This window comes from Pelophylax lessonae (genome assembly GCF_965119305.1).
Source record: "Pelophylax lessonae genome assembly, chromosome: 4".
Taxonomy (NCBI): domain Eukaryota; kingdom Metazoa; phylum Chordata; class Amphibia; order Anura; family Ranidae; genus Pelophylax; species Pelophylax lessonae.
The window spans coordinates 100,997,500-101,069,588 of record NC_138771.1 but is presented as its reverse complement, the minus strand read 5'-3'; the positions used below and the strand labels follow the sequence as shown (position 1 = coordinate 101,069,588).

General features: G+C 45.4%; 1 protein-coding gene across 1 annotated transcript; it reads right to left on the bottom strand.

Annotated features, from left to right (window-relative positions):
* Positions 1 to 19,125: 19,125 nt before the first annotated feature.
* On the bottom strand, positions 19,126 to 68,199 carry POLR2M (RNA polymerase II subunit M). The gene is made up of 4 exons (XM_082256695.1): positions 68,080 to 68,199; positions 43,816 to 44,562; positions 39,283 to 39,493; positions 19,126 to 19,354 (listed from the first exon to the last, which is right to left on the bottom strand). The coding sequence occupies exons 1-4, from the start codon at positions 68,190 to 68,192 to the stop codon at positions 19,226 to 19,228; spliced, it is 1,200 nt and encodes a 399-aa protein (XP_082112821.1). The 5' UTR covers positions 68,193 to 68,199; the 3' UTR covers positions 19,126 to 19,225.
* Between the last annotated feature and the right edge of the window lie 3,890 nt (positions 68,200 to 72,089).

Here is a 72,089-nt window from a genome sequence, read left to right as displayed (position 1 = left end):
GAGGCGGCTCCGCCCCTTTACACGCCTTCCGGCGCCTCCCAATTACTCCTCGAGGTGTTTGGTCACCTCAAACATGGCCGCCCCCATGCTGGAGACATGAGGCTACGCCAATATGGCGGCCTCGTGCGATCTGCAGGAAAATGGCGGCGGCCTGTGGAGGATAGCGGCGGCTTGAGCAAAGTAGCAGCGGCCTGCGGGAGGTGTGCACTCGGTCTGTGCGGCCTGCGGGAGTGCGCGCTCGGCCTGTGCGGCCTGCGGGAGGTGTCCTCGGCCTGTGCGGCCTGCGGGTGTGTGCGTTCGGCCTGTGCGGCCTGCGGGAGTGTGCGCTCGGCCTGCGCGGCCTGCGGGAGGCTGTGCGGCCTGTGGAAGTGACCGGCTTTCTGGAGGGATGGCGACCTGCGGATGCAGTAACTCAGGCATAGGCATCGGCCTGTATACACACTATGACAGGTAGGATACCTCTATACCTCAATAGTAATGCCTTTTAGTAGTCTGCCACTGACTTCAGTCACCCTTACAGTCATATAGTGACTTTAGATAGTCAGCTCCCAAAACAAGCCTCCTGGTTTCTTATTCACAAAATCACACTCAAATTGGGGGATCTGTGACCTGTATAGGATAGAGGGGGGACCCAGAAACTGAGTGTCCGACCATCCCAGAGAGGGGCCCGCGTCCACCAACAAACCCGACAGGGGGAGAGGGGGAACATTCTACTCGCCATACCGGAACCAGGCGGGCACCAACTCCTGACAGAACCCCTCTCCACCGGGGTGGGGGGGCTGTCGACCAATACGGACGCCGTGACTCAGTTTGCAACTGGTCATTGGCATCCAGGCGAGACGTTTAACTCGCAGGGTCAGTCCCCGTCCAGTGGGACTATGTCGCGGCCGACCCAGCGCAGAGCTATGGCCTGCACGCGCTCGTAGGCTGAACTGGGGTGACCACTGGATCTCAACATCCAGCCCGTCGCCCAGTTTCAGCGTACTTGCTTGAAGATCTCACAGGAACACTGGAGAAGAAAAGCTGCCTAAAAAAAGTATTTCTAAAAAATCTTGCCAGGACCAAAGATCCCAGCAAGGAACTTAGGTCCTTACTCCTAACTAGACAGAAAAAAACTGATATCCTGTAGCAGGAAGTGAGAGGATATACCCTCTGGGACTGCCCCTAAGGTGTGGCCAGAACGTTTTCTTTCCTGTCTAGTCCTACTCCTGTAGAGGGCAGTATAACCCGAGTTGATATTAATCAAGGAGGACTACGTCTGTCAATGAGCGACAGAGAAAATATATTTTTTTATGTGTATATGATTCTGCTTTGACATTCTCCTCCTGTATTCCCCTCTACAGCAGTACAGGGGAAGTGGAATGGCAGCCTATACAGTGCCTTGCGAAAGTATTCGGCCCCCTTGAACTTTCCGACCTTTTGCCACATTTCAGGCTTCAAACATAAAGATATAAAACTATAATTTTTTGTGAAGAATCAACAACAAGTGGGACACAATCATAAAGTGGAAGGAAATTTATTGGATATTTCAAACTTTTTTAACAAGTAAAAAACTGAAAAATTGGGCGTGCAAAATTATTCAGCCCCCTTAAGTTAATACTTTGTAGCGCCACCTTTTGCTGCAATTACAGCTGTAAGTCGCTTGGGGTATGTCTCTATCAGTTTTGCACGTCGAGAGACTGAAATTTTTGCCCATTCCTCCTTGCAAAACAGCTCGAGCTCAGTGAGATTGGATGGAGAGCGTTTGTGAACAGCAATTTTCAGTTCTTTCCACAGATTCTCGATTGGATTCAGGTCTGGACTTTGACTTGGCCATTCTAACAACCGGATATGTTTATTTGTGAACCATTCCATTGTAGATTTTGCTTTATGTTTTGGATCATTGTCTTGTTGGAAGACAAATCTCCGTCCCAGTCTCAGGTCTTTTGCAGACTCCATCAGGTTTTCTTCCAGAATGGTCCTGTATTTGGCTCCATCCATCTTCCCATCAATTTTAACCATCTTTCCTGTCCCTGCTGAAGAAAATCAGGCCCAAACCATGATGCTGCCACCACCATGTTTGACAGTGGGGATGGTGTGTTCAGGGTGATGAGCTGTGTTGCTTTTACGCCAAAAATAACGTTTTGCATTGTTGCCAAAAAGTTTGATTTTGGTTTCATCTGACCAGAGCACCTTCCTCTTCTGTGGCAAACTTTAAACGACACTTTTTATGGATATCTTTAAGAAATGGCTTTCTTCTTGCCACTCTTCCATAAACACCAGATTTGTGCAGTATACAACTGATTGTTGTCCTATGGACAGTCTCCCACCTCAGCTGTAGATCTCTGCAGTTAATCCAGAGTGATCATGGGCCCCTTGGCTGCATCTTTGATCAGTCTTCTCCCTGTATGAGCTGAAAGTTTAGGAGGGACGGCCAGGTCTTCGTAGATTTGCAGTGGTCTGATACTCCTTCCATTTCAATATTATCGCTTGCACAGTGCTCCTTGGGATGCTTAAAGCTTGGGAAATCTTTTTGTATCCAAATCCGGCTTTAAACTTCTCCACAACAGTATCTCGGACCTGCCTGGTTTGTTCTTTGTTCTTCATGATGCTCTCTGCGCTTTAAACGGACCTCTGAGACTATCACAGTGCAGGTGCATTTATATGGAAACTTGATTACACACAGGTGAATTCTATTGATCATCATTAGTCATTTAGGTCAACATTGGATCATTCAGAGATCCTCACTGAACTTCTGTAGAGAGTTTGCTGCACTGAAAGTAAAGGGGCTGAATAATTTTGCACGCCCAATTTTTCAGTTTTTTATTTGTTTGAAATATCCAATAAATTTTGTTCCACTTCATGATTGTGTCCCACTTGTTGTTGATTCTTAACAAAAAATTACAGTTTTAGATCTTTGTGTTTGAAGCCTGAAATGTGGCAAAAGGTTGCAAAGTTCAAGGGGGCCGAATACTTTCGCAAGGCACTGTAATACCGTATCTACAGTCAAAATTTAAAACCATATATTAATTTCCACATTGTATTTCAATCATCTTGTCTACTCTTATGAACCTGAACGTACCTTGCTGCAGGCAACAAGGTACCATGGGATATGTAGCCCTTAGTGAGTGAAAGTAATTGGAGGAATGGAAGCTGCAATGCATGCAGGGAATCCAGGAAGTTGTGGCAAGAAATGTCCTGCAGACAGGCAGTGCTCACAACATGAAAGGAGATTTTTCAAGTACGCTTCTATTGAATTGTCAAACATAGCTATTGTTCGTATTCCTATTACAATGCTAAGGTTCTAAAATTAAAAGGTGTATACTATGACCATAGAACTCCTTTAAGTCAGTCCGGACTGGAGGGATGTGCACAGGTATAAGCTCATGTGCTGCTGCTGTCCAAACAGCATGGAAGGAGAGGTGTCTAAGGAAGCAGACACTGAGAAGCCATTTTTAACAATAGTCACCCATCAGATGGGTAACCCTCTATTACTGTGATTTCAAAGAGTGAAAGGTGGTAAATTGTGCACAAAGAGAATGCTTGGAGCTAGAAAAGGACATTTTATATTTAGGATTACAATATTTATCTGGAGTCCTGCTTTAATTTTGAGAAAAAAAATAATAATAATAAAAATGTATTTTTCAAATCTATCAGTGGCCCAAAATTGTCATTTTTAAAAGAGAAGTTTGGGGATTTTTTTTTTTTTAAGAATCATATTTACCTAGGTGTATGCTGCATCTGTCCGCCGCTGGCTCCAAGACTGAGAACCAAGCGATCAAACACCGCTGATCACTCCATGAGCAGAGAGCCAGTGACTATCAGTCACTGCTGTCTTCTCTGCCCTCCCCCCCCTCCGATTTCCCATGCTCACTGGAGTGCTGGGCTGTGGAGGGGGGAGCAGCTGAGCCAGGTGTCGGTCCAGTGATATGGGCGGATTTCGACCATATGGTTACGATCTTTCCCCAACCAGGACCAGCCCGGATATCGCTGTTTGCTGAAAAGAGGTCGCAGGAGTGCAGAACGAACTGCACTCCTGTGATACACAGGAGAAGTATAGCCAAACAAGCTTTGGCTGTACTTCTCTTTTAATACCCCAAATTTTCCCTCTTGAATGGTTATGATAGCACAGCTTCATCTTTTAGGAAAAGCCACTTTCCCTTTCAGTTACTTGTACTCTCTCCCTCTCAGGGTAAAAGTGTAACTCATGACTGGGATCCCTCTCAGAGGCAATTTTATCTCCTGACTCTGCCTAACTTTGATAGCCAACATACAATTGTGCTCATAAGTTTACATACCGTGGCAGAATTTATGATTTCTTGGCCATTTTTCAGAGAATATGAATGATAAACACAAAAACTTTTTTTCTTTCACTCATGGTTAGTGTTTGGCTGAAGCCATTTATTATCAATCCACTGTTTACTCTTTTTAAACCATAATGACAAAAGAAACTACCCAAATGACCCTGATCAAAAGTTTACATACCCCAGTTCTTAATACAGTGTATTGTCTCCTTTAAACGTCAATGACAGCTTGAAGTCTTTTGTGGTATTTGTGGATGAGGCTCTTGTCAGATGGTAAAGCTGCCCATTCTTCCTGGCAAAAAGCCTCCACTTCCTGTAAATTCTTGGGTTGTCTTGCATGAACGGCACGTTTTGAGATCTCCTCATAGTGGCTCAATGATATTGAGGTCAGGAGACTGAGATGGCCACTCCAGAACCTTCACTGTATTCTGCTGTAGCCAATGAGAGGTCGACTTGGCCTTGTGTTTAGGATCATTGTCATGTTGGAATGTCCAAGTACGTCCCATGCGCAGCTTCCGGGCTGATGAATGCAAATTTTCCTCCAGTATTTTTTGATAACATAATGCATTCATCTTGCCATCAATTCTGACCAAATTTCCTGTGCCTTTGTAGCTCACACACTCCCAAAACATCAGTGATCTACTTCTGTGTGTCACAGTAGGAATGGTGTACCTTTCATTATAGGCCTTGCTGACTCCTAGCGTTTATGGTTGTGGCCAAAAAGCTACATTTTGGTCTCATCACTCCAAATTACTTTGTGCCAGAAAGTTTGAGGCTTGTCTCTGTGCTGTTCGGCATATTGTAGGTGGAATACTTTGTGGCATTTGCGTAGTAATGGCTTTCTCCTGGCGACTCAACCATGCAGCCCATCTTTCTTCAAGTGCCTCCTTGAAACAGCCACACCACATGTTTTCAGAGAGTCCAGTGTTACACCTGAAGTTATTTGTGGGTTTTTCTTTACATCCAGAACAGTTTTCCAGGCGGTTGTGGCTGAAATTTTAGTTGGTTTGCCTGACTGTGGTTTGGTTTCAACAGAACCCCTCATTTTCTACTTCTTGATTAGAGTTTGAACACTGCTGACTCTTATGAACCTGAACGTACCTTGCTGCAGGCAACAAGGTACCATGGGATATGTAGCCCTTAGTGAGTGAAAGTAATTGGAGGAATGGAAGCTGCAATGCATGCAGGGAATCCAGGAAGTTGTGGCAAGAAATGCCCTGCAGACAGGCAGTGCTCACAACATGAAAGGAGATTTTTCAAGTACACTTCTATTGAATTGTCAAACATAGCTATTGTTCGTATTCCTATTACAATGCTAAGGTTCTAAAATTAAAAGGTGTATACTATTACCATAGAACTCCTTTAAGTCAGTCCGGACTGGAGGGATGTGCACAGGTATAAGCTCATGTGCTGCTGCTGTCCAAACAGCATGGAAGGAGAGGTGTCTAAGGAAGCAGACACTGAGAAGCCATTTTTAACAATAGTCACCCATCAGATGGGTAACCCTCTATTACTGTGATTTCAAAGAGTGAAAGGTGGTAAATTGTGCACAAAGAGAATGCTTGGAGCTAGAAAAGGACATTTTATATTTAGGATTACAATATTTATCTGGAGTCCTGCTTTAATTTTGAGAAAAAAAATAATAATAATAAAAATGTATTTTTCAAATCTATCAGTGGCCCAAAATTGTCATTTTTAACCACTTAAGCCCCGGAGGATTTGGCTGCTAAAGGTCCAGACCCCTTTTTTCAACTTGGCACTTCGTGACTTTAACTGATAATTGCGCGGTCATGCAATGCAGTACCTAAACGAAATTTACGTCCTTTTTTTCCCACAAACAGAGCTTTCTTTTGGTGGTATTTGATCACCTCTGCGCTTTTTATTTTTTGCGATATTAATAAAAAAAGAGCGAAAATTTTGCAAAAAAATGACATTTTCAACTTTGTCTTTTAAAAAATATCCAATATACTCAATTTATGTCATTTTTTTTGGCCAAAATATATTTAGCTACATGTCTTTGACAAAAAAAAAATCAATGAGCGTATTTTTATTGGTTTGCGCAAAAGTTATAGCGTCTACAAACTATGGTGTAAATACTGAAATTTACGAAGCTTTAATTTCTGACTGCCTATCTCATTTCATGAAGTGCTAAAATGGCGGGGCAGTACAAAACCCCCCCAAACTACCACTTTTTGGAAAGTAGACATCCTAAGGAATGTTCTGAGGGGCATGTTGAGCTCATTGAATATTTTATTTTTTTGTCACAGGTGTTTGAAAAATGACAAAAATAATTTTTTTTTTTTTTTTTACACAAAGTTGTCATTGAAATGATATATTGCTCACACATGCCATGGGTATATGTGTAATTACACCCCAAAATATATTCTGCTGCTTCTCCTGAGTACAGGGATACCACATATGTGAGACTTTTTGGGAGCGTAGCTGTGTACGGGAGCCGGAAAACAAATCACCACCATCAGAATTTCAAAGGGCGTACATTTTTCATTGCATTTTCTCACTACCTATAACGGTTTTGGAGGCCCTGAAATGTCAAGATACCACAAAACCCCCCCAAATGACCCCATTTTGGAAAGTAGACACCCCAAGCTGTTTGCTGAGAGGCATGGTGAGTCCATGGAATATTTTATATTTTGCCACAAGTTTCGGGAAAATTACAATTTTTTTTTTTAATTTTTTTTTTTTACACAACGTTGTCACTAAAAGATAAATTTCTCACACATGCCATGGGTATATGTGGAATGACACCCCAAAATACATTCTGCCACTTCTCCTGAGTATGGGGATGCCCCATGTGTGAGACTTTTTGGGAGCCTAGCTGTGTACAGGACCGCGAAAACCAATCAACACTCTCAGGTTTTCTAATGGCGTAAATTGTTCATGTCACCTCTGCACTACCTGTCGCAGTTTCGGAGGCCCTAAAATTCCAAAATAGCACAAAACCCCCCCAAATGACCCCATTTTGCAAAGTAGACACCCCAAGCTATTTGCTGAGAGGCATGGTGAGTCCATGGAATATTTTATATTTTGCCACAAGTTCCGGGAAATATATATATATATATATATTTTTTTTTTTTTTACACAAAGTTGTCAGTAAATGATATATTGCTCACACATGCCATGGGTATATGTGAAATGACACCCCAAAATACATTCTGCTGCTTATCCTGAGTACAAGGATACCCCATGTGTAAGACTTTTTTGCAGTCTAGCCGCGTACAGGACCCGGAAAACCAATCTGCACCTTCTGGCTTTCTAAGGGCGTAAATTGTTGATCTCACTCCTTACTACCTATCACACTTTTGAAGTCCATAAAAGGCCAAGATGGCACAAAACCCCCCCAAATGACCCCATTTTGCAAAGTAGACACTCCAATCTATTTGCTGAGAGGCATGGTGAGTATTTTGCAGCTCTCATTTTTTTTGGAAAATGAAGAAAAAACAGGAAAATGCATTTTTTTCCCTCTTTTTTCAATTTCCAAAACTTTGTGACAAAAAGTGAGATCTGCAAAACACTCAACATGCCTCTCTGCAAATAGCTCAGGGTGTCTACTTTCCAAAATGGGGTCATTTGGGGGGGTTTTGTGCTATCTTGGAATTTTAGGGCCTCCGAAACTGTGATAGGTAGTCAGGAGTGAAATCAACAATTTACGCCCTTGGAAAGCCTGAAAGTGGAGGTTGGTTTTCGGGGTCCTGTACTCGGCTAGACTGCAAAAAAGTCTCACACATGGGGTATCCCTGTACTCAGGAGAAGCAGCAGAATGTATATTGGGGTGTCATTTCACATATACCCGTGGCATGTGTGAGCAATATATCATTTACTGACAGCTTTGTGTAAAAAAAAAAAAAATATATATATATATATATATTTCCCGGAACTTGTGGTAAAATATAAAATATTCCATGGACTCACCATGCCTCTCAGCAAACAGCTTGGGGTGTCTACTTTCCAAAATGGGGTCATTTGGGGGGGTTTTGTGCTATCTTAGAATTTTAGGGCCTCCGAAACTGTGATAGGTAGTCAGGAGTGAAATCAACAATTTACGCCCTTGGAAAGCCTGAAAGTGGAGGTTGGATTTCGGGGTCCTGTACTCGGCTAGACTGCAAAAAAGTCTCACACATGGGGTATCCCTGTACTCAGGAGAAGCAGCAGAATGTATATTGGGGTGTCATTTCACATATACCCATGGCATGTGTGAGCAATATATCATTTACTGACAGCTTTTTGTAAAAAAAAAAAAAAATATATATATATATATATTTCCCGGAACTTGTGGCAAAATATAAAATATTCCATGGACTCACCATGCCTCTCAGCAAACAGCTTGGGGTGTCTACTTTCCAAAATGGGGTCATTTGGGGGGGTTTTGTGCTATCTTAGAATTTTAGGGCCTCCGAAACTGTGATAGGTAGTCAGGAGTGAAATCAACAATTTACGCCTTTGGAAAGCCTGAAAGTGGGGACTGGTTTTCGGGGACCTGTACTCGGCTAGACTGCAAAAAAGTTTCACACATGGGGTATCCCTGTACTCAGGATAAGCAGCAGAATGTATTTTGGGGTGTCATTTCACATATACACATGGCATGTGTGAGCAATATATCATTTAGTGACAACTTTCTGTAAAAAAACAACAAAAAAAAAAGAAATAATAATTTTCCCGACACTTGTAGCAAAATATAAAATATTCCATGGACTCACCATGCCTCTCAGCAAATAGCTTTGGGTGTCTACTTTTCAAAAAGGGGTCATTTGGGGGGTGTTTGAACAGTCCCGGCATTTTACGCTCAATCTTAGCCACACATCACCCACTCTTCTAACCACTTGAAAACCAAGCCTTTTCTGTGCCTTTTTGTTTACATGAAAAAATATTTTTTTTTTACTAGAAAATTACTTTGAACCCCCAAACATTATATATTTCTTTAAAGCAGAGGCCCTATAGAATAAAATGGTGGATGTTGCAATTTTTTTTGTCACACGGTATTTGCGCACAGATTTTCCAAACGCAATTTTTGCGAAAAAAATACATTTTTTTTAAATTTATTGCACAAATACACTATATAATTCCAATTTGTTTGGTAAAATTTAAAAGATGATCTTATGCCGAGTTCATAGACACCTGACATGACATGCTTTAAAAATTGCGCACACCTGCGCAGCGGCAAAAACGTACGTACATTTTTAAAAACCTTTAAAAGTCTCTACAGGTTACCACTTTAGACTTACAGAGGAGGTCTACTGCAAGAATTACTGCACTCGATCTGGCGATCGCGGCGATACCTCACATGCATGCTGAAATTGCGGTTTACATATGACACTAGACCAACGCGTGCGTGTGCCATTGCGCGCAAGCACGGGGGAAAGGGGGCGGAGCTCGATTTTTTTTTTTTTTTGCTCTTTTATGTTATTTTGACACCTTTCCTTTAATTTTTTTTTTTTTTAAATCATTTTTATTGCTATCACAGTGAATTTAGATATCCCCTATGATAGCAATCGGTAGTGACAGGTACTCTTTTTTTTAAAAATTGGGGTCTTTTATACTCTAGATCTCTCCTCTGACCTTAATGCTTCTGACCACGCCAAAATTGGTGTGATAAAATACTTTCCCAATTTCCCAATGGCCCTGTTTATTTCTGGCGAAAAAGAAGTCATGAAATGCTCGTAGCCTCCGGCATCTTAGGCCATAGAGATGATTGGAGCCATTCTAATCTTCAATTAGCTCTATGGTTAGATAACTGAACCACCGGCTGCACTCTCGGGTTAACCGGTGGGACAGGAGAGCCCGAGAAAAACCACGGAAGGCTGCGGAAGGCGGCGGTGGGGGGGGGGAGGCCCCTCCCACTGCATGTAAAAGCAGTCTAGCGGCCAATTACCTGCTAGGATTGCTTTTACATGTAAGCCGACCGCTGGCTGTAAAAAACGATACCAAGATGATGCCTAAATCTGCAGGCATCATCCTGGTATAACCACTCAAAGTCCAGCAACGTACCAGTACATTGCTAGTCCTTGTTTGGCATATAGGTTTTTTTTTTTTTCATGCAGCCTGTGGGCTGAACGGAAAAAAAGAGAACCTATCAGAAATCAGCACAAGAATAATGCGTAGTATTACTCATCATTAACCGCCCAAACAACCACCCACTGAATTTAATGATGGGTATACACGGCACTATCCACGTATACCAAAATAGGATTTTAACTGCAGTGCTGAAATCAGAAAATCACCACAGCTGCTATCAGCAAAGGTATCCATATATGCTGAGCGCAAACGCTGTTTGTGTCAGAATATATAAAATCAATGCGTGGTAGCCGACGAGGGACCTGCAAGAGAAACAGGTCACAAAAGAATGAAAAAACAAAGTACATTAAAAAAAGTACATTAGGAAGAGTAGGACATATAAAATGACTGACAACAACAAAAGTTTTTGGATTCTCATCATTAACCGCCCAAACAACCACCCACTGAATTTAATGATGGGTATACACGGCGCTATCCACGTATACCAAAATAGGATTTTAACTGCAGTGCTGAAATCAGAAAATCACCACAGCTGCTATCAGCAAAGGTATCCATATATGCTGAGCGCAAACACTGTTTGTGTCAGAATATATAAAATCAATGCGTGGTAGCCGACAAGTACCTGCAAGAGAAACAGGTCACAAAAGAATGAAAAAACAAAGTACATTAAAAAAAAGTACATTAGGAAGAGTAGGACATATAAAATGACTGACAACAACAAAAGTTTTTGGATTCTCATCATTAACCGCCCAAACAGCCACCCACTGAATTTAATGATGGGTATACACGGCGCTATCCACGTATACCAAAATAGGATTTTAACTGCAGTGCTGAAATCAGAAAATCACCACAGCTGCTATCAGCAAAGGTATCCATATATGCTGAGCGCAAACACTGTTTGTGTCAGAATATATAAAATCAATGCGTGGTAGCCGACGAGTACCTGCAGGAGAAACAGGTCACAAAAGAATGAAAAAACAAACAAAGGACATTTAAATGTACAGTAAGAAGAGTAGAAGGACATATAAAATGACTGACACAACAACAGTTTTTGGATCCTTTTATTTTTCTTTCTAACTGTTTCTTCATGTCTTGATTTGGGAGGGACTGCGATCTTCTGCGATCTTCTCTTCCAGCTTGGGTCTCTCAAAATGTCGATGGACATCCAACATCCTTCGAGACCCTGTGTTTGTGTGCCCTACACTGTGTCGTGCTGTACCCTACACTAAAACTCCACTAGTGTATGGTAGCGCTCAAAACATTCCCCGATGCAGAGACCAGGTTGGTCAGGACATTTGGGACAATAATAACGGGTGTCACGCCTAAATCCGCGCCTGCTACAGACACGACATCTTCTTTGGGGCCATCTTTGGGTAGGGGTACTCGGGAGGGCATAAGGAAAATGCCTCTCATGCAGCCGGCTCACTGCATCTGGAAGGGGAAGTTGGGCAGGCATGCCTCCTGGGTACAGGTAGGCAAGGATGATCTCTTCCTGGAATTCCCGGAAAGATCCAGTTCGTCCTGACGCCTTGTATAGGACAAAGGCGTTCAGCATCGCCAATTGGAATAAATAAACAGACACTTTTTTGTACCAGCGTCTGGCTTTACGGGCAACTAAATACGGCGCCAAAATCTGGTCGTTAAGGTCCACCCCTCCCATGTTAAGGTTATATTCGTGGACACAGAGGGGTTTCTCCACAACGCCAGTTGCCGTAGTGATTTGGATTGTCGTGTCTGCGTGAAGGGAGGACAGAACATAAACATCCCGTGTATCCTTCCACTTCACCGCAAGCAATTTGTCCGTTTTCAAGCAGGCTCTCGCCCCCCGACTAAGACGGGAATCTACAAGCCGTTGGGGGAAGCCCCGGCGATTATGTCGCACGGTGCCACATGCGCCAATTTGTAATTCGAGCAGGTGACTAAATAGTGGCACGCTTGTATAAAAGTTGTCCACGTACAAATGGTACCCCTTTCCGGATAAGGGTGACACCAAGTCCCAAACGATCTTACCGCTGCTCCCTATGTAGTCTGGGCAGTTGGGGGGCTCCACACAGCTATCTTTTCCCTCATAGACCCGGAAACTAACTGTATAGCCTGTGGCCCTGTCACACAATTTATACAGTTTGACCCCATATCTGGCACGCTTGCTGGGGAGGTACTGTTTCATAGCAAGGCGGCCAGTAAATTTAATCAGGGACTCGTCAACGCAGACAACTTGTTCGGGGGTAAACAAGGCTGCAAACCGCTGATTGAAGTGGTCTATGAGGGGCCGAATTTTGTGGAGCCGATCGTATGCAGGGTCTCCCCGAGGACGACAGATTTCATTGTCGCTGAAATGCATAAATCGCAGAATTTGCTCATATCTCGCCCTGGACATGGAGGCAGAGTACATGCGCATATGGTGAAGTGGGCTAGTGGACCAATATAGCCGCAATTCACTCTGTTTAGTTATGCCCATGTGGAGGGAAAGGCCCAGAAAGATCTTAAATTCGGAAACCGTTAAAGGTTTCCAGCCGAATTGTCTGGCAAGGGGCGAATTTGGGTTGGCGGCGATAAATTGTTGAGCATATAAATTTGATTGATCCACAATAGATCTGAAAAGATCTTCCGTGAAGAACAGCTCATAAAAGTTCAGGGGCGTAAAACCAGCTGTCTCCACGTGGATTCCAGGTTGGGCGGTGAATGGGGGAAGTACTGGCGCTGTAGTATCAGTGGGTTGCCAATTAGGAAATGCCAGCGCATCAGGGAGGGCACTATGGGCTCTACGGGCCTGTCTTCGAATACGCGGTGGCTGCGGGCCACTACTTGTGCTAGCCACCGCACCAGCTTCAACTGCACTTAGGGGACTCGCCACGTCACCAGGTCTTACTGCAGTGCTGGTTGTACTAGGTCCAGGGTGTACTAGGCCGCTGGCGCTTGCCAGGTCGCCAGAAGGATGAGCGGCACTAGTACCCACACTCTGCTCCATACGAGCACCCTGCGATTCCTGCATCTCAACAACACCAGAATGGGGTCGGGTACGCCTGGGTCTAACAGGGACCCATCTGTCGTCGGAGCTATCTGTCAGGGAGCCGCTGCTGTCATTTGGTTCGTATACTGACCCTGATTCTGCCGGTGAGGCTTCCCCATCGCTCTCACCTGACATGGTCATCATACTGTAAATAGCTTCATCACTGTACGAACGTTTAGACATTTTGGTAACTAAATTTACCCGTACAGTGATGCGACTCACAGGTAATAAAAGCACCTGGTTGTCGAAGACTATTTCAAGCGCTACCAAAAAAACTGCTAATGCTAGCAGGGATCAGGCCTGACTCTGCTAACACAGCGGTTTTGTGTCTTGTGTTTTTTTGTAAGTGACAGTAATCTGTTGATTACTACACTTACCTGGGTGAAAGGGTTAAACGCAGGTGCTGGCAGGAATCAGTGCTGATCGTGCAAACACTGCGTTTTGGGAACCCTAAACTATGGGGGCGCTAGTATAGCTCTGATCAGATCAGATATTGATCTGTTCAAACACTATACTAGAAATGGAAGTGTAGGTGCGTGCGTGTGTGCGTGCGTGCGTGTGTGGCAATCAAGGGGTTACTTCTAAACTATGCGCTGGGGATCTGGGGATCTGGGGGGGGTGGCGGGGACCCTAAACCTCCTTTGGGAAAGAAACTAGCTAGCTAGCACAACCTCAAGTCACAATGACACCAATACAAAATACAGTAAAAACAGTATATTATGTGTGTATTAGTGCTAATGTGACAGAGGGTGTAGGGGTTAACGGGATGTGATCAGGGGGGGATCAGGGGTTTAAATCTTTATTGGAAGGGGCTGGCGGGTATCCTAAGGATAAAAGGAACGGTGGCAAGCGCTAAACCTGGTCACAAGTCACACTTATACAGGTATATAGAAAATGCTATATACTGTATACAGTGTGCGTTGTGGCAGGGGGTGTAGGGGTGATCAGGGGGGGATCAGGGGATTAAATCTTTATTGGGCGGGTGGGGGGGACCCTAAACCTGCTTGGGACACAAACTTAGTCGCCTGCGCTAATTCTGATCACAATCACACTAATACAAAAATACAAAAACACAGTATATTACGTTTGTATTAGTGCTGATGTGACAGAGGGTGTAGGGGTTAACTAGCGGTGATCAGGAGGGGATCAGGGGGGATCAGGGGCTCAAATCTTTATTAGGGGGGGGTGGCGGGTAATTCAAGTGGAAAAAGGGGGGTCGCAAGCGCTAGACCTGACCACAAATCACACTTATACGGGTATATAGCAAAATGCTATATACTGTATACGGTGTGTGTTATGGCAGGGGGTGTAGGGGTGATCAGGGGGGGTCAGGGGCTTAAATCTTTATTGGGCGGGTGGCGGGGACCCTAAACCTTCTTGGGACAGAAACTTAGTCGCCTGCGCTAATTCTGATCACAATGACACTAATACAAAAATACAATAACACCGTATATTGCGTTTGTATTAGTGCTGATGTGACAGAGGGTGTAGGGGTTAACGGCGGTGATCAGGGGGGGTTCAGGGGGGATCAGTGGGTTAAATCTTTATTAGGGGGGGGTGGGGGGTAATTTGAGTGGAAAAGGGGGGGTCGCAAGGGCTACACCTGTTCACAAATCACACTTATACAGGTATATGCTATATGCTGTATATAGTGTGTGTTGTGTCAGGTGCTGTAGGGGTTAATTGGGGGGGCGATCGGGGGTGAAATGTGCCTATCTAGCTGTGTGTGATGTGCTTGGTGCAATTACTCACAGTAAGATGTGCTCTCCTCTCACGCTGGATCCGAAAAGACCGTTGGGAGGGGAGGGCACATCTCCTCTAAGCCTGTGTTTACATTTCACAGGCTTAGAGGGAGATCTGATTGGGCAGGACCGATCAACAGGTCCAGACCAAAAATGATTGGCCTGGACCTGATGACTGATCGGTTCTGAACCCAATCGAGTCATCGGCGGCGGCGGCGGGGCGCGGGAGCGCGCACAGGGCCGGCAAAAAGTGCTGACGTAGGCCTACGTCAGTTTGCCTGGCCGGGGCTGAGCGCCGACGTAGATCGTCGTGCGCCGGTCGTTAAGTGGTTAAAAGAGAAGTTTGGGGATTTTTTTTTTTTTAAGAATCATATTTACCTAGGTGTATGCTGCATCTGTCCGCCGCTGGCTCCAAGACTGAGAACCAAGCGATCAAACACCGCTGATCACTCCATGAGCAGAGAGCCAGTGACTATCAGTCACTGCTGTCTTCTCTGCCCTCCCCCCCCTCCGATTTCCCATGCTCACTGGAGTGCTGGGCTGTGGAGGGGGGAGCAGCTGAGCCAGGTGTCGGTCCAGTGATATGGGCGGATTTCGACCATATGGTTACGATCTTTCCCCAACCAGGACCAGCCCGGATATCGCTGTTTGCTGAAAAGAGGTCGCAGGAGTGCAGAACGAACTGCACTCCTGTGATACACAGGAGAAGTATAGCCAAACAAGCTTTGGCTGTACTTCTCTTTTAATACCCCAAATTTTCCCTCTTGAATGGTTATGATAGCACAGCTTCATCTTTTAGGAAAAGCCACTTTCCCTTTCAGTTACTTGTACTCTCTCCCTCTCAGGGTAAAAGTGTAACTCATGACTGGGATCCCTCTCAGAGGCAATTTTATCTCCTGACTCTGCCTAACTTTGATAGCCAACATACAATTGTGCTCATAAGTTTACATACCGTGGCAGAATTTATGATTTCTTGGCCATTTTTCAGAGAATATGAATGATAAACACAAAAACTTTTTTTCTTTCACTCATGGTTAGTGTTTGGCTGAAGCCATTTATTATCAATCCACTGTTTACTCTTTTTAAACCATAATGACAAAAGAAACTACCCAAATGACCCTGATCAAAAGTTTACATACCCCAGTTCTTAATACAGTGTATTGTCTCCTTTAAACGTCAATGACAGCTTGAAGTCTTTTGTGGTATTTGTGGATGAGGCTCTTGTCAGATGGTAAAGCTGCCCATTCTTCCTGGCAAAAAGCCTCCACTTCCTGTAAATTCTTGGGTTGTCTTGCATGAACGGCACGTTTTGAGATCTCCTCATAGTGGCTCAATGATATTGAGGTCAGGAGACTGAGATGGCCACTCTAGAACCTTCACTGTATTCTGCTGTAGCCAATGAGAGGTCGACTTGGCCTTGTGTTTAGGATCATTGTCATGTTGGAATGTCCAAGTACGTCCCATGCGCAGCTTCCGGGCTGATGAATGCAAATTTTCCTCCAGTATTTTTTGATAACATAATGCATTCATCTTGCCATCAATTCTGACCAAATTTCCTGTGCCTTTGTAGCTCACACACTCCCAAAACATCAGTGATCTACTTCTGTGTGTCACAGTAGGAATGGTGTACCTTTCATTATAGGCCTTGCTGACTCCTAGCGTTTATGGTTGTGGCCAAAAAGCTACATTTTGGTCTCATCACTCCAAATTACTTTGTGCCAGAAAGTTTGAGGCTTGTCTCTGTGCTGTTCGGCATATTGTAGGTGGAATACTTTGTGGCATTTGCGTAGTAATGGCTTTCTCCTGGCGACTCAACCATGCAGCCCATCTTTCTTCAAGTGCCTCCTTGAAACAGCCACACCACATGTTTTCAGAGAGTCCAGTGTTACACCTGAAGTTATTTGTGGGTTTTTCTTTACATCCAGAACAGTTTTCCAGGCGGTTGTGGCTGAAATTTTAGTTGGTTTGCCTGACTGTGGTTTGGTTTCAACAGAACCCCTCATTTTCTACTTCTTGATTAGAGTTTGAACACTGCTGACTGGCATTCTCAATTTCTTGGATATCTTTTTATATCCCTTTCCTGTTTTATACAGTTCAACTAACTTTTCCTGCAGATCCTTTGACAATTTTTTTGCTTTCCCCATGACTCAGAATCCAGAAACGTCAGTGCAGCACTGGATGAAAGATGCAAGGGTCTTCAGGAGACCAAAAACTCATTGACCTTTTATACATGGACATTAATTATAAGCAAACCGATCACAGGTGAGAATGGTTACCTTTAATAGCCATTCAAACCCCTTTGTGTCAACTTGTGTGCATGTTATCAGGACAAAATCACCAGGGTATGTAAACTTTTGATCAGGGTCATTTGGGTAATTTCTGTTGTCATTATGATTTTAAAAGAGTAAAAACAGTTGATTGATAATAAATGGCTTCAGCCAAACACTAACCATGAGTGAAAGAAAACTTTTTGTGTTCTCATTCATATTCTCAGAAAAATGGCCAAGAAATCATAAATTCTGCCAGGGTATGCAAACTTATGAGCACAACTGTAAATAACATTATCAAAACAGTTGCTGCCAGGATTACATCCAAGAAAATTAAATAAATGTTGTTAATGGTCAGGATTTGCTTCAGCATCCTAGGAAGAGGGATTTTCAGCACTGTGCTGAAGCAGGAAATAACAGCCACTGTGGGACTCCTAGCCCCATGCTTCTTTTAAGAAGGCCAGAACAACAGTAAATGTCAGGATACAGTGGCAACTATGGCTAGTGGCTACATTTTTTTTTTTTTAAAGGTGTTTATTTATGAATTTTCAACCAACAACACGTAATACAAGTACAGACAATGCCAGTAAGAAAAAGATATATATATATATATATATATATATATATATATATATAACAGGCACTGAAAATATACCAGGTCAATGGAAGGCATTGCAGAATAAACATAACAAGAAGGCCAACAGGGCCTAGGGGGGAGGAGGGAGGGAGGGGGAAGGGAGAGGGGGGAGGGAGAGGGGGGGAGGAAAGAGGGGGGGGCTTACAGCGAAAATTTCAACAAAAATGCCAACCAGCGGCATTGGAGCACACCCAGCAGAACACCATAAGGGAGCCCCACCCTAGGATGAATAAGGGGGGGGGGATAGCAAGGGAACAAAACGGCTAGTGGCTACTTTATTATAAATATTTATGAGTGGAGATTCAGGCCCCGTTCACACTGGGGCAATCCGACTTCCCGGGGCCACCTCCGAGGTCGCGGTGCGAGCAGCGCGCACAGGTCGCCCAAGTGTGAACGGGGACTCAGATGATTATAAATGGCCACTGACTGGTTCTGTGAGTGTGAATTGGTGACAATACTAAAAAGGGTAAATCCACACAAAAGACATTTGTTTTTTAATTTGCTATTCCAGTTGCAAAGTTTTATTGCAGAAATGTATATTTCAGATACTTAAAAATTAGGAGAGCACCAGGATGAAAATCACCATTACCCACCCAGACATCTACTGTTTTGTCCATCTAAAAGCATAAAAGAATACAAAGATCGTATCATTTGTTTAAGCAGTTAAAAAATGAACAAACTTTAGTGCTAAATTTTCAGACACGTGGGTTGTTTTTCAAGAAAACATTGCAAAAAGGCTACAATGTGTGAACTGCAGTAACCCATAGCACACAGTCATAAGTACCCATTAAACTGACCCATCTACAGTACATAGAAAATGAACTGGCTGCCCACCAGAGTTACTGCTGTTTGCAAGTCATATCTGCTCTTTGCATTGTCCCACTGCGCAGGCATAACAATGTGCACCCTGCTACTTCTTAGCCCTGAATGTGGTTATGTCAGATAGTAAAATGGTTAACGACCTCGGGTGCAATATACATTGAGGTTTATCTGCTCCTTTTAAATTAGTAAATGAAAACATAATGGCAGTGATATGAATGACCTGGAGGAAATGAAAATGAGGTGGAGGAAAAAAAGCTTTACAATTTCCCTTTTTTCCCTTCTCACAGTAGATAAGGTATTATTTTGTATAAAGGTCTGTTTTTCTGTAATGTATAAATTATTAACATCTTTATCATTTGGTAAAACAGATCATACACATATACATCTATACATGAGACCAGTTAGGGAAAGCTGAAGTCCCTCTTTTATTCTTCTCAGTCATTGTCCTCCTCATCTCTCTGATCCCGGAATTTCATGTAGGAATCTCCCTCAGGGTTATAAGGTTCCATCTTAATATTCAGTTTCTTAAACAGTCTTTGAGCTGCAATCTTGGCCTGTTTTTCCTGAAGATATAAAAATATTACAAATATAAAAAGACAAACCCAACTTGATCAGTTTTGAATTTACCACCCTCTTTGTCATCATTTTCCTTTCACATTGTCCAAACTTACCACACATCATATCATAAACTGGCAGCTTAAAGAGGTTGTAAAGTCAGAAGTTTTTTTTTTTTTATCTAAATGCATTCTATTCATTCAGATAAAAAACGTTCTGTGTGCAGCAGCCCCCCCTAATACACACCTGAGCCCCCTCTCTATTCAGCAATGTCCACGAGTGTCTAAGCTGTCCAGGACTCTCTCTCCTGATTGGCTGAAAGACAGCGCCATTGCCTCCCGCAGCTGTCAAACTCAGTTAGCCAATCAGGAAAGAGAAGGGGCGGAGCCAAACGGCAGCTCCTTGTCTGAATGGATACACAGAGCTGCAGCTCGGCTCAGGTGCCCCCATAGCAAGCTGCTTGCTGTGGGGAAACAACAGGATGGAGGGGCCAGGAGCACCGAAGAGGGACCCGAGAAGAGGAGGATCTGGACTGCCCTGTGCAAAACCAACTGCACACAGCAAGTAAGTAGAACATGTTTATTATTTTATTAGGAAAAAAAATGAGACTTTACAATTACTTTAAAGAATAAGTAACAAAACATTTATCAGCTTAGGTTTTTTGCTGGTTATTTACAAAAACAGTATTCAATACATGGATAACAAATACTGCCAACAGGCGACTGAAGAGAACTAATGTACAGCTTCAGGGGTAGTGTCCTGTCTCACCTCTTAGGCCTTAATTTGCGGCTGCACTCATAAAATAAAAAAATTGGTCCAGCTGTACCATTATAAAGTTGACTCTTTCTCAAACTCTAGCCAAGAATGAGGCTCTTATGTGACTTCAGCAGTTACAGTTCACTGTTCACTTGCTAGCTTGCGTGTGTAGCAGGAACCCATGCATGCAAAGTTACAGTATTCATCCAAAGCATCTGTGCATGCTTTGTAAGCCAAGTGGCACTGATCCAGCAGTTGCTTTTAAATTCTCACATATAAAATGATACCTGTTTTGAAGGAGAAAATTAAATTGGTGCTGGTGGATCATGTTTGGGTGGTATAAGTGCCTCCTGAAATGGTTGGGTTATAAGTTATTTATTTATTTTTTTTTTTCAAATGAGTGAACTATAGGCATAAATAAGTGAGCCTGACACCACTCATGGCTGTGTATTAGGAGAATCCTATCCCCCCTTGCAATATGTATTATAGGCTGTTGAATATAATCGCTACATCAATGCATCGCGATTCAGTGGTTTGTGACTCTGCATCGAAGCTGAGTGTCGGCCGATTCAATCGCCTATGACGTCATCTGGCTCTCCGCGCAGTGCTATGCCTCTTCTGAAGAAACACGGAGGAAGAGTCTGCCTGGTGAATAAAGCCCCCTTCCCTTCCAAATGGAAACTGTAGCATAAAGTCAGCCGATGAGCTGACAGCCAGTAGAGTAAAGGTGGGGGAGCTCAAGGAGACCCCACATCAGCAGAAGCATCACTGGGAGGTACTGGAAGGGAGAAGAGAGGCAGAGACACACTAAGTATGGAGGAGGGGGAACCAACTGACACTGAAAGCAAGCGAGTGCCAGTGTTACTGATCCCATCCCTCCACCACCATCTCTCTGCCTGATCCCATCTCCCACCACCATCTCTCTGCCCGATCCCATTCTCCCCCACCACCATCCCTCTGCCCGATCCCATTTCCCCCCCACCACCCTCCCTCTGCCTGATCACATTCCCCCCCCCACCACCACCATCCCTCTGCCCGATCCCATTTCCCCCCCACCACCATCCCTCTGCCCAATCCCATTCCCCCCCCCCCCCACCACCATCCCTCTGCCTGATCCCATTTCCCCCCCACCACCATCCCTTTGCCCGATCCCATTTCCCCCACCACCATCCCTCTGCCCGATCCCATTTTCCCCCACCACTATCCCTCTGCCCGATCCCATTGCCCCCACCACCATCCCTCTACCTGATCCCATTCCCCCCACCACCATTCCCTCTGCCTAATCTCCTCCCCCACCACCATCCTTCTGCCTGATCCCATTCCTCCATCACTATCCCTCTGCCTGATCACATCCCTCCCACCACCATCCCTCTGCCTGATCCCAATCCCCCCCCCCCCCCCACCACCATCTCTCTGTCACTGTCACTTATATTTTGTGTATTTAGGACAGAAGAACTGACAGCACCAAGCTGGGAATCCCATGAGGACAACGGAGATCGCACCGGGGGAGCATTCAGCGCTTGGCTTCTGACAGCAAAGCCGTTAAAGCCAGCGACTGTAAAACAAGATGGGAGATTGGCCCTTCAAGCTAACAGATCTCCTCTAAGAGGAAGTCTCCAAGGAGCATCGACAACCAACCATATCAGATCTGCGTACCAAAACCGGCGAGGCCAGTCTGAAGCCACTAGGATGGCCATATTCCATTCTGCCTTGAGCCCACGCAGGAGTTTTGGCAGAAGTTCTAAAAGAGGAAAGACGTACAGTATATCAGACAATACTGGCACCAAAAGAGCCACCAGTGCGTCTGTGGTAACGGCCAGAGGGTCCAGAGACCGTGCCACAAACTCAAACACCTTCCTGTTGAGACGAGAGGCCAACAGGACCAACTCGGGAGTTCCCCAACGGAGACACAACTGATGAAAACACACATGTCCAGTATATCGATCAGTATTCACAATCCGTGCCAAAAAATGCCACCCAACTCCAACAGGCTGGCATCCGTGGTACAGGGGGAAGTAAGATTTTGAAGCGCCGGAGAGCGAAGCACCTAACCAGGGACCACCAGGTACCCCGGCTCAACAGGATCAGATTGTTTAGAGACTGTGGATTCTTGCCCCACAAGGCAAGAATCTCTCTTGCAGAGGTCTCGTGTGGACAGATTTTGGAACTCGTCCCATGGAAGGAACACCCTGGCTGAGGCCGAGTCCGGAACAGACCCAGATAGTCCAACTAAGTGTACGGAACCAGAGCCAATACCTGGAAATTTAATTTCCAACTGAACTCCTGCAGAGTCCACACAGTAATCTCCCGGTTGTCCGTCAGAGCAGTCGGAGACCCTGCTCACAGAAGAACAACATCCAGGTACTCCAGTACCGCAATTAGCCACTGGGGCAACAATGCCAACACCTGGGCCAACACTTGTGAAAACCCAAGGGGCTGGGGTGAGGCCTTTTGATAATGCCCATTGCCCACAGCAAGTGGAGGAAGCGCGAATGACCGACATATCGGATTATGAAGGTAAGCGTCCTTAATATCGATAGAGGCCAGAAGATCCCGCTGAAATAGGTATACCACTACCGTACGAATGGACTACATTCAAAACTTCTGTACCCGCACAAAGCGGTTCAGAGCTTGAGGTTGGAGATTAGACGCAGCTCGCTTTCCTTCCTGGGACTTGCAAACATGTTTGAATAAAACCAATGAAACAAACCTTCAGATTCCAAAACCGAACAACCACCCTTTGTAGTGTCAAAGTTTCTCACCGCCCAGAAGAAACCTTGCAGGCGGTCTGGGGATAGACGCAGGTTGGAAGGAAAGAACCTCTCTGGAGGAGAAGACTCAAACTTGTAGCCGGACCAAATCAGAAAAAGACCCACCGTTACTGTTTAGAGGGTCTGGGGGGGGGATGAAGGGGGACCCGGGGGTCTGACCATCCCATGGAGAGGCCCACGTCCACCCAAAAGACCACCAAGGGAGAGGGGACACTACTTGCCACACCATGGAACTGGGTGGGCACAACTCCGGGCAGACCACCGCACTATCTTGTAATTGGGGTGCTGCAGACTTGAGGCACGCTACAACACAGGCCGTTACCAGGGCTTTCCATCGTCGCAAGGCTTTTAACTCGCTGGCCAGCCCCCATCCAGTGGAGCTAAGGTCGGGTCGCGCTCCCTAGCCAGACTGGGAAGCCTGAAAGGATCTAGGATATCCAGTATGTCGCCCAGTCCAGCAGCTGATTGTAGTTCTCACAGGAACAGAAAATAAAAAGAAGAAAACAATTCTGATTAAAAAGGAAAAAATGCCAGGACCAGAGATCCCAGCAAGGAGCTAGGTCCTTACTCCTGATTAGGCAGGAAAAAAAACTGAAGACCTATAGCAAGAAGTTGGAGTATACAGTAAAACCTTGGATTGCGAGCATAATTCGTTCTGGAAACATGCTTGTAATCCAAAGCACTCTTATATCAAAGCAAATTTCCCCATAAGAAATAATGGAAACTCAGATGATTCGTTCCACAACCATTTATTCACAAGTCCTTCAGTTTATAGTCCATATAAAAAGATTATAGCATTGCGATACGTTATATAACCATAAAATGTCCATCCACAAATAGCCGCTTCCACAAGGGGATTGGAAGCAAAATCCAGCAGGAGCTACAGAGTATCAAAGGGAAGAGAGGCGCCTCTAAGTGTAGCAATATGGTTCCATTTAATGAAGGTACAACATTTACAGTAGCAACTCACATAGATGTGCCTGTTTTATTCATCAACCAAGTATGCAGGCATCCGGGGTAAAGCGGTCCACATAGACTAACTTCTGCACCTCCGGCTGCCAGTCTGTAATCCTGACCGGGAAGACCACCCTGGAGTAAAGCGATCTGAAAGCGAGGGGCAGCATGGAAGGGATGACGTAGATGGCGGTGGGGAGGATGGTCTATGTGGACAGCTTCAGCCTGGATGCCTGCATCCTTAGATGTGCCTGTTCCAATCATCAACCATGTGAGTTGCTAAATGTTGAACCTTCATTAAATTTAACCATATTGCTACACTTAGAGGCGCCTCTCTTCTCTTTTATACTCAGCTGTGACTTGAGGCTACTTGTATATCAAGACATCGCTTGTATATCAAGTCAAAATATATTTGAAAATTTTGCTTGTCTTGCAAAGCGCTCTTAAACCAAGTTACTCTCAAACCAAGGTTTTACTGTACATCCTGGGACTGCCCTATAGGCGTAGTCAAACTTTTTTACACCAAGTACCAAGTACACTCCTGTAGGGGGCAGCATAATCTAAAGGGTGGGACCTTACCCTTTAAGCCATATGCCTGAACAATAACCTGGCGAATCCACTTAGAAATAGTCAAACTTGTTGCTGCCTGGCCTCTATTAGGCCCTTCTAGCAGGACAAAAAAAAAAAAAAAAAAAAGCATCAGTGCTCTAAATTATTGCCGACAAGTGAATGTAATAATATATTTTCTGTGGTCCGAGGATTTGGGAAAAAAGGAAGGCAGAGTGATATCCTGGTTAAGATGGAAACTTGAAACCACTTTGGGCAAAAAGGCTGGATGGGGACGCAAGACCACTCTTTCTTGGTGCAGGACCAAAAATGGCTCCTTGCAAGAAAGAGACACCAATTCTGATACCCTTTCTGGCTGAGGTTACCCTTTCTGGCTGAGGTTACGGCGACCAAAAAAAGCCAATTTCCTTACCAAAAGAATCAAAGGAATATGCCTGATAGGCTCAAATGGTTGCTTCTGTAAGATTTAAGTCCCAGGGGCATAAGGGCGGCTTGACCGTTGGAACCATGCGAATCACACCTTGCAAAAATGCTCACACCAGTGAGTGTGTCGCGATCGGCTTCTGAAAGAAAATAGACAAGGCCGGGGTCTGCCCCTTGATAGTTCCTAATGCCAGCTTCAATTCCCCTCCTAATTGCAGAAAAGCATGAATTCTTCCAATAACTTCTTGGCGAGGATGTCACCTTTTGGACTTACACCAAGAGATGCAAGATTTCCAGACTCCATAGTATATTTTTCTAGTGACGAGTTTCCTAGCGTTTATCAAAGTAGCTAGAACTGGACCCTCAATCCCTCAATCCCTGAAGATTCTGACCTCAAAGTTGTTAGGCCTAAACCACCACTTGAGATCCTGCTTCACCCTTGGGGACAGAACCATTGGATAATCCCATAGTTGGAGCTTTTTGTTCCAAGCGGACAGAATGCTGTTCTGGAATGGCCTGGAATGAAAATGCGCATAAGGGATTGCCTTGAACGAGGAGACCATCTTGCCCAGCAATCTCATGCACAGCCATATAGAGGAATATCTCTTCCTTCTTAGGAACTTTTGCCTGAGCGGTGTCCAAAAACAGGCCCAGATATTCTAGAACTTGAACCGGTCACAAGGCTGATTTTTCTATGTTTAGAATCCAGCCCAGGTTTACCAAGAACTGGACTCTCAGGGTCACATTCTGCGTTAGCCCTGGGCCTGATCGATTCTTGAGTATTAGTTCGTCTAGATATCACACTACTGAGATCCCTTGAGACCTTAAGAATGCCAACACTGGGGCTAAGACTTTTGTAAACACCCAGGGGGCTGTGGCTAGGTCAAATGGCAGGGCCACAAACTGAAAATGACACTGCCCCACTGCAAAACGCAGAAACTTTTGATGAGGCCCGAAAATTGGCATCTACGGATGCCAAAGATTCTCCTTTCTTCAGAGAAGCTACCACTGAACGATTTCATACGAAAGGACCGAATGTTCAAGAACTGGTTCAGAGTTTTGAGATCCAGAAGGCGTCTCACCTCGCTGTTTGGTTTTGGCACCATAAATAGATTTGAGTAAAAACCCGTGAACCCTTTGCTGGCTGGAAGCTCCACAATCACGTCCTGTACCCACAAGCATTCTAGGGCCTGGAACAGGGATTTTCTTTTCACTGGGCTTGTGGGAACATTTTAAGAGGGAGGGAACTCCCGGAACTCTATCTTGTAGACCTGAGCCACTGTGGACATGACCCACCTGTCCTGTACTACCCTTTCCAAAGCCTCTAAGAATTGTAGAAGCCTTCCCCCCACCTGTGTGTGTGGGAGCGCCCCTTCATAAAGCAGACTTGGAGCCTGTCTTGGCAGGCCTTTGGACCTAGAGTTTTTCTGGCCCTGACCCTGAGGTCTCCTAAACCCAGACGGCTGAGGCTGTCAAAACTGCTTGGAAGTCCACATATTAGGAGGCACAGGAACACTGGGGACCTTAAAATATGGATGCTTATTCGTTCTTTTAACAGGCAACAGTGCACTCTTTCCACCTGAAATCTTTTGGATATACTTATCCAGATCCTCATCAAATAGACGTTCCCCATGGAACAGGAATCCAATCAGTAACTTCTTACACAGCAATTCCGCTGACCAGTTTCTCAGCCACAAGACTATGCTCATGTGTACTGAGAGAAGTGCAAAGCGAGACACCTGTTGGATGGAATCCTTAAGGGCATCTACCGCAAAACACAAGGCGCGAGGAAGCTCCGCTAATTCCTCGGTAGTCTCCCCTTGAGTAGGCAGGTTCCTAGCCAACCTCCTAAAATGATCCTATTGCCACTACTGCCTACTGAACCACCGACCCAAAAATGGCAAATGAGGCTTTTATTAAGGACTCTAACTGCTTATACCCTGGGTCCTTAAATACCTGGACATTGCCAACCGGACAGGTTAAATTTTTGTTCACAGAAGAAATAGCAGCATCTACCAAAGGCATACACCACTTTCTTTTGAACGTTTCCTCCATAGGATATAGCAAGGAAAGCCTTTATGGAGGCATAAAACACCCTATCAGGGTGATCCCAATCTGCATACACCAGCTGTTCCAGTAGTGGCTGTAAAAGGAAAGCCTGGGAACTCTGCTGAGGACATAAGGAGTCCAATGAAGAGAAGGAGGCGTCTGACAACTCTAATGGAGGGAATTTAAAATCAGTCAGGACCAATTCGGTAAGGGACAAATCAGCAACCTTTGAGAGTGAGAGGCTGAAAATGGCTCCCCAGAGCCTGACTTCTCTGAAGAGAAATCTCCAGCCTGCCCCTCTTCCAGGTCATTCACAGCTACTTCCTCGATATTCTCTGCCCATTCTAGCTCTAACCCAGGGGTCCCCCCTCTGGCCTGATTGTCCAGGTGCTCAGCCGGATCCCCGCTGGGCCCAGACTCAGGAGAGGGAGATCTATCCTGTTTCCTCCACTTCTTGCGATACAGAAGCAATCATCCCGGCTATTTTACACTCCAAACTAGCCAAAGCTGATGCCAAGTCGTCTTTTGTGACCGAAGATGAGGCAGAGGCATTAGAAGTAGCAACAATAGCGGACAAGTGTAACGGCTTAGATTGGCCAGTTGCTTCAGGCCTATCAGGGGAAGTTAGCACAGAAGGAATAAGACTAGGATCCTCCAATCCTAATGGTGGAGAACTTGCTCCCCTTTCAGCTGCCCCCCCCCCCCGCCACTTATTTTTGTGGAAGACATTGCTTAGTTTAAGTAAGACCCAGATCTGAGGTAAAAAACACTTTGCACTATCCTGTGTAGAAACTGTGATCCAGCCTTCTGCAGCTACCACAGTTACTACCCCCCACCAGATACTAGTGCCTGCAGCCATGTCCAAGCCCCACAGACTCACGTGCCCCAGTGAAAACCTGCTCTGTGCCCCTTGCAGCGTCAGCGAGGAGCTCTGCAAACCTCGCCCCTTTCAAAAGCCGATGCAGCGTGCCACGTGCACGCTCGTGATGTCAGACGCAAGTTTGCCCTGTGTGCACGCCTGGAGAAGTGCACTCACTCTCACCAGACTCTCGGTCTGCCCAGCTTATGCGGCAAAGCTCAGCTCCTCACTGTGGAACACAAAGCAAGGTATCACCATACAAGACATCTTCGTCTAGACCACTACTGACCCCTAGTGGACAAACACCATACTGCAGGCGCTGGAGAGGTAAGTGCTCAAAATTTTTGACCTGCAACCGTTTTGTTTTTTTTTTAAAGAGAGGGAAAAATGGGCCCGCCGCAGGATCCTGAAACAGGACTCAATCTTGAATAAAGTGTAAAGGAAAATCCGCGCTTAGGATAAGAGAGGATGGAGGTGGTAGGGGAATATAACCTGCTGGAGATTATACTAAATGTGTGAAAAAAGGGTAAGTGCTTGGCGCTGCCAATATATGCGTGAAATGAGAAAGGTGCGTCACTCAATGATGGGAGATAATAGGTGTAAATATCACAAATATTATGTACAAATAAGAAATGCAGAGCAGTAGGTATATAAATAAATAAATAGGTGGTGTGTTGATTCTCAAATGGTTAAAAGGTAAAATACAATGGTATGGTATAAAACTTATGTTATAAAAGACAACAATAGGTGTGTATGAAAATTAAATTGTAACGTAAAATATCATAAAATGCACTATAGTAAAAAGTAGTACCCTTCAAGTGAGGGTGAGGTGGTGACGTTGATAAAAATATTATTAAAGTGCAGTGAATAATTTGTAGAGTAAAAAAGCCAAACCAATAAATGGTAATACAAAAACAAAATGTATGATTCAAAAAAATATATATATATATATTGATTTGGAGTGACTTTAAGTGACCGGAGAGTTATGTGCTCAAAGAAGTAGTCTCAATCCCAAAAAAGAGGGAAGAGGGTGACCAGTGGGGTACCCCGAATAACAGTGGAGGGAAAAAAAGTGAAAAAATGAAAAAACGGATACAAAAAATGTGAATGGGTGTCTATTATACAAGATATCTCCGAAGCAAAGGCGTGCTAGTGGAAGAGATGCGCAGGAGAATATGGTCCAAGAATGCACAAAAAATGCATCAACAGAGTCCTCAGAAGCGCATATAGATTTAACAGTCCACAGTAATGATGAGGTGCCAATATCACTGGTGCCACGGGGTGGATAATTCTAGAGTGAGAACTACGGTGCTCCCCTGTTCAGTGGGTCCGGTGCTCCCCTTTCTAGTAAAATACCGAGCGTACCAGAAAGAACTCCCCACACAGGGGTAGAGCGCAGGTCGATATTTTAGGGATCGCTCCCAAGGAAGAGGGGTCCGGTCACCTGGTCCACTTCAAATGCTCCAATGCCCCGGGTCACAATTTCTTGGCGTGTTGATAAGGATATCCCAACTTTAGTGCTCCATAAGAGCCATCCCAGGACATGTATATAAAAAGATGCCTCCAAATAGTGAAATACCGCTAAACAATCTTTTATTATATCAAAGATAAAAACAGGTACTCACATACAAAACAGTAGTAATATTCGTTCATATGGCTTAGGAGCCGCAAGGTCCTCTCTGGCGGTGTAGTGGTGAACGGCGTGCGTTCTACCGACCGGATCTGAGTTCCAAGCCGATCAAACAACAAAAGTCCGGAGCACCGGACCCACTGAACAGGGGAGCACCGTAGTTCTCACTCTAGAATTATCCACCCCCTGGCACCAATGATATTGGCACCTCATCATTACTGTGGACTGTTAAATCTATATGCGCTTCTGAGGACTCTGTTGATGCATTTTTTGTGCATTCTTGGACCATATTCTCCTGCGCATCTCTTCCACTAGCACGCCTTTGCTTTGAATATATCTTGTATAATAGACACCCATTCACATTTTTTGTATCCGTTTTTTCATTTTTTCACTTTTTTCACTCCAGTTATTCGGGGTACCCCACTGGTCACTCTCTTCCCTCTTTTTTGGGATTGAGACTACTTCTTTGAGCACATCACTCTCCGGTCACTTAAAGTCACTCCAAATCAATATATATATATATTTCTTTGAATCATACATTTTGTTTTTGTATTACCATTTATTGGTTTGGCTTTTTTACTCTACAAATTATTCACTGCACTTTAATAATATTTTTATCAACGTCACCACCTCACCCTCACTTGAAGGGCACTACTTTTTACTATAGTGCATTTTATGATATTTTACGTCACAATTTAGTTTTCATACACACCTATTGTTGTCTTTTATAACATAAGTTTTATACCATACCATTGTATTTTACCTTTTAACCATTTGAGAATCAACACACCACCTATTTATTTATTTATATACCTACTGCTCTGCATTTCTTATTTGTACATAATATTTGTGATATTTACACCTATTATCTCCCATCACTGAGTGAAGGACTCAATCTTCACCCATCACAGCAGGCCCTGTCAACTCTTGACCTTCAAGGACCAGGTCCCCCTTATTATTTTTGGGGTCTACACCCTTAGACCTGTACAGCACCCTGCTGGAACACTCCTTGGGTATAATGACCAGGGTTCCAACTTCCAGCGTCCAGCAGGTCGCATTAAAGGCAAAACCTCGATCCTTCCATCCCGAGGCTCGGGTGCCATCCTTCTTAGCGCTTAGCCATCCGAATGGATCCGATCACAACGCCCCTTTACTGGGACATCATTTAAGTTGAAGAGCTTTAACAGCCATGACCATCACCTTTAAGACACTGGCGGAAGAAAAAACCCTGAGGTTCTTCCTGTGTGGGAGGAGTTATATAGGAGAAACTTCCTGTCTTTTGATTTGCCAGTGTCCATTCACCTATAGGTGGAGTATAACCCACATTATGGCCTGCTCTGTGTCCCGTAATGTATGATGAAGAAATGGAGTTCTTCTGACTGCTTGAATTATGGATAAAAACCGTGGGCATTAACCGTGATGCATCGCGGAATCAAATCAAATCGTTGATAGTATAATCATAAAATCGAATCGCATCGTGAGACCAGTGAAGATGCGCACCCCTAATATATTAGGGCTCTTTAAAAGTATAACTAAAAAGGCAAAACATTTTTTTTTTTAGCTTCGACTTGAGTGGAGAGGGGTTAGAACGCTTGTCAGGTTTTATTGCTGTCTGTGCCCCCATTAGGGAGATTCACCCTCTCTATTTGTCCCGTTTACCATTATCATTGAAAGTGAAAGTAAAATAAAACCTCAACATTTTGGGTTGTCCTCAGAAAAGAAATAGAGGAGAAATTTTCCAATGGGGGCATTAGTTCTGGTGATCTGGGGGTCCCCAAGAAATTTCCTTAATCTGCAAGGATTTCTTCCCACTTCCTGTTTGGCTATGGGACAGGAAGTGAAGGTAAATCTCTGCAATAGGACACGGATGGCAAAAAAAAAATATGACAGAGGTTATTAACTTTGCTCTATCCAAAATGGAAAAAAAAACGGAATTTTTGTAAAATCTTACCTGTAAAATTCCTTTCTCTGAGTCCTCCGACAGTCGCCGCCCACTTCATATTCATCACCAATGGGGTTATGTCCTTTATTCTGTAGGAGTAGCTAGGCAATAGAATATGTTAGTACAAAGACTTTTAACATATCCCACCCCCAGGGGGTGGTCCCCTCAGTACATAACCCTCCACTTCCTGTATCCAACTCAGTTTCAGTGGAATAGCAGTAGAGAGTACATCAAAACCCCAAAAGAGGGGCGGGGGCGGCGACTGTCGGAGGACTCAGAGAAAGGAATTTTACAGGTAAGATTTTACAAAAATTCCGTTTTCTCTTACGTCCTCCGACAGTCGCCGCCCACTTCATATTCATCACCAATGGGGATGTCCCAAAGCAGTGTAAATATGAGGGGTGGGAAGAACTCAGCCGCGCCCAAGGCAACGCCGTCTCCCCATCAGAGAAAGGAACCTTACCAAAGGAAGGAAACCAGTTGGGCATAAGAACAAAACACTCGCTCAACAGGAGCAAGAAAACCCAGGGAAAAAACAAAAATCCCAAAAAGCCAAAGAACCCGTAACAAGGGCTCTAGGAAACTGCCGCACTAAGAACCTTGCGGCCAAAGGGAGCATCAGCCGATGCCTGAACATCTACTCTGTAGAATATCGTGAAAGTGTGTACAGTCGACAAGTCGCCGCCTCACACACCTGGGCCACAGAGGCCCCATGACGACAGGCCCAAGACGTACTCAGAGATCTGGTAGAGTGCGCCTTCACAGGTACAGGGGGAACTTTCCCCCTCAAAGCATAGGCCTGATCAATGGTCCGTCAGATCCATTTGGCGATTGTAGAAGCCGACGCCGCCATGCCCTTCCGAGGACCTCCCGGAAGGACAAACAAGGCATCCGACTTGCGAGAAGACTCAGTCGATTTGAGATAGACTCTAATCGCCCGGACAACATCCAAGGAGTGAAGCAACACCTCCGTCGGAAGCTTTGGCTTCGCGCAAAGCGAAGGTTTGACAATGTCCACATTGAGATGAAAGTCCGAAACCCTTTTTGGAAGAAAAGAAGGGTTAGGTCGCAAGACCACCTTGTCCAAATGCACAACCAGACACGGAGACTTGCAGGACAAGGCTGCCAGCCCCGACACTCGACGAGTCGAGGTGATAGCCACCAAAAAGGCGACCTTCTTGGATAACAAAGACAGCGAGATCTCCCTGAACCTTTCAAAAGGAGCACGCTGCAATACTGATAGAACTAGATTCAAGTCCCAAGGGGGAAGAGGGTCCCTCCTAGGAGGGATCAGATGACGTACCCCCCGCACAAAAGTGCCAACCAAAGAATCAGATGCCACAGGCCGTTGAAAAAGAACGGCCAAAGCAGACACCTGACCCTTGATCGTGGCCAGCGCCAGACGCTGGTCAACACCCGTCTGAAGGAAGGGCAACACCCTAGACACCGAATAAGTGTCAGGAGAGAAACCCCTGGATTCGCACCAGGCAAAATACGCCTTCCAAGTACGGTAATAAACCTTCCCCGAGGAAGATTTCCTCGCATTTATTAAGGTGTGAATGAACTCAGGGGAAAGACCCCTGTTCTTCAGGACCTCGGATTTAACAGCCAGGCCGTCAAGACCAGCGACTGTAAAGCAGGATGGAAGATCGGTCCGTGCGACAGAAGATCTTCTCGAAGAGGCAGACGCCACGGGGCGTCGATTGCCAGATATACGAGGCCTGCGTACCAGGACCGGCGAGGCCAGTCCGGTGCCACAAGAATCACCGTGGTCGGTTCCGCGAAGGAACCTGGACAGCAATTGAATCGGTGGGAACGCATACATCAGTTGGTGCTGATGCCACGGGGCAACCAACGCGTCTGCCCGAGGATCGCGCGTCCTTGCCATGAACCGTGGCACTTTGTTGTTCAGACGAGACGCGAACAGGTCTACCTCCGGAAGACCCCACCTCGCGCACAACATCTGGAAGACAGCCGGGTGAAGGGACCATTCCCCCTGGTCCAGGGTCTGGCGGCTCAGATAATCCGCCTGCCAAACTTCCTCCCCCGGAATGTGAACTGCCGATATTGCCGGGACATGCGTCTCGGCCCAAGACAGAATCGCGGCCACGTCTCGAGCCGCCCGGGCACTCCTGGTGCCCCCTTGGTGAATGATGTAAGCCACCGCCGTGGCATTGTCCTTCTGCACCCGAACCGGGTAGCCGTGAAGATTGTCCGTCCAACGACGAAGACAGAGGAGTATCGCTCGCAGTTCCAGAACGTTGATCGGAAGGGAGGATTCCTCCGTCGACCAAACACCCTGGGCGGACAGAACGCCCAGAACACCACCCCAGCCCGACAGGCTGGCGTCCGTGGTGATCACCGTCCACGAAAGGGGGCGAAAAGACTCGCCCCCCGATACAGAGGGGGATTGAAGCCACCACAGAAGAGCCCTTCTGGTCCGAGAACTCAATGACATCTGGAGATCCAGAGACTGCGGACGCCCATCCCACTTGGACAATATCTCCGCTTGGAGATCCCGTGTGTGAAACTGGGCGAAGGGAATCGCCTCGAAAGCCGAGACCATCAATCCCAGACACCGCATGCACGTCCTAATGGACGAAGATGGAACGTCCCTGAGGGACCTGACTGCCTCCTGAAGAGCTGCGAGTTTTTCTTCCGGCAGGAAGACCTTCGCCTGGACAGAGTCCAGAATCATACCCAGGTAAGAAAACCGAACCGATGGGCACAATGTCGACTTTGGAAAATTGATCGTCCAACCAAACTCCTGCAGAGTCTGCAACGTGACGGACAGATCCTTCTCCAGACTCTGGCTGGTCGCAGACCGAACCAGAATATCGTCCAGATACCCAGAACCGAAATGCCCTGGGCCCTCAACAAGGCCAGAACCGGTGCCAGCACTTTGGTGAACACCCTCGGAGCCGAGGCGAGACCAAAAGGCAACGCCACAAATTGGTAATGATCTTCCGCTATGGCAAATCGAAGGTACCTCTGGTGACCCTCGAAAATCGGGATGTGAAGATACGCATCCTTCAATTCGATGGAAGCCATGAACTCCCCCGGAACCAGGGCAGCCACCACCGACCGCAGGGATGCCATGCAGAACTTGCGCACCCGCACAAAGCGGTTCAGCGCCTTCAAGTCCAGAATCGGACGCACCTAGCCCTCCTTCCTGGGCACGGTGAGCAGATTGGAATAGAACCCTCGAAATCTGTCCCGATGAGGCACCAGGACCACCACTCCCTGAGCCCTCAGGTCCTGCACCGCTAGATGCAGGACCCGCAAACGCTCCGGGGATAAGAGAAGACTTGAGGGAAAAAATCTGCTCTCCGGCCGAGAGAGAAACTCGATCTAGCAGCCAGATCGAACGATTTCCTGTGAATTGGGTGAGGGCGCCCCTTCAGGCCGCACTGTTGTGGGCCGCAGAACCGGATTGGCCGGACTTATGCTTACCTGCCCACGGCTTCTTGCGGGAGCCTTGACCCTTGGACGGCTTGCCCCAAAGTGTGACCGAAAGGCACGAAAGGCCCCCCGAGGGGGCCGAAAGAAAGCATTCTTTTTTCCAGGAGCCGTCTCAGTCTTGTGGGATTGAGGTAAGAGCGTGCTCTTACCCCCCGTGACCCCTTTAATTAGGGCATCCAGGGATTCGCCAAAAAGGCGAGATCCATCAAAAGGCAGATTGGCCAAGGTCTTACGTGAAGATTGATCCACAGACCAACACTTCAACCAAACCAGGCGGCGAGACAACACCGCCACACTGTGTACACGTGCAGCCAACGGAACCATATCCAGGTCCGCATCACACAAATACATGACACCCTGGTGGATTTGATCCACCATATCCAAAGTCGCCTGGGGGGCAGAATCAGCCACCAGGACACGCCTAAGCACCTGCGTCCAGCTCGCGACCGCCTGGGCCGCCATAAGTGAAGCAATTAAAGCTTTTAACATAGAACCCATAATAGAATAGGTACGACGGGCAAGGGACTCCATCCTCTTGTCCGTGGCATCCCGGAACACCGGGGTGTCTTCAGCAGGAATCGCAGTGGACTTGTTCAAAACTGCTAACGCATGGTCCACCGGAGGTGGGACACACCAACGCCCATCAGTAGCGGGCGTAAAAGGATAGCGCAGCTTAAACCTACTTGGTACAGCAAAAGGTTTGCGTATATTACGCCATTGTTCTTTCACAGCGCGCTGAAAATCATCAGTGCATGGAAACATCTGCGATGATTTGCGCCTTTTCTGCGTCCCATAAGCCGCCAAGGCAGCTGGAGGACATGTTTCCTCCTCCCAACGCAGAGTTTGCTTGATAGGAGCAACCAATTCATCCATGAGTGCAAGCTCTTCAGACGAGCCAGGGGGAGAATTATCAACCCCCTCTACCTCAGCCTCCATTTCTGACCCTATAAGGTCCAGGGAGGAACGAGACCCCGATAAGGAGATCTCTGCCACAGCAGCCCCAGTACCATCACCCTCTGAAACAGAGGAAATTGAAAACTCTGGGCCTTTTAGAGGATTGAGCAACCACCAGCATTTGCACCTGAGTCGCAAGGCTAGCCACAATCGCAGCCAAATCCCCCCCCGGGGGGGGGAAACCGCAGTCCCCTGGCTTCCCACTAAATTGGCAGGAAACTAGTATTCCTGAGAAACCATGCCCTTGTAGCAGCAAAAATAAAAGGGTGACCGCCCCTTTAAGAGAGCGCTGCGATCGTAGCCCACTCACACTAGGCATCCCACACAAGGGACCCCCACAGGGACAAGTATACCAAGGCAGGATACAGGGAATAAAAAGAAAAGAACCTGGAGAGATCGGTGCTGCTGCTGCTGCCTGCGGTGCTCCTGAAGGAAAGGAAATGCTGATATGCAGGGCGCTCTATGAAAGCCTATGGAGGCTACAAGAAAATGGCCGCCATGCATGTGTACCATGCGGCCGGAGCGAGCACAGCCAAAATGGCGCCTTTTGGCGCCGAAACCGCCGCTCCCTCACCTCATGAAGGTGAAATGAAAATACACCATAAGTCATGAATAACATGGTGGACCGCCGCAGCGGCGCTGTAATGTGCCCCAAGCATGATAGCATCAAGCCCCACAGCACACAGCCGTTCACACAGTCAGACTGACACAGAGTGCAGCACAGCCCCCCCACCATGCAGCCCACAGCATGCAGTGTGAGAGATAGGGAAACATCAATAGTGTGAACACAGGGCAAGGTAACACAGTCCCAGACTGACACCCCCCAGACAGACAGGTCCCCACATAGATACACTTACCTCTTACATGGCGTGGGGGACCCGCACAGGCGAACAAGCCGCTGCACATGAGACAGGGAGAGTCGCATCCAGGACGCAGCAGAAGGTGGGTTGAGAAACCGCACAGCGTCCAGTGAGGTAGCCACCTCACCCTAGCATCCCTGCACGGAACAGGGATGGGTCGTTCAGAAAACTCAGGAGCGGTACCTGACTGAACGCTCGATGGCGGGCTGAGAAGCCACTGACCCACAGCCTGCTACCAGGGGGGTCAGCCCGAGACGCAGCCCGCATGATCCTCTTCTTCCGAAGAACTAACTAACGCTGGTAAAATAACAGCTAACAAGAAAGAGAGAAAAAACTGAAATAAAATCCAAAGAAAGGAAAGAGAGCTGAGACAAGGTGCCCCAGCACAGAAACTTCCAGCTACTCCTGACAGCTAGACAAATGAAACTGAGTTGGATACAGGAAGTGGAGGGTTATGTACTGAGGGGACCACCCCCTGGGGGTGGGATATGTTAAAAGTCTTTGTACTAACATATTCTATTGCCTAGCTACTCCTACGGAATAAAGGACATAACCCCATTGGTGATGAATATGAAGTGGGCGGCGACTGTCGGAGGACGTAAGAGAAAAAAGGTTTTCCCTATAGTTGTACTTTAAGATTCAGGACACAACTATCCAGTGCCTGTAAACCCAATCAATGTTTGAAGATGCTTGTACCTCCAACTCTACCCCTATATGAGAGAGCTGCCACAACAGACTACGAAGTTCTAAAATCGGAGCTGAAATATTACTAGAAACTTCTGCATGATAGAAAAGACTATCATGTTATAGAGAGCTGTATGTTACAACATTATTAGGACTACAAATTACAATATTAAGTAAAAAGACATGAAATGAGACACTGTTCTATTCAATAAAATGAAATGAGAGAAGCCTCTAGTATTAGAGACTGCTTATGTTATGAGAGTGATAGACTCCTCACACAAGGTGGTCAGAGACTGTTTTCATATTCTATAAGACGATGAGAGACTCTGTCCACTTTTACTGCAGCAGATTGGCTCTGTTAAGAGGGGGAGCCAAATCTGTGGGTCCGGCGGACATGATGTCCACCAGGCACCCGAGATCACTTCCCATGGAGAGAGAACAGTGGTCTGCCGATGTAAACAAGGCAGACCGCTGTTCTGTCAGTGATGAACACAGGGATCCTATGTTCCTCCTATTCAGGAATACAGGTCTCTGTGTTCATCCAGTGGGTAGTTTCGCCACACAGTTAGAAAGCATCCCCTACGTACACATTAAACCCTTTGATCACCCCTGGTGTTAACCCCTTCCCTGCCAGTGTCATTAGTACAGTAACGGTGCATATTTTTAGTAACCAATCAGCTTCCAGGTTTGTTTGCCAAAGCTTCATTGAACAAGCTTGGAAGCTGATTGGCTACTATGACCAGCTGCACCAGATTCTGGGCACACCAGTTTTAGTAAATCTCCCCCACATTGTCAAGTGACAGTGTTACATGGATGTTGATATTGTTCTGCCCTCTTTGACTGTGAAAACAGAAATATAATTCGCACAAAACAAAAATCATCAACAGAACAATTATTAATAAGAAAATGTATGGTGCCTAGAACAGAGGAAAACATTTATAAAGGGGTATTGCCTTTACCTTGGGGAAGATATACTAAAATGGCTGCATTCACAATCTGGTGCAGCTGTGCATTGTAGCCAATCAGCTTCTAGCGTAATCTTGTTCAGTTTAAGTGGTTGTAAAGGCTAAGCCCAATTTCACACTAGATGAGGTGTGAATTAGCTGCGGATATGGCACCGCATCTAAATGGAAACCTCCATGTGAACCGATTGTGGAATGTATGTTAAGTTAACGACACCCCGCAATAGGTTTGTAAAACGCAGCGCGATTTGCAGAATCAGATTGCATAGGTGTGAATACCCATACATTTTGATTCTGGTACAGACAAAGAAAAAAAACAGTCTGGACCAGTCTGGTGCGAATGCGGTGCGATTTGAGCCATACAAATCCATGGCTCAAATCACACCCCAGAGACACTGCATGTAATTCGCACTGGAATGTGCTGCGATTCCTGTGCAAATTACATGCAGTGTCTCGCACTGCAGCAGTGTAAACTGTTGCTCAAGGTTTTTTTTTACCTTCCAGCATTTTATGCAGGAAGGTAAAAAACCTTCTCTGTGCAGCAGCCCCCTAATAAAGGCCCATCTCGCTCCAGCGATGTGCAGGATAGCCTTGGCTCTCTGGGGACTCTCACTCTTAACTGGCTGAAGCAGCAGCGAGAGCCATTGGCTCCCACTGCTGTTTATCACAGCCAGTGAGCCTATGAAGAGAAAGAGGGGGCGGGGCCAAGCTGTAGGGGCATTCGACAGGAGGGAGGGGCCTGGAGAGCCGCCGGGGGACCCAAGAAGAAGAGGATACAGGCTGCTCTGTGCTAAACCATTACAAAGATCAGGTAAGTATAATGTGTGTTGTTATTTAAAAAAGTAAATAAGACTTTACTATCATTCAGGCTCAGACAATAAAACATGGAAGCTGATTGGTTTCTATGCAAAGTTACACTAGATTTTGCACTCTCCAGTGTTAGTAAATATTTCCCCTTGTCTAATGTGGCATATTATCCAGTACACTAGCAACTTATCTGCCTTTTGATAGAGATTGCTCTATGCCTGGTGTTCCTATATTTTCCATTGGAAACAAAACTTACCTCATAACTCTTGTTCTGATCTATCTGTAGAGTCAGAGATTCATTGAGAGGTAGTAGCAGGGCTGGTGAGTGATGGAGTGGTGGAAGTCTAGCTGCAGTCATGTCATCCAGATGTTTCCTGTCCTTAGCTTTTCTCTCTTCCGCAGACAGCCTAAGTGCCCTCTCTCCTGGTGACTGATTGGGGGATGAGGAATTGGAGTCGGACGACAACCTAAAAATAAATATAATAATTGCTTGGCTGACTAATATGCTTAATGGCTTTCTGTGAAAGATGAAAATATCACTAATTAAAATCTATGAGCTTTAATAAATATAGATCAGGCAGCTCAATGTGCTCATTAAAAACGAACTGGTTTTCTGAAACAAAAATCCACTCTGATAAATGAGGCCCACCATCCTAGAAGAACGTAGAGCAGCAGCTACTTGGTGCCGCTTCACAAATAACTTCTTGTTCAAAGTTCCAAAGCCTTAAAGCTGACCTGTCAGACACTTTACAGGTCTGCAAAAAATAAAATTCCTAAAACACAAAAAAATAAAAAAAATAAATAAAAAAGGCCTTTCAGCTCCAGTCAAAGGACATAGGGAGAGTCAGCAAAGGTTGGCCTAAATCGAATCTTCTAGGAGAATTATGTCATCTGCTGCAGACTGGAGAAAGCATTTCTTTACACTGCCCTCCTCCAGCGATTGTTCTGTTCCCTGCACACAAATGCTGTAAACTACGTTCACTTAATTTTTTTTGTAACCTGAAGTTTGCCTTCTTAAACGTCAGTCCAACCTATATGGATCTTTCAATATTCAATGACATTTAGTGCCGGTTTCCGCTAGTGCGACTTGCTGTGCGACTTGACACATGTCAAGTCGCACAGCAAGTCAAAAGCCATTGCTTTCAATTCGGCCCGTTTCCACTGCCGCGACTTCAGTTGCGGCGACTTCAAAAGTAGTTCGTGCACTACTTTTGAGCCAGCTTCAGTGCGACTTCCCTCTATAATGAGGGACAAGTCGCACTGAAAGCCGCAGTTTACTTTCACTATGAGCCGCAGTTTACTTTCACTATGAAGTCGCGCTAGAAGTAGCACGACTTCGTAGCTGCGGCAGTGGAAACGGAGCCTTAAACCACATTCTTTTATATCTTTTAGGTACATCTCTAAACCTAGTCCCCCCCACTGCATCCAACGGTCACAATATTAGAAGACCAAAAAGCTTGCTTACACCAGCAGCAATGCAGTCATAATGAAAGAAAATGTGAATTGCCTTATGTCCTATGGCAGCAATTCACATAACCATGCCTCGTTACTGGGCAGTGAAAACAAAGTAGGCCAAGCACACATCGCATTTCAATGCACTGCAGTGCACTGGAATCACCTCACCTCCATTCCACCATCCCAAGTGCATTACTTCTGCTTTACCATCCGATTGGCTACTGCAGAGGAGGGCATGCAAGCCGTCATATTACAAGGATGCAGTAATTGTGCCATGTGTGAAAACTGACAGGTCACATAACTACAAGCCAAAATTTTGCATTTTTTTTTTCAGTGGTGTGCTGGAACAGACTTCTGTTTTTATGTCTGCATGCAGCATAACCAGATCACATGCAGAGGTACAGGGCTACCGGTAGATGCTTCAGCTACATTAACACAGGCAATTCAGACTAAATTGTGTCTTTACAACTTTTGTCTGAGGCCACATTAACATTAAACTGTCTTTTTACATTAAGTCAATTATATTAGCAACAGGAATTTCACACAATTTGAAGTGATTAGATTTTTAATTTAGGTTTGATTTTTACATTTTAAGCTACTCGCCTTAACCTGACACAACCTGACAGCATTTTGACCTCAGGTCCCATAAAAACACAGCACATAACAATTTGCTTTGATGGAAGATGTGCAATTGTACAGTATATCAAACATTATGCAGTAAAAATGAATTTACCATTTAGAGGGCATCCCAATTTCTAAAGCCTGGTACACAATGCTAGGTTTTATTGTTAAACCTAGCGGGCTGAATGGAAAAAAAACTGACAGTCCAGGTTGGAGCCACTGTACTAACTATCCGACACGTTAGTACATCAATCTCCCCTACTGTTCTATTGTGTGCTGACAAGGAGACACCGGGACGCCCCCCCCCCCCTCCCTCCCCCTATTCCCACCAGAACACTCCAGTCAACTCTCTCAGCCACTGGTTGAGATCGCTGATAGGGAGCTGATCGGCAGACCTTTTTCGGTCATACCCCTTCGACAGAAGCCGGCTTCTGTCGGACCAGTTGCAGTACACATAGGCCGAATGTCGGCTGGTTTCTATTCGGTCCGTGTGTACGGGGCTTAAGGCTATAAAGGGATTATAGTGTTTAAAGAGTAACTTCACTTTTGTTAAGAAAAAACTATCCCCCCTGGGTGATCGGTGTACATTGTAAGGATTTTAACGAACTTTGTTGCAGAGTCCTACCTTTTTATGCTGTGAAGCAATAAGTGGTTGTTGTGTGCAGAGTGAATCTGAATGGGAGGTCTCTCTCTCTCCTCACTGGCTCACACAGCTCCTGCTGCTGTCAATCACAGTCATTGAGCCAATGAGGAGAGAGCAGGAGGTGGGGCCCATGAACACACAGAGCGCGGCTTGGAAGTGAGAATGCTCGAGTGCCCCCATAGCAGGAGGCTTACAATTGAGGGCACTCCGGGGGGGTGGGAGAGTAGCCAGGACCACCAATGGGGGACCCAAAAGAAGAGGATCGGGGCTGCACTGTACAAAACCATTACCCAGAGCAGGTAAGGTAAAATGTTTAGTAAAAGAAATAGTGCATATAACACCAATGCAGTTGCGCACAGGTTAAAATTAGGTGATTGGAGATATAAATAAATAGATGTATATATGGCAGTTAAAAATTCTTAGTGAAATAAATATATGTGAAATGGATATAAATCAATAGGAAATATTGAATATATCAGAATATATAATATGGAGCAAATATGTTAAATATCCATGTGCAAGAAACAACAAATGTGTTGTGTGGCCCGTCTAAAAGCAAAGCTTTAAACTGTTGTGAAAGGGAGGGAGACTGCACTCAAACAAAAGCAAATCCAATCAGTGTGAATATTAAAGTCTGTGTTAAAAAACAAATCCCTTGTGCCGAATTTCTGAAAGTGAGTATGATGGGTTTTCTTATCTCCAAAGACACTGCTCATTTGTGTTTGTGGGTTAGTGCTCTCCTCCACCGACTCCACATGCACAGCCCACTTAGCAGATATACCTTGAAATATATAGATAGAAGTATAGGTCCCCACAGGAGTCCACTCGATGACAGGCATACACCAGGACCGGGTTACATGCAGAGGAAAGATGAAGAGGCTTATAGTGTAGTATGTTTGTTTATATATATATATATATATATATATTAAATATAGCGACTTACAGTACAAAAAACGAGAGCCAGCAGGAGAAATCACAATAGGAGGTCCGGAACGACCTTCCGCGTTCCAAATACCAGAAGTAACGTAGCGGCATACTCTAGACTCAACGCGTTTCGTCAGCAAACGTCTGATGTCATCAGGAGTCACAATCAAACATTTGCTGACGAAACGTGATCGAGTCTAGAGTACGCCGCTACATCACTTCCGGTATTTGAAATGCGGAATGGCGTTCTGGACCTCCTATTGTGGTTTCTCCTGCTGGCTCTCGTTTTTTGAACTGCAAGTCGCTATATTTTATAATAAATGGATATATAGCATACTACACTATAAGCCTCTTCATCTTTCCTCTGCATGTAACCCGGTCCTGGTGTACGCCTGTCATCGAGTGGACCGCTGTGGGGACCTATACTTATATCGATATATTTCAAGGTATATCTGGTAAGTGGGCTGTGCATGTGGTGTGAGTGGAGGAGAGCACTAACCCACAAACACGAATGAGCAGTGTCTTTGGAGATAAGAAAACCCATCATACTCACTTTCAGAAATTTGGCACAAGAGATTTGTTTTTTAACACAGACTTTATTATTCACATTGATTGGATTTGTTATTGTTTGAGTGCGGTCTCCCTCCCTTTCACAAAAGGTAAAATGTTTGTTATTCTTTCCTTTAGAATCACTTTAATCAGTCTTGCAGTGTTCTAGTGAGGAAAGTTGCAGTGTTAGCATCCCTTTAGATTAACCCTTTGGGGGTATTCCACCAAAATTAATTTTATGATGCAGACTAGGTCTACAATCTGTCTTGTATCTTACTGCAAACTTCTGGGAAAACGAGTGAGCAAATCACCCAAGCAGGAATTTACATTTCTGAGGGTGTTCTGTACACAAACTGCATACAGAAGGCCTCAAGATTGCCACATTGCATTTTACAGAAAATTACATATATTTTTTTTCTCCCCCAACAAAAGTGGCTTAAAAAATATATATATATATTTGTTGGAATCTACTAGAATATGGAAAGATTTTAGCATGCTTGTGAATCTTTTTTTGTACTTGTAACTCTTTAGACACATCATATGCATATCCTCCACAGTCATAGGATTCAATTATAAAGCAGCATTTCAGTATTATACCTGTTTGTTTTGAACTTTTCCTTTCGATTAACTGGGCTCTTCGCCCTCTTCTCTATAACTTCCAGGAAATGGGACGGCGTTGTAAAGGGGTTTGAAGGGTTTTTTGGTTGGTTAGATGAACCATCCCTTCCCCTCTCAGCACTACCATTAATACTGATCATCTTCAGGCTATCTGCCAATTCATTAGCTGTACTAGCATCATTTTTAGCAGTCTTTTGATTCTTATCCTGCTGCATTGGGAGGCTACCTGCATCTACAATAGTTCTAAGGCTCATTTCAGACACAGGATCTGCTGTAAAAGGAGAGACAGTTGTATCCACATTATATCGGTCGTCTTCATGTAATGTATTCTTTGATAATGAAGGGCTACTTGGGTCTTTATAAAACCGATTCTCTGTCTTGGATGAATTTTCCACTGACAATGATGCATTCTCTGTATTTATATTGGTTTTACATTCTGCTTCAGATGGAGTAGCCACTGTACCTTTATTAGGTACATTAGCAGTACTGTTTGAGATTTTATTTTGCAGAGTCTCATCTGGTAATGCCAATGTCTTTTTATCCATTGGCCAGGCTGTTTGGGCTCTCTCTTTTATTTCAATCTGCTTTTCTTCAAATTCCAATTTCAATTTTGAAAGCAAGTCCGATGTCTTTTGTAATCTTTTGTTCTCTATAATGGCAGCTCTCACTTTTTCTGTGTAATCCAGAATTTTCTTTCCTCGGTCTGGCAACCGGGCAATAAAGTTCCTGAAAAAAGAAAATTTAAATACTTTACAAACACAAAATTTGCTGCAATGAAGGTTTCTAGCGGTTTCATACCATATTTGCTACAGTCTTCCTATATCTGTTCAGTTTCCCACTTTTGCAAATCTACTTTTATGGCCGGAATACACGATTAGAATATCGCCCGATCATTCGACCACCGACTATATGAAAAAGTGTTCGTTGGTCGAAAACGTTGCCACCATACACAGGCCGAAAATCGCCCGACCGTTATCCGCCGACCATCGAAATAGTGTTCAGCGTGATGATGTTCTACAGATTTCAAATGAAGGACCTTAACACCAACGTATAGAATATCGTTAATTTGCAAACGAGACGACAGAATTTTTCGCTTTTTTCAAATGGTATTTTTCGTTCACAATATCGATATCGGTCATTGATGGCTGGGCATTAACGAGTAGAATATCGGCCGATCGTTCGCTGAACGGAAATTTTCAGCCGATTTTCTTATCGTGTATTCCGGCCATTACTAAATAGTTACCTTTTGCATTGTTTTCGAATGCAGACTTTTTGGGGTTTTTTTCTCATTAGATATTCAACAGGAACATTTTTCTTCTGATATTTTGTTTTCAAGCAACTAAAAGGGTACAGTCCATCCGGAAAGTATTCACTTTACTTCGCTTTACTTTTAATTCGCTTTACTTTTTCCACATTTTGTTATCTTACAGCCTTATTCCAAAATGGATTGAATTCATTTTTTTTCCTTCAAACTTCTACAAATACCCCATAATGATAAAGTGAAAAGAAATGTATTTGAAATCTTTGCAAATTTATTAAAAAAAAAAAAAAATCCCATGTACATAAGTATTCACAGCCTTTGCTCAATACTCTGTTGAAGCCCCTTTGGCACCAATTACAGCCTCAAGTCTTTTTGAGTATGATATTACGAGCTTGGCACATTTATTTTTGGGCAGTTTCTCCAATTTTTTTTTTTTTTTTTGCAGGACCATGTAGGTCTGCCCATTTCCTGAAATCTCAGCCTGTCGTTTTGACACAGGCTGGGCTCACAGTACTCCAGGACTAAGTGGCACTCAATCAGAAAGCCTGTCCCTGCACTCACCTAAAGGAGTTAGAGGACTGTAGCAGAAAAGCTATGTATATGGGTGGTGGCAGGACTGTTTCCACCAGTGCCCTGCCCACTGCTACATAGTCTTTGCTCATAAATATAAAACACAAACACCTCCAAATACCCATACTAGCAATAGAATTTGTACAAAGAAATTAACACTGAAACGGTTTAAAAAAAAAAAAAAAAAACACAAACAGCTGGTACAACAACAATTCACTGGTAAAATGTACTTTACGTGTTACTAAACCCAGGAGCTTGCATTCACTATATCTGGTCTCCCACAGTACACAGAACATGGAAATGCAAATATTTTAGTAACTATAAATACCTATTCTCATCAGAAGTATATAGCAGTCTTATGACTTCTATCAGTGTCTGGTTAAAGCTTTTCAAAGTCACATAGATGGGAACAGGTGCCATTGAAACCAATAGGCTGTGACTTGTCATGTGACTGTGTGTCCAAAGTCGCATGATAAGTCACACTAGTGGAAATGGAGCTTTAATCTACGTTTCCACTATTGCGATTTAGAGTGCGACTGATACAACTTTACACTCTCTGGACCAAAGTCGCATCAAAAGTTGCATCAAAGTAGTGCAGGTACCTTTTCAAAGTCGCATAGATGGGAACGGGTGCCATTGAAATCAATGGGCTGTGACTTGTCATGCGACTTTGTGTGTCCAAAGTCATGCGACACACAAAGTCGCAAGACAAGTCGCATTGCTGGAAACGTAGGCTTAGTGTGGTTGCCTGTACTATGACCATTGTAGACTATGAGCTGAACTCCAGAGCACTTCCAGCTACACTGACCCCCCCCCCCCCCCGTGTCCTGTGTGAATTATCTCTTAATTTTCTCACGAACTAGGATGTACAATGCATTCTTACTTATGAGAGAATGCTGGGCGGGAACCTACAATCAGCTCCTCCCATTCTGTATGCGCACACTGGCTAGTGGCTACACAGGAACAGCATCCCTCCCTGATATGATGTCACTGGCTTTCAGTGACCACACCCACTTGCTGCTCTTGGACTCAGCAGGAAGAGGAATTGAGGTCATGTGACAGCACTGAATACTGCAAAATAAAAGGTAGAAAAAAAAAAGGAATTTTTTAATTTTGACACATAAGGCTAAACTCCGCTCACATTAATGATTGCAGGGGAGAATTTAGGGTATTAGGCTGTACTTCGGCTTTAACGTCTTTCTTATTCTCCAAACACAATCCATACACATCCACCACTAAATGGCCCTGTAAAGTGTTTTTCATTAAATTGTTTCTTACTGTGTATTTCTACCTACTTGTATCATCCTCCATGAGCTCCCAAACCTCTCCTCTCCTCACTTCAGCTTTTGTGGAATAGAGCCGTGCACATTAGTGGTGGTCCTGTACACAGTTCTTTGCACACTACACATCCCATAGTCCATCTTGGGAGTAAAGGCCCGTACACACGTACCGATCGTCGGCATACAAACGTCGGTGGACGAAGGATCTGCCGATTGTACGCGTGTTAGTATGGTGCCTCCGACAGATGTCTGCGCACAATCCGCGGACAAAAGTCTTTCTTGCAAACATGAAAATATTTGTATGCCGACACCAGAACGGACGATTGTTCGCCTGTCAGTACGCAATTCTGCCGACACACAGCTACAAATCCCAACACGCATGATCAAACCAAATGAGTTCCCGGAAGAATTTTCTCTAGTAAACTCAACATTTTATTCAGAAAGAACTTTCGGCTCGCGGAAGTCCAAGAAATAGGTGAAATGCGGAGCACATGCTCATCTTGATAAATGTGAGAAGAAGGAAGATGCTGCTCATAATGCCATACTTTTCTAATAAAAAGGCATGTGTTCTGTTATGATGAAGATAATGTTTGTCTATTCTATCTGTTCTATCAAATTTTAGAATTAAATAATTTGAACTCTTCACCATTATTTTTGTATTTTCACACCAAAGATCTTACTATTGATATGACCCTTTATTCTTGTATGAATTAATGTCTAAAACATATTTTTCAGGTTATGCACAATATTAAACATGTTAACAAATTCAGATAGGCCATTTTTTATTTTCAATTTTCTTTATTTTTTGGATCTCAGCAAAAAAAAAACAAAGCAAACATCAATACTTTCCGTATAATAAACTAAACATAAAAAAGGTCCATTTGGACAAAATTAAACTAGAAACTGGCAAACAGGGGTAAAATAAATAATAGGGGGTTACACAAATTAAAGTTGGTGATAGCTATAATCAGGTTGCCATGAGGGCAGGTTTGGATCCTGCTGGCCATATTGCCACTGGCCATGTGGCATTTGGCGAGGTGGTGGGTGTTGTGGAGGTGGAGGTGGAGGTGGAGGTGGAGGGCACGGGTGCTCCTGGCATGCATGGCTGTGCTCATTAAGTATGCCGTTTTCAGCGTTTTGCAGCACATCCAGAATAATTTTTCTGGCATACTGACACTGCCTGAGGTCCACCTTATCCAGGATTTTGGCAGTCATATTCCCGAAGGACTCATTGGCCTCCGGTTTCCGACGTAGGGCTATGGTGGCCTCCTGTATGAATTCATCTGTGATGTCGTCTATGTGTTTCCTCTTTTGCCTCCGTTTGGCAGGAGGAGGTGGTGGTGGAAAGAGTTCCGCAGGCTCCTCAGGCTCCACAGGCTCCCCAGGCTCCTGGCTGCAACCTGGCTCCTCCTCAGTGACACTTCCCTGTTGATGAAATGAACAATTGATTAGAATGTTATAGTGTATATAAAAAGTCATGTTTGTTATATTATTGTGAACAAATAGCAGACTTTACATACAGTGGCATATCTAGGGTCTCCAGTGCCCTTGTTGAGGAGCTGTATTTGGCAACAACCCCCCCCCCCCCCCCCAAGATCAATGGAAAACTGTAACCCACCCCCCCAAAAAAAAATTAAAGGGCATTAAAAGTTTCTAATTTGCCCCTTGTTTGCCCAGTGTAGAGCTCTCTAGTGGGCAATCATTGTCTCAGGTGTGAAAAAGAAAGAGAGGGTTGAGAGATAGAGAGAGGGAGAGAAAGAGGGGGTGTGAGAGAGAGAGGAGGGGGTTGCAGAGAGAGAGGGGCCTGAACTTGCAGAGGGCTTGATGTAGGGCATTGAGGGTGAAGCAGTGCAGGGAAACATGAATAAGGAAGCCACCTGCCTTGCTGACCCAGAGTGAGAGACCAGAGACATGGAAGCAAGGATGGATGTATCATTTGCAGGAGCTGTTAGTTTTGTATTAAAAAAGGTTGAGCCAGAGGAATGCTGAGGCTACAGCAGTGTTTCTTAGGACCAGAGGTGTGCTGGGGATGCAGCAGTGTTTGTAAGACCGGAGGGGTGCTGGGGATGCAGTGAGAGGCAGTCTCAGTCTCCTGGTCTTTTGGCTCAGCTGCTCTCAATGTTTTACACCTGCATGAAGCAGCTCTCAATGTTTTACACCTGCATGAAGCAGCTCTCAATGTTTTACACCTGCATGAAGCAGCTCTCAATGTTTTACACCTGCATGAATCCGCCTGCAAACTGGGGGTTCTGGGGTGTGCAGGCTGAGTGGATTGTTAAAATAAACAATAAAACAATGCCAATGTTTTTGTGACCCACCCCCCTTGGCCTGCGCCCCTGGCGGTTGCCTGTCATGCCAACCCCTTGCTATGCCCGTTTACCTAAAGGGTCAATTATGGTTTAGCTTATAATTTTGTTACATGATTACATTTTAGCAGACAATATATTGTGAAATGCCATACCTGAGTAAAACTCTCCTCCAGGAAATCCTCATCCTGGCTTGGATCTACCGACACTGAGCCCTCTGCCGATGTAGAAGGCAGTGTAGAAATTGACGGCCTGGATTCCAAGGTGTCTGCCAGGAACCGCATGTTATCATAGTACCACAGCCGTGGTACATGTACATTCCGTGCCCCTGCTCCAGACTGGGTGGACTCCTCTATTTTTTTTAACTCCCGCCTGTAGGCAGTACGAATACTGTTTATTTTTTTGCGTATATACTCAAAATTTGCCCCAGGATAGACAGGCTTGTAGAAGGCCACCAAATGTTCCATGGCCTGTTTTCGGAGTTTTCGATTTTTATAATCCGCGGACTTCACTTGCCACAAACACGGCAGTTGCCTGAACTCATCAATAAAACTTATTAAAAAGTTGTGGGTGGTGAAATTGTCCACCATATTGCAGGACAGTATATGCCTGCAAGACACAAAACAACACAAAACATATTAAAATAGCATGTATTTTGGCACATAATAAAGATATTCCTAATAAAAGCTGTATAGGGCCCAAAACACACACTTTCTATTAAAAGAGTCGTACCTTTGTTTGTGGGGAAAAGTCGTGATTCGCCGCTCGATCGTGCTCCAACTCTCGATATGTCCGCTAGCGAATCGTCGGCCGAACGATCTGGCGTCCTTTAAATACAGCGCAGGCGTCAACTCCTCCTCCAGTGGCGGGCTTGTGCAGGGGTGTGTACGTGCCGAAGATCAGGCCTACATGCGACACTCACACCTGAGGCAGTGGAATAATAATTGTTTAATTAGGAACCATGTCTCAACAATCTGGGAGCTCAATTAGTGGGGGCCGAAGTGATTGGGCCACCCGAAAATCAAGGGCTACACCCATGTCAAAGCCAGAAATGGTGGAGATGGTCTCCATTTTAGAAAAAATGGATTACGATGGAAAGTTGGCAAATTACGAGCGGCCCAATGCCAGGAAAGATGGCATCATGGACAAGGTGGTGGCCTGTTTGGTCAGAAAATTCGGTGTCGAGCGATCGAAAGATCAGATTAGGAAACGATGGTCTGACCTCAAACACCGTGAGCAGGATCAGCTTTCCCAAATCCATCGGATTTTGAAAAAAAGTAAGTTTTATTTTTTCTTTATTTTTTTAATCATGCAATATGTTTTTTATAATTTGGTGTATGTTGTATTAACATGTCTAGATTATAATGTCTATGTAAAAAGTTAGATTACTCATTTTAGTTGTCATGTCGTGATTTGATCGATCTATTGTTGATGTTTTAGTATATGACATTAAAAGTCAGGAAGCCATAGTGAAAAATATATGTATTGTGTTGCAACGAACGTTCTTTCCTGCACGAATCTTCTCAGCAAACATTCCTATTAATCACAGATTATTATTCAAACCTTTAAATAGGAGAAAAACGTAAACTCCGTGCCAAACAGTGGGAAAGGAGGAGGAGAGGTTTGGCAGCTCCATCTGCAGTGGAGGAAGAAGAGGAGGACATGGGCACAGAAGGTGGCACAGATTCCACTAAAGGTAATTGGTTCCTATGCACTGTCAAACATTAATGTACCATATTTTTCGTAGATAACCATGTACATGTCTTCATATTTGTTACTAAAAGAGCTATCAAGCAGGGCACCATGTCCTAACAAATGTACCTCTTGTGACTTTTATGATATGGCCAATGTTTTGTATTATGTAGATGAAGACATTATGCCGGAAATAATCCTGGTGGAGCCTACAAGTGACCAGACACCAGAGCAACAAGAAGGTTGGTAGTCACAGATTTTTGTGTAGTGGGATCATAGAAATATGTGTATTTGCAATGATTGTTTAACCTTATATTCTTGTATTCCCTTACAAATTTACATTGCAGATGTTGCATCATGCCAGGATGTGGCATCCCCAGCCAGGTCAGAAGCCCGATCTCCTGGCAACGTGCCAAGCAGCATGGAAGCCAGTTCAGAAACTGTGGAGGAACCAGGACCAAGTGTCCAAGAGCCAATTGTGTGCCCACGTAGGTTTTTTCAGAATGATTTTTATCAGTGTTATTTTTAGCCTCCAATTTACAACACTAGTTCCCTATGGGAGCCTCTTTATTTGAATGGAAGTCGCACCGTAAGTCGGATCAGGATGCTCTGACTTGCGGGGCCACTTGCGTTGTGAAGATTTTTGAGGGGGAACTACACCAAAAAATTGAAGAACCCACCGTGGGTGTCCCCCCAAGTTCACAACCAGGCCTTTTGTGTGTGGTATTGAGTTTGAGGGTATGCCCACAACAAAAAGACAGCGTGGGTTACCCCCAAAACCCCTACCAGACCCTTATACAAGCATGCAGCTTGTCAGGCCAGGAAAGAGAACGAGCAAGCGGACCAAACACCCCCTGGACCACAGCAGGACACATGCCCTCAACATGGGGGGGTTTTGTTGCTTTGGGCCAGGGGGCCTCTGCACCGCACACCCAAAAGCACCTTACTCCCATGTAGAGGAGGACAAGAGCCTCATCCCCACAACCCTGTCTGGTGGTTTTGGGGGGTCATGCGGCCAGGGGGTTCCTAGGACTTTGGAAGCAACCTTTAACAAAGGGTGGCCCCCAGATCCCAGACCCCAATCACTATGTGAATGGGTATGGGGTACATAGTACCCCTACACATTAACCACATAAATGGAAGTGTATGTGAATAACGACAGGAGACGTTTATGAAATGTTCTTAAAGATCTTCATCCGGTCTTCTCCACTCTGCTCTTTGGATCTTCTCCTCTCCAGTCTTCTGCTGTCCAATCTTCTGCTCTTATGTTGTCTGCTCTTTTGCCCTAGGCTCTTCTTCTTCCTCCTGTCCTCCTCCAATGCTGTTGCCGTGCATTCTGCCCGTCTCTGGTCTCTGCATCTTAATATATATACATTACAACCATGCCCTCACAATGACGTCATCATGCGTTCACACCCCTAATGAATATATAGTAAGCTCAGGAGACCGGCAGAATCATCAGCAACAGCATTGGAAGAGGTCAGGAGGAAGATGAAGAGCCTAGGGCAAAAGAGCATAAGAACAGGGTAGGTATTAACTCGAGAGGAATTTAAAGATTACCTGCACACCAAATGTTTCTATATTATGACCTCATGTAGGTGATTCACATTGACTCCGTTGTATTTTATTTTCCAGATCATGTATTACACACTTGCACATTGGCCAAATTGACCCGTGAGGCTCTTCAATGCTGCTCAGACCTCGAGCAAATAAAAGAGACTGCAACGGCATTGCAAGGAAAGATGCGTGATTTTGTGGACATGCTTGCCAAATTTTAAAAATAATTATTATAAAATTTTTTACAGTTTGTATTGGGATGTTCCCATTTTTATATAATATTTTAGGCCAGTTTTATGACACTCAGATGTTAAAGAGTGTACCCAAGTTTGGGAAAAGCACTTTCCAACACCCTAACCCTAACCCTAACCCTAACCCTAACCCTAACCCTAACCCTAACCCTGTGAATGTTTGATACTAAAACATTTTTACATTCAACAATGTGTGTTCAATTCTTTATTAGACTTTCGTTGGGGGGTCGAGGTCTAAAGCTGTGTAAAGAAGCACTAAATGTATGATGGCTGTCCTATTCACATATTTACATGTTAATGAAAGCATTTTGGACACTGCCATATGCAAGTTGCTGGAGGTGTCAATGAAATGTTAAAGATACCCCCAGTTTTAACGCATATCACAGTGCGATCTGACATTTCACACAGGATCGGAGCACACAAGTTTGAACGACTGTGCGATCCTATCCTGATGCGGCTGAATAAATGCATCATGTGCGACTTTTGTGCGAGTGCAGTGCGAATTGAGCCATACAAACTGTATAGCTGATTTTCGCATGAACATCTGATCGCATGTAATAAAGGAGCAGTGCGCTACGATATTACATGCCATCAGATGTGCAGTGTGAATTGAGACATACACTTTGTATGGCTACATTCGCACTGAACACGCATACAAGTCGCACATGACCCTTTATTTCTGATGTATCTGGATTGGATCGCACAGTGCTTAACACTTGTGGAATACAATCCTGTGGAAAAAGTAAGTGGCGGGTCACCCTTATGCAATGCTGGAAGGCTGCAAAGTCGCAGACTTCCCGCATCGCATAAGTGTGACTCAACACTCAAGGTACTAGCAGTCCTAGGATTCAATATGGCATTGATATTGCCAGTAGCAATCAGTGTAGGGAGATCAGTGTAATCTATAGTGTATTGCTTGTTCGTTGCTCTAGTTCACTTTCCATTACCTATATATATATAACACTTTGAGATGAACAATGATCAAGTTTCACATAACACTGACATATCCTAACATTGGTGGGCAGTGAGAAGGATGTCATAAATGAACACAACATAACAGGTGTAGGTACTTTGTTAATACCCTAATGTATTATCTGAAATATATAGTATGGGCAACTTCTGGACAATGAACACCAATATAAGGTGACATTAGATGAACCTTGGGTGTGACCTAGTTCTCAATGTGACAGGGTTTGTGTACATTTTGTGGGGTGCAGAAGGCCCTTGTATTTACACCACTGGCTAAAAAATAACACATGGCCATCATCACTTTGGATCAGCTGGTGAGAGACTACAGTCAAGAAACACACTGATGAATGTATTAACCCTTCCAAAGTCACACATATATAACACATGATTAACCCAAATAATTGTGTTTGGCATATGTGCCCAAATGATTATAATCCACAATACAGAATCATTGCAATTTTTGTTTAATGTGTTGAAAAATAATATATCTCTGACATTTATCTTGTGTGTCCAATCTTTAACAAGATTAATGTGTTTGTGACAGTGATTGCTGCCAGGACACAGCTCCTCTCCCCACGAAATAGTCCAGATATTCCTGGCGGATCTGACGGGCCCTGTGTGATGCCAATGCTGACCGTCCAACTTCCATTGACGTCATGGACTCCACTTGGTTAGAAGGTTGGGCCTCTCCACTTGTACCTGGCATAGCAGGGTCAGTATCCAGTTGCTGCAAGACATAATTTTGTGCATTCCTGCGTAGGAAGTTGTGCAAAATGCAGCAACACAAGACCACATTATCCACTTTGTACAGTGCCAGGTTTATGGACGTCAGGAATATCCGGAACCGGTTGGCCATTATCCCGAAGGCATTCTCCACAACTCTGCGAGCTCTGGACAACCGGTAGTTGTAAATCCTTTGGTCTGGGGTGAGGTTCCTCTGAGGGTAGGGCTTCATGAGATGCTCCCCAAGCGCAAAAGCCTCATCTGCGATAAACACAAAGCTCATACCCTCAACAGTTTGCTCCCTGGATGGCAGGTTCAGAGTGCCGTTCTTTAGACGACGAGCGAACTCCGTCTGATCAATAACTCCCCCATCCGAATTGCGGCCATTTTTGCCAATATCCAAAAAAATAAACTCATAGTTTGCATTAACTATGGCTAGCATGACTATACTAAAAAAACCTTTATAATTATAATAAAATGTGCCGGAATTCGGAGGGGGGACAATGCGGACGTGCTTCCCATCAATAGCACCCCCACAATTGGGAAAATTCCACTTCTCCAGAAATTGATCAGAAATCTCCAGCCATTGCTCTGCGTTTGAAGGAAACTGTGGGGAAAAAATAAAAAAAAAAAAAAAAAAAAAAATTAGTGCTTGAGCACATCACATTATTAATTACACACACAGTTGTCTGTTAAATGCTTATGCAACTTGCTAAAAAAATATACAACAGGAAGGCAAAGGTTTGGATATGGGGATGTAACATCTACATACATTTATTTTCAACCTCCTATTGTTCTTATATTGTAAAGGGCCATACACACTAGAAGATTCTCTGAAGACTTTTTCGTGCAGATTTAACTTTTCTATGTAGTGCAAGGGCCTACCAGATTGCATAGGATTTGAAAGTGTTTGTTGGACCTCATATTATTTGGTTTTGGTAAATCGGAAGGATAAATTGTTCTGACAATCTTCTAGTGTGTATGGCCCATTATACTCACCAGCTAGAGCTGAGATTTACAAACTACGGCCCTCCAGCTGTTGCAGAACTACACATCCCATGAGGCCTTGTAATTCTCTCACATTCACAGACATGACTAGGCATGATGGAAATTGAAGTTCGTGAACAACTGGTGGGCCATAGTTTGAAGACCTCTGAACTTGAGCTTTGGTATATGCTGACTTTGAGATTTAGCATGTGGGTGGGGGGATGGGTAAGTAAAACTGGGCATTTATACATCAATTAGGGCTTGTGGTCAGTGAAGGTTTTAACATCATTACATAAACATACAGAATCATAGGTGGGAATGGATGGACTGATGTATTTTAGATAAATCATTAACTAGGTACTAAAACATTGGCCAAGGAATAATTGTTTGAGGGAAAGCAATAAAATGACCCAAATTCAAAATACTGTTAACAGGCAATGCGTTTAGGGACACATAGGAGAGAATGGTGGGGTGGTTAGTGGGTAATTTTACAAATGGTTAAAGATAATCTACATCTTTACTACTATGTGCATGCGGACAGAGGGTAGTTTACAAATAATGGCCTGTGTCAATTGCTGTACATCCAAAAACATCATAATTCAGGTGAAACTAGTAATACATGTAATGTAAAAAATAAAACATACCTTGATATAGTCCTTCTGCAAGACCTTGATGATGGCAGAGCAGGTCTCAGGGATGATGACTCCAAGTGCTTGGGGGGAGATGCCTGTGGTGAACTTCAGATCCTGCAGGCTTCTCCCTGTTGCAAGATACCTCAACGTCGCAATTAACCTTTGCTCAGGAGTAATTGCAAGCCGCATACAAGTATCCTGCTTCAGAATATAGGGGGACACCAGGGCAAGAAGACGGTAAAAGATGGGATCCGTCATCCTCAAATAATTCCTGAAGTCATCAGGATTATTTTCCTGGAGCTCCCTCAGCAAGGACATATGAGAAAATTGATCACGGTTAAGCAACCAATTTTTCGTCCAGGAGGTCCGCTTCTTCTTCCTATTGCTCGTACGTCGTCTCAGAGCCAAAACTCCAACACTAACGACAGCAACGGACGAATTCACGGTCGCCATAATAAATTCTCGAACGATGTCTCGGAAAATAGCGAAATGTCGTCAACCAAACAAATGCTACCGAAATCAGCGCGAGATGCCCAGAAGGGTCACGGCCAAACACTCACTTCCTCTTTTGTAGCGGCGAACGTGCGTGGAACGTACTGACGTCATTTTCTGTCGGAAGACAAATGTCCTGGGCAAGTTTGGAGCACTTTTCAACAGACAAACAACAAACACACCAGCCGCGAACATTTGTAGGACGTTCCGTCGGCCGACGATCGGTACGTGTGTACGGGGCTTAAGAGAGGGTGGCTACATTCCTACATATAGTTGGACTATGGAGAACCAACATAGCCACCCTCTAATAGGAAGTCATGTCACAGCAGCAAGGAAAAAAAATAAATAAATTGGAGACTTGGAAGAGGCTGAACAATAAACAGTACTTCTAGGTTAAGCATACAAAATTAGATAGAACTTAAACTGATTTTAAATAGACTTCCTTTAACCACTTCAATCCCGGGCATTTTCACCCCATTCCTGCTCAGGCCAATTTTCAGCTTTCAGCACTATCACAATTTGAATGACAATTGCGCGGTCATGCAATGCTGTTCCCAATTGAAATTCGTATCATTTTTTTCACACAAATAGAGCTTTCTTATGGTGGCATTTAATCACCGCTGGGTTTTTTATTTTTTTACAAAGAAATAAAAAATTTTGAAAAAAAAAGTTTTTCTTAGTTTCTGTCAGTAAAGTTTGTAAATAAGAAATTTTTCTCCTTCACTGATGTGCGCTAAAAGGCTGCACTGATGGGCACTGATGAGATGGCACTAATATGCTGAACTGATAGGTGGCACTGATGGGCATCACTGATGGGCACTGATGAGATGGCACTAATATGCTGAACTGATAGGTGGCACTGACGGGCAGCACTGATGGGCACTGACTGGCATCACTGATGGGCACTGATTGAGGTCACTGGTGGGCACTGATTATGCTTTACTGTAATCAGGGCACTGATGATCAGTGCCCTGATTACTTGTTCTGGACTCCCCTTTGAGGAGCAGCCGCTGATCGGCTCTCCTCGCCACACACTCTGACAGTGTGAGGCGAGGAGCGCCAAAAAACGGCACTTCCGCATTTACATGTAACCGGCTGTGATTGGACACAGCGTTCAGATGAGTAAAGAGCCACGTCAATTGCTCTTTACCAAGGTGCACAAAAGTGGCCTTTCTGAGATGCCGTCATATGACGTCCTCCAAGAATGAAAGCCGTACCGCTCTGCCGTCATTTGAAAGTGGGCAGGCAGTAAGTAGTTAAACCAAAGTTTATTGTCACTTTAACCACTTGCTAAATGCCCTATAGCAGTTTTACTGCTACAAGGGGGCAGCTGTGTGCCTGATATATACAAAATCCGACTCTTTCGAGGTAGCAGGCGCAAGAATGCACTCTGCTGCCAGCTCGTTCCCACGGGTACCGCTGACTCAATGTACGCCGGCTCCCACCGATCATCCTGCGAAGGCACAGAACGGAGCTCTCCCTATGTAAAAAAGGCAAACTGCTGTTTTGACAGGGAGGGGGGGGAGGCATGGATCCATGTCTTCCCCTAGTAAGAGCACCTCCCACACTCTAGTAAAACACAGGCTAGGCACACAGTTAGGGCTGGGCGATAAATCGATTTAATCGATTTATCGATTTTTTGGTTTGAAACGTTTTTTTTTTTTTAAACTCGAGTTTTTTTGTACAATACTAGCCACCGAACTCCCCACCGCCGCGCCTGGATGTGACGTCAGCTGCGGGGCGGGCGGTGCGTCTGTACAGGCCGGGGCTGCAGCGCGCTGTGATAGGTAAAGTCTCCCCGGCCTGGATGTGACGTCAGCTGCCGGGAGAGGAAGCGGGCGGTGCGTCTGTACAGGCGCACCGCCCGATTCCTCTCTCGGCAGCTGATGTCACATCCAGGCCAGGGAGACTGTACCCAGCACAGCGCTTCCACACTCCAAGAGCCCAGAGAGCCCAATCCTTCCACACTCCACCCAAACCTAATAAAAAATGGCTTTATTAACACTTTAAAATTAATTATTTATTGAAATTTATAGAATAATATTAAAAGTTGCAGGAGATTATTAGAACAGAAGATGCAATGACTGGAAGCAATGCTTTCCAACACACAGCGATCCAGTATATCCTCCCCCCACCCCAAAAAAAAATAAAGTCACTGTTTTGTAGAAAAAACTAAAATTTTTGAAAAAAAAATTGTTTCAAAGTCAAACTAAAAAAGGTGGCCGGTTACTGTGGACTCGTTCTCTGGACTGTCACTGTACCTATCACAGCGCAGCCCCTGTACAGACGCACCACCCGCAGCTGACATCACAACATCCAGGCGCGGCGGTGGTCCGTCAGAGTCAGACACACATATACAGCGCTTCTCCTTCCTCAGTCCTCCCTCAACACAGTGAGCTCTCCTCCCTCCCCGCTCAGCGCGACGCCCCCGCGTCTTCTTTTACTGTCTAATGTCTAGTAGTCTATTAAAAGAACAACACAGTCAAAAAATTCTACGCATTTTAACTCTTGAGGAGTTAAAATAGCAATAAAGTTGCACTTTTGACACTATATCTGATGTCTGCAGTCATTTTTTAAGTGCATTGGAAAAAAAATCGAAAATCGAATCGAAACTCGAATTTTTCTTTAAAAATCGAAGATTTTTTTTTTAGGCAAAATCGCCCAGCCCTACACACAGTTAACCCTTTGATTGCCCCTGTTAACCCCTTCCCTGCCAGTGTCATTAGTACGACAGTGCATTTTTTTTTTTTAGCACTGATCACTGAATTAGTGTCGCTGATCACCACTATTAGTAAAAAAATAAAGATATCCCATAGTTTGTAGACGCTATAACTTTTGCAGAAACCAATCAATATACGTTTATTGGGAATTTTTTTTTTACCAAAAACATGTAGCAGGATACATATTGGCCTAAATTTATAAGAAAAAATTATTTTTCAATTTTCTTTTTTTTAATTATTAGATAGGTTTTAAGGCAGAAAAGTGAAAAAAATATGTATATATTTATTTTTATTTTTTTTAAAATTGTCAGTCTTTTTTTGTTCATAGCGCATAAAAATAAAATGATGCAAAAGGTGATCAAATATCGCCAAAAGAAAGCTCTATTTGTGGGGGAAAAAAAAGACATCAACTTTATTTGTGTACAGCCTCGCACGACTGCGCAATTGTCTGTTAAAATAACGCAGTGCCGGATAGCAAAAAATGGTCTGTTCATGAAGGGGATAAATCTTCCAAAGCTGAAGCTGTTAAAAGAGAAGTGTGGGAGTTTAAAAAAAATAAACATTTATACTCACCTAGGTGGATGCTGCATCGGTCCCCTGCTGCTGACTAAGACAGAGAACTGAGTGATCAAAGACAGCTGATCTTTTGGTTCTTAGTCGTCAGGGAGCAAACAGCGTCTCGCTGAGAGGCTGAGGCACCTGCTGCTCAGGCATCTGGGTGGATCCCGACATTTAAGTCCAGAGTCTGAACCAACAGCCGACTTTAAAGCAGTAGTAAACTGCAAAAAAATAAAATTAAAAATCTTTTTCCTGCAAATTAATGTCCTAATGTGCTAGTATGCAACACATACTAGCACATTATGAAAGACTTACCTGAAAACGAAGCCCTCCAGCAGCATGCTGTCACCTCTGACAGGGCTTCCATCATCTCCCGCAGTCACCCAGACTGCGGCCGCCCTGGAGGCGTGTGAACCGGCTCCATTGAGAGCCGGTCACAGTCTCCTGTCAGGCAAATTGGACGCAGAGAAAAACGCATCCAATTCGCATAAGTGTGAACCCAGCCTAAAACCTAAGATTGGGCCCAGCTGAGAAACATATGAAGAGATGGTAAGATCCATCAAAGTTGCTGCCAAAAGAATCAGGCACATGGAATTTGGCTGCCCCACCAAATACCGTTTTCATTTATCCATGTATTAGTATAGTATAATATATATTAGTATAAATAAATATATTTAATAGCATGATATTGCAATCATATTTGTTGTCTTCCCAACTTAAACATATGTTAGGGGGTCTTCCCTATTCAAATGATGGGACAGTTGGCGTTATCGCCATAACTTTGAAGCACACCATTAATTTACAAAGCTTTTGCCATCACTACTTATCACAAAAAAAACAAAAAGGTTTATCAAAGAAAAAAAAAAAAAAAAAGGTACAAATCAGAACTGCAACAGTCCAGAGCAAGGCCAAATTTTCTACTTTTTTCCCCTCTAGGCCACTTATTTTGTGCCATCCCTTTCAAAATCTGCTTTGGGAAATGCCTCTCCCAACACACACAAAAGACAAATGCACAATGTTCTACATAAATATTTGGGCAGGATCTAACATACAGTGGATTTAAGGCTACGTTCACATGTGGGCGCAGCGGATCAAGGGCAGAATCACCGCGGTTTTGGGTCTCCCTAATGTCCTTCATCCAAAGAATTGCCTGTTGGGCGTGTTCGGAGACCTGTTGGTTTCGGGCCGCGTCAAACGCTTGCTTCGCATCCTGTATTTTTAAGGCGATTCTTCTGTGCTGGAAGGGCCCTACGGGACCCACGATGACTGTCTGGCTTCAATTGATTAATGGCTGCCTTCCCCTTTATAAACTTACCTTTGAGTTACGAGGGCATCCACACCTGTTTGATAAAATTTGGCATGGCTGGATATCCAGTCCTCTCACTCTACCTCCACGAGCTCTGTAGAGACGAGTTCCCTTTCTGCTACCCCGTAAGGAATTATAACTGTCGTTCCAAGTGTTGAGTGCAACATGTCTTTTCTTGAGTATTGACTTGTACTTCTTGTCTTGTTAACCTACAGCTTATCCTATCTTGTTGGTCCGAGGGGGGGGGAGGGTGTGGCCGGGGAGCATCAGCAATCTAGGTAATACTTGTTAGCATTGCCATGCTTGTTTCCCTTCTTGTCAAGAAGGTTTTGTTTTTCTTGTTGGTTCGTTGTATTTGTATGTTTGTTTGAAATCTCAATAAAAATATCTTTAAAAAAAAAAAAAAGGTTTAGTGGTATCCTCCTTATTCCAAGGACTAGTTTCAAACCACTAAATCAGGTGCAAGTGATCCCGCTCCCAATGAATGTCAAACTCACCAGCTAATGTTGCCTTCCATTCGCACGGTCGCTTGTTAATTTGGGTGACCATTCCAAGACCTAGTTTAGGGCCCTTGCTCAAATATCATGCAAAAACAAAAAGAAAAACTTCCAAAAGGCATAGTAACCAAACCATCGAAAATTTATTAAAATACTTCTAAAAGAGCTGCTCACATTTAACACAAATAGAATAGGTTTTTTTGGCAATATGAATCAGTAAAAAATAAATACATCAAAAGTCCATTAAAAAAAAAACAATCTCTCAAAAGAATGCATAAGCGTGATAACACACAAAGAGTCTTTTAAAGAAAGAAATGTCTTCTAATTAGACCACTGTGACACAAATGTGAATAGGATGGCCCCTTACCATCCTACCTTACCTTATTAGATATGTTTTATAGCAGAAAGTAAAAAACAAAAGTTTTTTTTTTTTTTTTTTTTCGTATTTTTTGTTTATAGCGCAAAAAATAAAAACCGCAGTGGTGATTAATACCACCAAAAGAAAGCTCCATTTGTGGGAAAAAAATGACAACTTTTTTTTGGGTACAGTGTTGCATGACCGCGCAATTGTCAGTTAAATAACGCAGTGCCATATTGCAAAAAAGTGGCAGGTGGTAAAATTCCTGCCAAGGCTGCACTGCAAAGCATCACGGCATAAGTACGCCCCCAGCCTCAACAGCAAGAGGGTGGTTGAGGGGTGTTAAAAACACTCTGTCCCTCAATTGCACATGTAAACAAAGCCTAAATGAACCCTAAGGCCCCTTTCACACTTGGAGTCCGCTGGCCGACTCTGTTTTTCTCAGCGGGGGATTGATTCGCCGATCCCCCGCTGAGCAGGCGGATGGCTGCTCTGTCTCCACTCTGTGTGCGGAGACACAGCTGTCAGGTCCCCGCTCTTCTCTATGGGGGAATCAGATGAGAACAGACCGCCTGTCCATTCTCATCTGATCCGCTGGACGGATGGAAAATAGGGTATCCATCCGTCCAGATTTGACGGACCAGATTGGATGTCTGCGGCCATGTCTCCCTGAAATCCAATGCCCCATAGAGATGCATGGGGCATCTGTTCAGATCAGCCTGGAAAACTGACAGGTGGATCTGAACGGTCCGCTAGTGTGAAAGGGGCCTAAGGCTTTGTGTACACCCACTTTTCAGAGTGCAATAGACAGGCAGAGAGGAGGTGTTGTTTTGCCTCCTCACCATCAGTTTTACCCCCCGAAATACCAGACAACCATAGGGCAACAGCGTACATGGTTGTAGTGCAGCCCCATTCAAGTGAATTAGTGGGCGGTGCAGCCCACTGGGCACAACAGGGGGTATTTACCGACGTTGGGACAAGATCATTGAGAGCCCAGGGCGAATATGCCAAACTGCGCCCCCTTTGGATGTATAAGCATTATGTGTCAGCAAAAAATCCCCCCCCCCCCCTCAAAACAAATCAAGTAGTAATCGGCATGCTTACCCCTCAAGCATAAACCCCCCTTCTCTCAGTAAAAAATCCACCCCCACCAGCACAAATCTTCTCATTCCACATATGTTGCAAGCATAATCCACCCCCCCACAAAAAAAAAAAATCCCTGATTCCTAGCACAAATCATTTACCCCTCAAATTTTACCCCCAGCACAAATTACCTCCCCCCAATTCCCCATCCTAGCACAAACCCACACCCCCAATTTCTTCTTGTAGCACAAATGCCTCCTAAACATCCCTACTAGCACAACCCCCCCCCCACCCCCCATCTCACATAATACCACAGTGCCCAGGGCAGCCTCCGCTCCTGCCCACCCCTTGTCCCGGCCCTGTCACAGAGCATTGAATGGCAGTATGTGTACAGTGATCCTCGCATGATTGGCCACGCGTCTCCTCGCATGATTGGCCACGCGTCTCCTCGCATGTTTGGTCGCGCGCGTCTCCTCGCATGTTTGGTCGCGCGCGTCTCCTCGCATGTTTGGTCGCGCGCGTCTCCTCGCATGTTTGGTCGCGCGCCTCTCCTTGCATGTTTTGCCGCGCGCCTCTCCTCGCATGTTTGGCCGCGCGCCTCTCCTCGCCATGTGTCTCCTCGCATGTTTGGTCACGTGTCTCTCCTCGCATGTTTGGCCGCGCGCCTCTCCTCGCATGTTTGGCCGCGCGCCTCTCCTCGCCATGCGTCTCCTCGCATGTTTGGCCGCGCGCCTCTCCTCGCATGTTTGGCCGCGCGCCTCTCCTCGCCATGCGTCTCCTCGCATGTTTGGTCACGCGTCTCCTCGCATGTTTGGTCACGCGTCTCCTCGCATGTTTGGTCACGCGTCTCCTCGCATGTTTGGCCGCACGCCTCTCCTCGCATGTTTGGCCGCGCGCCTCTCCTCGCATGTTTGGCCGCGCGCCTCTCCTCGCATTTATGGGCGCGCGCCTCTCCTCGCATTTATGGGCGCGCGCCTCTCCTCGCCATGCGTCTCCTCGCATGTTTGGTCACGCGTCTCCTCGCATGTTTGGCCACGCGTCTCCTCGCCATGCGTCTCCTCGCATGTTTGGCCACGCGTCTCCTCGCATGTTTGGTCACGCGTCTCCTCGCATGTTTGGTCACGCGTCTCCTCGCATGTTTGGTCACGCGTCTCCTCGCATGTTTGGCCACGCGCCTCTCCTCGCATGTTTGGCCACGCGCCTCTCCTCGCATGTTTGGCCGCGCGCCTCTCCTCGCATGTTTGGCCGCGCGCCTCTCCTCGCATGTTTGGCCGCGCGCCTCTCCTCGCATGTATGGTCGCGCGCCTCTCCTCGCATGTATGGTCGCGCGCCTCTCCTCGCCATGCGTCTCCTCGCATGTTTGGCCACGCGTCTCCTCGCCATGCGTCTCCTCGCATGTTTGGTCACGCGTCTCCTCGCATGTTTGGCCACGCGTCTCCTCGCATGTTTGGTCACGCGTCTCCTCGCATGTTTGGCCACGCGTCTCCTCGCATGTTTGGCCACGCGTCTCCTCGCATGTTTGGCCACGCGTCTCCTCGCATGTTTGGTCACGCGTCTCCTCGCATGTTTGGTCACGCGTCTCCTCGCATGTTTGGTCACGCGTCTCCTCGCATGTTTGGCCACGCGTCTCCTCGCATGTTTGGCCACGCGTCTCCTCGCATGTTTGGTCACGCGTCTCCTCGCATGTTTGGTCACGCGTCTCCTCGCATGTTTGGTCACGCGTCTCCTCGCATGTTTGGTCACGCGTCTCCTCGCATGTTTGGTCACGCGTCTCCTCGCCATGTGTCTCCTCGCATGTTTGGCCACGCGTCTCCTCGCATGTTTGGTCACGCGTCTCCTCGCCATGTGTCTCCTCGCATGTTTGGCCACGCGTCTCCTCGCATGTTTGGTCACGCGTCTCCTCGCATGTTTGGTCCTCACTGAATTTGGGGTGTTATTAGGAAGTAATGCGACACGTGTTATTGCGCACGTTCCCAGAACACAAAGGTGTGAATGCAGCTTTAGGGAAGCAGGGTGGGTAGGTATGGTAGGTGGGTGGGACTCACTCCTATCACCCCCTTTACATAGATACATGACTCTGGCTACCCCCACCCCTTAGTATGGAAGCTCCTACACAGGGCCGGCGCTACCTGTAAGGCGGCTTAGGCAGCCGCCTAGGGCGCAACTTAGAAGGGGGCGCCAGCATCCTGCTACCCAAATCAGTAGTGGATCAGCCGATGTGGCACTCCTCATGCTGTCTGTGCCGCGGCTGCCGCCTGAGCGCTACAGCAAGCCTCAGGCAGCACACCACTAGAGCGCACATTAGTCGGGCGCCGTAGGTGCCCTCCATGGAAATCACAGCAGGTTTGAGATTCTCCTTGGGATCCAGCTCGGCGCTCCAATCACACCCAGGGGGCGGGACTTGTGCTTCTCCAGACGCCCCCCCCCCCCACTCCTCCGTGTTCTGCAAGAAGCAGATTGCTGGACACCGGGCTCCCCTCCCCCATCACATGCCTAGGACAGCATGTCGGTGCCTCGGTGGCCACCGGGCTGAAGAAACAATTCCACAGAGGCAGCCAGGTGAGACGATGTGTGTCCCCTCCTCTCCCACCCCTCACACAGAGGACACAGTACACTCCCCTATCCGGACACTGGCCTCGCTGTCTTCTCTTCATACATGTGGGGGAGGGGGCTGCAATGTATATAATATGGAGGGGGCTGCATTGTATATAATATGGAGGGGGCTGCATTGCATGATATGGAGGGGGCTGCATTGCATGATATGGAGGGGGCTGCATTGTATATAATATGGAGGGGGCTGCAATGTATATAATATGGAGGGGGCTGCATTGTATATAATATGGAGGGGGCTGCATTGCATGATATGGAGGGGGCTGCATTGTATATAATATGGAGGGGGCTGCATTGTATATAATATGGAGGGGGCTGCATTGCATGATATGGAGGGGGCTGCATTGTATATAATATGGAGGGGGCTGCATTGTATATAATATAGAGGGGGCTGCATTGTATATAATATGGAGGGGGCTGTATTATATATCATATGGAGGGGGCTGTATTGTATGATATACAATGCAGCCCCCTCCATATTATATACAATGCAGCCCCCTCCATATTATATACAATGCAGCCCCCTCCATATTATATACAATGCAGCCCCCTCCATATTATATACAATGCAGCCCCTCCATATTATATACAATGCAGCCCCCTCCATATTATATACAATGCAGCCCCCTCCATATTATATACAATGCAGCCCCCTCCATATGATATATAATGCAGCCCCCTCCATATTATATACAATGCAGCCCCCTCCATATTATATACAATGCAGCCCCCTCCATATTATATACAATGCAGCCCCCTCCATATTATATACAATGCAGCCCCCTCCATATTATATACAATGCAGCCCCTCCATATTATATACAATGCAGCCCCCTCCATATTATATACAATGCAGCCCCCTCCATATGATATATAATGCAGCCCCCTCCATATTATATACAATGCAGCCCCCTCCATATTATATACAATGCAGCCCCCTCCATATTATATATAATGCAGCCCCCTCCATATGATATATAATGCAGCCCCCTCCATATTATATATAATGCAGCCCCCTCCATATCATGCAATGCAGCCCCCTCCATATCATGCAATGCAGCCCCCTCCATATGATATACAATGCAGCCCCCCCCCCCCCATATCATACAATGAAGCCCCCTCCATATATTTAATGCAGCCCCCTCCATATCATACAATGCAGCCCCCTCCATATGATATATAAAGCAGCCCCCTCCATATCATATGGAGGGGGCTGCATTGTATGATATGGAGGGGGCTTCATTGTATGATATGGGGGGGGGGGGCTGCATTGTATGATATGGAGGGGGCTGCATTATATATCATATGGAGGGGGCTGCATTATATATTATATGGAGGGGGCTGCATTGCATGATATGGAGGGGGCTGCATTGTATGATATGGAGGGGGCTGCATTATATATCATATGGAGGGGGCTGCATTATATTATATGGGGGGCTGCATTATATATCATATGGAGGGGGCTGCATTATATTATATGGGGGGGCTGCATTATATATTATATGGAGGGGGCTGCATTGTATGATATGGGGGGGGCTGCATTGTATGATATGGAGGGGGCTGCTTTATATATCATATGGAGGGGACTGCATTATATATCATATGGAGGGGGGCTGCATTGTATGATATGGAGGGGGCTGCATTATATATAATATGGAGGGGGCTGCATTATATATCATATGGAGGGGGCTACATTATATGATATGGAGGGGGCTGCATTATATATAATATGGAGGGGGCTGCATTATATATCATATGGAGGGGGCTGCATTATATGATATGGAGGGGGCTGCATTATATGGGGGGGTGTTGTGATATGGAGGGGCTGTATTGTGTGATATGGGGGGGGGGCTGTGTATGGCAGGCAGTGTCCTCATCTACCCAAATGCTGACCTCTGACCTCGTCTGACTGATGGTGATCTGTGATTGGCTGTCTCCATGACCTTATTCACATGGATGGCGGTGAAGCTGCATTATTACTGACCGCCAACCAGGAGGAGAAGCTGAGGTTGGCGGGGACTGTACACAGGTCACAGCAGAAATTACCCCCCATCAGTGTTCCTTTAAACTGCTTCCCACCTCCACTACATCAACCACTGTGCTCACACTTTGCGTAATGCAGAGATCTTCTGGCTCTTGGCTGATGTAGTGAAGGTAGGGCATATGGGGGGGGGGGGGGGCGGCAATTTTTATTTTGCCTAGGGCGGCAAAAATCCTTGCACCGGCCCTGCTCCTACACTGACTCCACTCTCACATAGAAAGAAGCGGAGGGTGCGGTGAGCATGCGCAGTGGACGTCCAGTCAGGACAGAGATCCATAGAGGCGGCAGAACACAGAGGGGGGATGTTATGGAGGTCTCTGTATGTACTTCCCGCGCTTCTCACATCTTACCGGTTACACAGAATCTTCTCCTGCCTCTCCAGGATCTCCGTCAGTTCCTCCACACTCTTCCCGACAACATCCCCCACCGCCCCGGCCTTCCCGCCACCCCCGGGAGAAGTCATCGTGTTCCTCCCCGGCCAGTCAATGTACCGCTCGTATCCCTACAACCTACGGCCCGGGCGCCGCCATAACAACGCGTCACATTCAAACCAGGAAAACTTTATTTACAGCGACACACACAGCACCATACACCGCACCCACAAGAGTTTATCCACTGTACACAGAACGAGTCACAGTGTTCTATCGAATAATACATCCGAAGGGCCGTTCATGTGAATGACAGAACACCTGACACTAACACTTATAGGGCAAACGGGTGTAATAAATGCCCGTGTTATCAGTACGCATGCGCGCAAAGAATCCTGTCAGCCTCCAGTGTGACTGGTGTGTCCGGTCTGTGTATATGTGAGCGCTCCGTACATTCACCTGCTGGATTCCCTTCTCAGATAGAACAGTGCTGGAGTCTGTTTATTACTTATACATCTGTGTAATGGCGGCTGTATAAATGTTCCATTTTAGCTCCGTTTTCACCTCAGCGTATTGTTTACAGGCGTTTTTTATTTTATTTTTTTGGGGTGTTTTTCAGGCGTTTTTTGCAGGTGTTTGGAGGCAGGCACTGACATCTAATAAAACCGCTTGTAATCTGCCAAGAAAGAAGCTCATTGACTTTTCTGAGCTCAGGTGTTTTGCTTCAGGAGACAAAACGCTAATATGTGAACATGAGTGAGCTGAAATACCCTCAGGTGTGAACAGGGCGGGACTCACCCCTTGTCTCCGCCCCTAACTATCTATAAGCACCGCCCCCTTAGTTCCACCCCATACCTGCCTATGCGTTACCACCCCTTATACAGAGAAACAAGTATATTGTGGTGCTAAATAAATTGTATGGAATTTGGGAATGATAACATGAAAAGCAGGAAAATAGATCCCCCGCAGTCAGCAACAATAGATCCCCACACAACAATAAACCCCCAGCAACAATAGATCCCCACACAACAATAAACCCCCAGCAACAATAGACCAACACACAACAATAGATCCCCAGCAACGACAGCCCCCCGCACCCAACAGTATACTTTCCCAGCAACCATAAATCCCCCTGCAACAATAGATCCCCCAGACAACAACAGTTCCCCAGCAACAATAGTTTCCCCACACAATAGACCTCCAGCAACAATAGACCCCCTGCAACTATAGATCCCACAGACAACAACAGAGCCCCAGCAACAATAGATTATCCACATGATAAACCCCCACACAACAATAGAGTCCTCCAGCAACAATAGATCCCCCCACACAATAATAGATTCCTCCAGCAACAATAGGTTCCCCCACACAACAATAGACCCCCAGCAACAATAGATCCACTCAAATTTTCGGATTGTTAGTATGGTGCTTTCGACAGCCGACTCCGACTTTTCGGCTGACAAAATCCTGATGTGCAGGCTATAAAATTTTTGTTGTCCATAATACAATGTCCGATTTTTGTCTCATTAGTACAGATTTAGACGGAAAAAAATCTTAAGAGAAAGACTAGGCATGCTCAGAGACGAAAGAACACATACAAAGCAATCCAACACATGACATCACTTCTGAAGTAGAATTCTGTCGTACGGGGAAATTCGTATTTTTCCACATCAGACTAGCATGCCACAAAAAACGGACGACCGGTCGGCGGAAATTCGTAGCGTGTGTACGGGGCTTTAGTCTGTAGGGTTCAATATTGAGTTGGCCCACCCTTTGCAGCTCTAACAGCTTCAACTCTTCTGGGAAGGCTGTCCACAAGGTTTAGGAGTGTGTCTATGGGAATGTTTGACCATTCTTCCAGAAGCGCATTTGTGAGGTCAGGCACTGATGTTGGAGAGAAGGCCTGGCTCACAGTGTCTGCTCTAATTCATCCCATAGGTGTTCTATCGGATTGAGGTCAGGACAGTCAAATTCCTCCACTCCAAACTGAAGCCTCGTACACACGCGTCAAAAATTGGCAGGGAATTTTCGTCCGACGACCGATCTGCTGATTTTCGGCTTGTTAGTATGATGCTTCCGACAACCAATTCCGACTTTTCGGCCAAAGAAAATCTGGTGTGCAGACTATAAAATTTTTGTTGGCCGTCAACACAACGGCCGATTTTCATGCAGTCAGTAGAGATTTTGACAGGGAAAAATCTGATGAGCAAGACTGGGCATGCTCAGAGAAGAAAGAGCACAAAGAAAGCAACCCAACACATGACATCACTTCTGAAGTAGAATTTTGTTGGGCGAGAAAATTAGTGTGCAGTCTAGGCACATTCCAACCAACAAAACACCACTCTGGACAAAAGTCGGACAATCGGTCGGCCGATAATCGTTGCGTGTGTACAGAGCTTTACTCATCCATGTCTTTATGGACTTTGCTTTGGGCACTGGTCCAAATCTTTTGGTAGAGGGGGGGATTATGGTGTGGGGATGTTTTTCAGGGGTTGGGCTTCGCCCCTTAGTTCCAGTGAAAGGAACTCTTGAGGTGTCAGCATACCAAGACTTTTTGGACAATTATGCTCCCAATTTTGTTTGTGGTTGGCCCCTTCCTCTTCCAACATGACTGCACACCAGTGCACAAAACAAGGTCCATAAAGACATGGATGAGCGAGTTTGGGGTGGAGGAACTTGAACGGCCTGCACAGAGTCCTGACCTCAATCCGATAGAACACCTTTGGGATGAATTGGAACAGAAACCTGCAAGCCAGGCCTTCTCGTCCAACATCAGTGCCTAACCTAACAAATGTGCTTCTGGAAGAATGGTCAAACATTCCCATAGACACACTCCTAAACCTTGTGGACAGCCTTCCCAGAAGAGTTGAAGCTGTTATAGCTGCAAACGGTGGGCTAACTCAATTGAACCCTACGGACTAAGACTGGCCATACACCTATAGATTTTGGTACAAATTGTCTTTTACTTTTAACATTCGATTTTAAAATGAACGTAATTTCTGAGCGATAACCACATACACAGCCCAAAAATTTGTTAGACCGAGAAAAGTTTTTTCTTCCTGCCCCTTCAAATTTTTCTATCACTGCAGTCGAAAACTGACATCGATTTGACCTCACTAACAATTAGAAAATCAAAAAAATTTTACTAAAATGAAATTCTCCGATTGAAAATCTATATGTGTATGGCCAGCATTGGGTTGGTAAAGCCATTAAAGTTCATGTGTGTGTAAAGGCAGGCGTCCCGATACTTATACAATATAGTGCATCATCCTAACAAACGTTGTGTCCTAAGGCCTAGAGCGGGCTCTCAGTCTTGGTCTCCATTGGATAGGCAGGCCCTTTCACAGTGGCGGCTGGCCGATAGGGGGCGCAGGGGCGCCGCCCCCCAAAAAAAGAAGAAAAAGATTAAAAAAAAAAATTGTCCAATTTCTGCCCACTAGGGGCGCCCGACCTAGTGGTTGGTATGGGGGGGTGGAGTTTTTGACCCTACCTGCGGCGGGCAGAGGCGCCGATTGGCGGCCTTCTGGGGGTCATCGGGGCGCAGAGCAATGCGCTCCCGACACCCCCCACTTTGCTGATGTCCGGGCTGTGATTGGTCCAGACTCCAGCCTGGACCAATCACAGCAGGACATGGACCTGGTGACGTGACGCGTGTGGGCGGTGCCCGCCGCCGGCGCAGAGAGGAGAGCGAGAGCCATTTAACCATGTGTGAGGACTGACTGAGGCGGAGTCGGGACTCGGAAGGAAGTTAGTTCCCGGACGTTCGTAGCGAGTACTCAGCCGGTAACGGTAAGTGATGCCTCAGGGGGGGCCCTGTGCATTGATGGGGGACATGCTGGTCACTGTGCATTGAATGGGGACACGCTGGTCAATCTTGAACCAACCTACTGATTGTTTATTAAGTCACGCAATTTTTTACCGCGTTTTTTGCCGCGAAGCAATACCTATTACATTTTTCTTCTTGCGCCCCCCCCCCAAAAAATTTTGAGCAC

What these genes read in the sequence shown, in the direction of transcription:
- POLR2M (XM_082256695.1), bottom strand. Translation starts at nt 68,192, where the DNA reads ATGACTTCTCCCGGGGGTGGCGGGAAGGCCGGGGCGGTGGGGGATGTT. An exon ending in GAGAAGATTCTGTGTAACCG is followed by an intron (nt 44,563 to 68,079) that starts GTAAGATGTGAG and finishes TTCTTTTTTCAG; the next exon opens with GAACTTTATTGCCCGGTTGC. An exon ending in GAAAAGTTCAAAACAAACAG is followed by an intron (nt 39,494 to 43,815) that starts GTATAATACTGA and finishes ATTTATTTTTAG; the next exon opens with GTTGTCGTCCGACTCCAATT.